The sequence below is a fragment of the Mytilus galloprovincialis genome, chromosome 2 (assembly GCF_965363235.1).
Source record: "Mytilus galloprovincialis chromosome 2, xbMytGall1.hap1.1, whole genome shotgun sequence".
Lineage (NCBI taxonomy): Eukaryota > Metazoa > Mollusca > Bivalvia > Mytilida > Mytilidae > Mytilus > Mytilus galloprovincialis.
The window spans coordinates 65651396-65723484 of record NC_134839.1 but is presented as its reverse complement, the minus strand read 5'-3'; the positions used below and the strand labels follow the sequence as shown (position 1 = coordinate 65723484).

The window sequence follows — 72089 nt, the reverse complement described above, 5'->3', positions numbered from 1 at the left end:
GCTGCGTGGAAGGTTGACCAGGAGGAAAGCAAGTACATTCGAACAGTCAATGAAAATTGAAGGTATTGTACAGGGTCAGAAATGTTGTATTGCAAAAATGATCGACAGAACTCTTGGATAGTTGCAAGGATTCCAAAACGAACAGAGATTTTAGCTCTCGATCTACACGAAGCATTGGCGAGTAAAGTCGATAGATATAAACATTCCTTGTAACTTCATAAAACTCAATACATACTTTGACGGTAGAACTTGGGGTCGATCAACTAATGCTGACATATCATCAATTTAGTTATTTCCTTTCTTTTATGAATTTGTCATTGAATTACAAGAAGTATATTCAAACACGAAAATAAACTGACAACGTCATTGCTGAAATACGTAAAAAAAACCACAAAAAAACCCTAATAGACAAACAGTAGCACCCAAAACACAACATTAAAAATACTAAAGACTGAGCAACACATACCCCACCCAAAACCTGGAGGGTTAATATATCTACATACCATGCCCTTATGAGCCGTTTAGACATGTAAAGATGATTTGTTTAACACAGTTGATTACAGGGATGATCCCTTGTTGATCACCACGTAAATATCATTGCAAGTACTTCAATTTGTGAATATATAGAAAAAATGTGAAAATTCGTATGAGCATTCTTTCAATTGAATATAAACTCATCCTTCACCGGTTCAGAAAATTAAATTTGGATTGCATATTGTCGGAAATGCATTGAGTAAATAAATTAAGATACGCATTTGGAAACAGATTGTCCTTTTTATCCACAAATATATATATATATATATATATATATATATATATATTTTTATATATGACTCATGAAACTTTCTCTTTATGTCAATATGAATTCTTGACGTATAAAGTGTTATATCACAATATATCTACATAATTTTAAAAGTACAATTTGACAATATCCAGTCATTTCATGATGAGCGGTGCAATTTTTATTATGCAGAATGCAAATAGATCGGTATATATAAATGAAATTATAAAAATTAATGCATATCATACTTTTTTTACCTCGATTTATTTGGGTATCTCTTTATAAATTGGAATATATAGTTTATATTGTTCATTTGGTTTGATTAAAATACCGGATAAGAACAAAAACTAATAAATTAATGTAAAATAAGAGAGGGACGAAATATACCAGAGGGACAGTCAAACTCATAGATTGAAAATAAACTGACATCGCAATTGCTAAAAATACTGAGGTTTACTTGCTAGAGGGTGTTTTTACGAGGCAAAACCGTGCTAAAGTAAATCTGAATGTTGATCCATTAACGATGATTGGTTCTCCAAAATTTGCTTAGAAAGTTAAAAGATGTACAGGAAAAAAGTGCATAAAACAATAAGAGGAGCCGGTTGGGATAAACTCAAATGCTAAAAAGGATGAGGAATATTCAGTGGGATATTATAAGCTGATAAGGTGAAAGAAACCGACCATGCCATGAAAAAAAAGAAAAGATAAAATTCGAAAACACGAAACGACTAGCAAGTTTACAAAACATTACATTAAAAGTAAAAGACTGAGCAACCAAAAACTGTGGTAATCACATTTGTCCTGATGAATAATCATCTTCAGCTCCACGCGTACACCGTTCTTTTTACTCGTGGTCATAACACATTCGATGTTTAGATGTCACTAAAATAGAAATAGATCTCAACACATATTTAAAGTTTGGTGTTCATGACATCTAAAGCAATGCTCAATCCATAGAAGCATATACAATCATAGGAATTACAATTACAATTTAAAAGAAAAAATGCTATTAAATGCCTACATAAACAAGCTGTCGTTTTCAAGAATCAATGAAGTTTTACACTGTAAAATTCTTGATCAACAACGTGTATTTTTAAAATTGAAAACATTTTAATACGTATTCAATTTTACAAAATCCAAAAGAAATAATTAACATGACATGTATCAGCATTTTGTCCATGATTTAGACTAGATGCTATTTAATCAACCATCGACACGACCCACGCAAAACGCCGATGATCTTGAATCTAAACAACATTTGTATGTAGCTTGTTCCATTTCATAGGGTTTGTTGGTCACAGGGACTTGCATTCTTGTAATGACGATTCGTGTAATTCAGTTTAATCTAAAAAAATAAAATCACAAAAATACTGAACTCCGATGAAAGTTCAAAACAGAAAGTCCCTTATCAAATGGCAAAATCAAAGGATAAAACACTTCAAACGAATGGACAACAACGGTCATATTCCTGACTTGGTACAGGCATTTTCAAATGTGGAAATTGGTGGATTGAACCTGACAAAGGCGGAATGAACCTGAATTGAATTAAATTTGACAAACTTATACCAAGCTGCTTATAGCTAAAAGTTATTTCAATATTCTTATTTTATACATGTTGTAAACAAAAGTTTATAAGTTATTGTTTTTCGTAGGTAATGCCATTTAGTGAATGTTTAACTTAATCAAAATCTGTATTATTTAGTAGGGTACTTGTAATTGTATGTTTAAATGGGTTCATAATACAGTCTTTAGAAGCTGCCAAATGCACCACACGGAAAACATCAAATCATAATTCGACAGGGAAAAAACACCATTCTACAAAGCACCACTTACATTAGCTCGCCAAATGAGGGTTATCATAGTATTAGGTACTCCGGATTAGTAGGTAGATCCTGCTCACCATGATCAACCCGTTCTTTCGCTAATGCCAAGTGCTCACTTTGTGATGTAACAACCAAGAAAAACATATCATCATTATTTGTTATACTGAGTACAGTTGATTCATGTTGACCTTGTCCAAAATGATAATGAATTTTGTGTCCAGTCCCTCTAAATTGTCACGGAGAATCTTCGATATTTTTAAGGTTTAACTGAGACTAGATAAACTGAAGTCAACATCTCATTCATTTACGATTATTTATTTGTCTGTGCATTACATGTCTGTAATTACTTGTGTCTACTAATCCGATTCAGTACCAAATTAAATCAATACTTTTATTCAATTTTGATAGTTAAAGGTAAAATAATAAAAAATACCGACCTCGAATGAAAATTCAAAAACGAAAAGTCCATATTTAAATGGCAAAATTAAAAACTCGTATTAGAGATGGCGAGATTATACATGTAACCGATTAAAAGGCCAAAAGTGTTCAACTTCCTGACAAAAAGTCCCAATAAGCACTTTGCCAAACATAAAGCAAAGAAATAACGAGTTATACAAAGGTTCATTATTAAATGTAAAAAAGTTTACAATACTAATTATAATTCACACAATAAATCCCTTTAGCATTTCATCTAAAATAGCTGCATTTCTCTCTTTTTTTTAAGTTCATAATTAAACTCAACTGACCTTATCAATATTTTTAATTATGTAACAGGGCATTTGGCGTAGATTCATTTAAGGAATGACTGTAATATTGTTTTCTGTCTATTCGAAATTACATAAAAAATACACGCTGAATAACCCACATGGCGGGTTATTTTATAGTGTGTACCACATTTGTTATGTTATTTCGAATAGACAGAAACAAATATTACAGTCATTTCTTTTAATTTTATTTTTGTCAGCTAATGTTCCTAGACACAGATAACAACGAGAAAACTTTGTATAAATGACCTAGATCAAAGAATAAAAGACAAGTTGAGTGAAATGTCATTTATTCAGAAATTAATTTAAAATGCAACTTACATCTTGACAATAATAATAGTACTGCATAAATGACAATGACTTTAATAAGCAAAGGTTGGGTTGAAAAAATGCCACACCGTAACAAAATAAACATCATAAAAATGACAAAAATAAAAGTGAGTTGAAAAATTAACTCACCAACATATGTATATACAAATTATATAAACACTACATGGATATTGTCATTAATTCATGTTTAAAGAAAAATAAATGTCATATATGATAACACTTAAAAGGGAGGGAAATCGGAGGGTTTTCAGATAAAATTCAAAAACGATCTTTTCTCTCTCTCAAAACAAAGGCGAATGACGGGATGTCCAAGCACATGTAGAAATTTGATATTAATTACCGATCTCAAGAACTGACCAATCAGATAATGTAATTAGATGATCATGCATTAAACATGATGCAGTCCTTGACCTCATATTGATATACTTAAACAAAGAAATGCCTTCTTGCACACATGGCATTAACAAAAACAAATATTATCGGAAATTCCAACCAAAAAGTATTTTAATTACAATAAATGTTATTTTGTCAGCTAATGTTCCTAGACACAGATAACAACGAGAAAACTGTATAAATGACCTAGATCAAAGAGTCTGAACTATGTTTGCTGTTAATAAAACACAAGTTGAGTAAAATGTCATTTATTCGGAAATTAATTTAAAATGCAACTTACATCTAAACAGTTATACATGTTATAATAGTACTGCATAAATGACAATGACTTTAATAAGCAAGTGTTGGGTTGAAAAAGTGCCACAAATCCCAAGAGGGATCCCCAATTGAGGACTCTGTATTCAATTAAAGGAACTCCAGAATTAGAAAAATTGAGCAAGTCATGTTGACCTCAACAAAAAACATTCAAAATTGAATGAAATATACACCTTTTAACTTTTGCATTTCAAGTAAAAGTGTAGAGCAAACCATGTTGATCTCTAAAAAATAATAACACAGATTATATAAACAAAACACAAAATGATATATACAAATATAATCATTGATAATGAAACTTGTAAAGGAAAGATCAAGCAAGCCATTTTGACCTCTACCAACGAAATAAATACCGTTACATATAGTAATGATTTAAATAAAAAAACTTAAATTTGCAGATCAAACCATGTTGACCTCTACAATAGTAATAATTCTAACATGTATAAAAAAAGTCTTGTTAATCCGTACAAAAAATGAATCACAATTAGGTAAAGCAAGCCATGTTGACCTCTATCAAGCACTTAGTAAGCGACTGTGATTATATCAAATCTAAGTGTGAAAATTATCAAGTCGAATATAAAGTTGAAAAGCGTTCGACTCCCATCTACCCATGCTTTGCATCAAGGCTAAAGGCAAACCTCTGGCAGCTGCAGATGTTGCAGCTCCAATTCTGAAACTGTGACCTTTATAAAAATTTGTGTCTAATCCTACGAAATTAAGCAAACTTTTTAATGAAGAAATGAAATAAAAACCTGAAACAGGTTTTCCACATTTAAATCGACATAAAGGACCATGTGGACAATTATGTAACCTAAGATATTCTTCAATGGCTTTAACAGGACATAGATAATTTTCAGGACGTCTAACTATTGATAATGTCTTACTTTGTAGTTTACTATGTTTGTAGAACTTCATAGTAATTGTCATATTGCTCAAATGACCATTTACTCTTTCAAACTTTATATCTTCCCTTTGAATTACTCTATAGATTTCAGACTCAGTTTTAACTGCAATTTCTCCAATCCGTAAGAAACAAAAATTAAGCTGTAGACATCATAGCCTTTAACAAAACTTGATTATAAATGCCTACTATTACTTTTGGTAAAGCCTTAACTAATTTTACAAGAATATCATAGGTTATTGGCAACCGGAATCAACAGAATGTCTCAACTGTTGTACATTTTAACATTTTTTTAATAGATATTGTACTTTAATGCAGCTAACACTAATCTTTGAATCAATTTCATAATAATTATTCTTTTTCAAGAGATGATGTCTTATTTATAATTTCAGCAACAGCTGAATTATCTGTTAAAAACAATATTTTATGATTTGCCAATAGAGGGCCCCATATATATCAATAGCTAACACAATCGGGAAAAGTTCTTTCACTGTAATGTGTAAATCAACTAACTCCGGTGGCCATTCACTTGAAAACCATTTGCTGCCAAAAACTGCAGCAAAACCACCATATGTACCTGCAGCATCAGGAAAAAGTTTTAAAATATCTGATGAAACCCATTCTTTGAATAAAAAACAAGATTTGCCATTGTAATTTTCAATAAGAGTGTACCATAACTTAAGATCTAATCTTGCATCAGAATTAGATTAATTCTATAATGAGGAGATGTATGGCCTATCAGGTCAAAAAGCCTACGCCAAAGGCTCTTCCAGGTATGATAACTCCGCATGCAAAATTTAAAAGAACCAATAAGGATTGCAATTCTCTGAGTGAGATACTGCGTTTACATTTGTATTTACTCAATAATTTTTTTTCTATTTTTTTCCATAGGTAATCGAGCTACCATCTGAGTAGAATCAATTTCAATACCGTAGATAATAATGCAAGTTGAAGGGAGTTGTGATTTGTCTGATTTGATGGGTACCCCCAATTTATCGGCAAGAAAAGTGTGTAATGCACTATAACATTCATTTGAGCCAGCTTTTCCGACAAAGAAAAAATCAACTAGCAGGTGTGATACCCCATATATTTGAAATTTAGCATTTATAATCCAGTGGAGGGCTGTAGAAAAACACTCAAACAGCTGACACGAGGACGAATCCCCCATGCGGAGGGAGACATCATAATAAAATTGTTTGTCCAAATGAAAACCTAATAGATGATGATCTTTTTTAGCTATTGGAATTAAGCGAAATGCATGCTCAATATCGGTTTTGGACATTAGACAATTTGATCCATAAGATTGGATTGAATCAATAACTATTTCAATGTTTTGGTATTGTACAGCCGAAAATTCTGGAGAAAAACCAGAGTTTACAGAGTCACCCTTAGGATACGACTAATCATGTATTAATCGATAAGAATTTGATTCCTTTTTTGGAACTAAACCTAAAGGGGAGCATACAAAGAGAGGGAAAGGGGGCTTTGTAAATGGACCCTTAACTCTGCCTGCTTCAATCTCTTTATTCAGTTTTGATTGCACAACATGATAATTTTCCCTTGCACTTTTATGATTTGGAGGGAAAATCTTTTTATTTAGGGATGTAGAAAAACAAGAATTAATTGACAATCCAAAAGAAAAACCATGCATCAAATTATCTTTCAACTGGGTTTCATAACCTGCTAAAAAGTTCTAAATTTTCAACCTTTATTGGTGTTAGAAGTTTTGACAAAGTTTGCTTGTTTTCCTTTTTGCTCTGGACATGTAAGAGTACAGTGTTTCTTGCTGCAGTGTACACATTGGTGTTTGAGTTTACAAAACTTTGCTGTGCATTCCCCTGATTTACAGAAGGCCCAGCAATAGCCATTTGGGAATTGATACTGATGATGGGCTCTCCTGTGAAAATAATTTGAGCCTGAGTTTGAGGTTTTAGCATATGACTTCTTATTTTGACCTGAAAATTCAGATTGTCTGACATATAAAGTTGCAGATCGCCAAAGTTCATCATTGATTTGATCCCATCGTTACCCTAAAATTTTCATTGTCTTTCTAAATTTCTCGTCATATAATTTACCGGCTTGGAAACCCAAGGACTTGCATAATGACCGTACATTAAAACCATATTTTATAAATGCTTAAGCAGACCTCAAACTCTTTTCAACACATATAAACATAAATATATCAAAAGCATTTGTCCATTGGTGAATGGACAAAAGCTCTTTGTTAGGCTTCCTATTTGAAATCGTAATATTTAAATTCTCAAATAATTTTGAGTCATTACATGTATCATCAATGTAAGAAGGTAACAATAGAGCAAAATTTACATAATTATCACACCAAACATTAGCTTTAACCTTACTTCTGACATGATAAGCTAAAGGTATAGTATGTCTCAACATTTCACAAGTATATGGATTCTCTTTATATGAGTTATTTGAGTGTAGCATCTCACCATCAGAAGAAGTGTTGATATTCGGGTCTGAGGACATTGGCGGCTGAAAGACAGCTAGCATTGGTCCCTGAGAGTCGATGACGACGACAACATGCCAGTTAAGTAGACCGTTGGTTTTCCCGTTTGAATGGTTTTACACTAGTAATTTTGGGGCCCTTTATATTTGTTGTTCGGTGTGAGCCAAGGCTCCGTGTTGAAGGCCGTACATTGACCTATAATGATTTACTTTTTTAAAATTGTTATTTGGATGGAGAGTTGTCTCATTGCGACTCACACCACATCTTCCTATATCTATTAATTGGAACTGCTGTATCGTCTTTTACAAATTGAACTCCAGAACTTTGGAACTTTCTGAATAAAGCATCAGCAATGTCATTTGCAGTCGGAACAGACGGCTGTTCAGTATTTGTTTCAGGAACAGTTTTGTTTCAGGAACAGTATTTGTTTCAGGAACTGCTTGTCTGGCCCTGCGTCTTCGCAGGGGTGGCCTGTATATTGGTGGCATTTCCTGACTTTGTTCCTCCAATAACTGAACGTCTTCTACAAGGTTTTGTGGAGCAACCTTTCTTCTTGTTCTGCTTTGGCATTTTGCTATAAATACATAAAATAATAAAAAAAAAAAAAAAAAAAAAAATAGAAATCCTGTATTATCACAGAAGAAAAAGAATGTAACTGTATAAGTATACTTTATAAACCAAAATGCTTGTCCAGAAAATTAAACATAGTTGATATGATGATATATCTAGCAAAATGTACTCATGTTTAACATTAAGTTTGACTATGATATGCTAATTAATACTCCAAATCCAATTTTAAAAACCATCCAATATGTATAAAGTTCTACAATAGTACCAAAATCGATGCCTATTGTGACACAACCATTATAGGTAAAGACATGATTTATTCTCTGATTAAATAACCTAATAATATACTAATATAAAAGTATATAAACCACGATTATGAATAAATAATCAAGAATCAAATATAAACAGAGACATATTATATTATATAACTCTGATATAAATGATGTAACCTACCATAATTAATTACAAATAAGATATTTTTCATGTCACCAGTGTCACAACCATGTGCATATAAGCACAACCACTCAGAGATAATTTAGATTATGAAATCGTTAAGGTGGTGGAGTAATAATATGCAAATCATTCATAGATAACTAAATAATTGTATTGTATGCTTCTTTTTCTTCATATGTCCGATTAGGAACAAAGTAAATTAATAACAATCATACACGGTAGTTTGTACGTGAAAGACTACCAACAGCAGCACGAACACTTCTAGCGTATATTTCCATACCTTCATCATTAAGATGAACTTGATCTTTTAATAATAAATCTGGGGTGTTCTTCCACAACCCCTATGCATTGTCTCTTTGTTTTACTAAATGACTAAGTTCTTTGTTTACAATGTAAACCTTGTTGTAATAATATGCTTCCGGTCTTTCGGAATACCTTGGGAGAAGTTGACCAATAACCACGTGGTTAACATGATAGCAATTTATTATGTAATCGGCAAAAACGCTGATATCTCTTTCTAATTTCACAGGCTCTTTTTCAGACGATAAATCGTTGCCTCCAACCTGAAGAAAAATCGAATGTGGCATATATTCTTCAATTATATGCACATATTGTTGCTTTTGAACACGTTTATTGTCAAGAATCACACTGAATCTTCAAGAAAATATACTGAAGATGATATTATCAAAATGCTGGACTTTTTTAATCGACAATATATTTGTTGAGTTTGGAGGATTTATATTTCAACATACAGTTGGTATTCCAATGGGTACTAATTGTGCATCCCTACTGGCCGATTTGATTTTGTACTCGTATGAAGCAGAATTCATTCAGAACCTTCTAAAAGACAAAAAGAAAAAAACACCTTGCGAAATTCTTTAATTTTACTTTCCGATATATTGATGATGTTCTATCATTGAATAACTCATATTTCAGCCAATACTTACATCTCATATATCCCAGCGAACTTGAAATTAAGGATACTACTGATACTAGAAGGACTGCTTCATACCTTGATCTTTTCCTCAATATTGACGCAGATGGACGACTCCACACGAAAATCTATGATAAACGGGACGATTTCAACTTCCCAATTATCAATTTCCCATTTCTCAGCAGTAACATACCCTCTGCCCCTTCGTATGGTGTTTACATATCACAATTGATACGTTATTCTCGTGCATGTTCACACTATACGGACTTCATATACAGAAGTGTGCTCCTTACACAGAAACTGCTTCAACAAAGTTATGAGGAGGACAGATTAAAATTGACACTCCGTAAATTTTATGGACACCATCACGAATTAGTTGATACATATGATGTGTCTTTGACAAAACTAGCTAAGGACATTTTTACCACATGGTAGATTGTGGTTTGTCATTACGTCGTCTAATCTTTTAATTACCGAACGTGATTTATTCTCGATTGTGAGTGTGAATTCGCATCACTATAAGACGTGTTACGGTACTTGTTTATCCCAAATTTTCATCGGATTTTGTCAAATTGGTTGACGTCTTTTCTATTAAATGCATGTGTTATGGTTAAGAAAATTAATCACCGCCTTCATTTATTAGTTTTGATTTTGTTCAACGTAATCTGTACGATTTTTATGTTTGAAGTTAGATTCAAAACGAACCGGACATATATATATAACATAGTTAATTGCTATTGATTAGTATTGCAATGTGCATTGTGTTTAAATGTAATATCAGTATTTAGTTCTATTATAATCTTAATTCAATCCTATTTCTATCTTATTTTTTAGAAATAATTTTTCAAATATGACGTCATATTTGTGCTGTTTCAGAAATTCAAATGTCTGCATGACGTAATATTGTACCTTTTCAACACTTCGTATGTGACGTCATGGTTATGACTTTTTGCGTTCAGGCCTGGTTTGTCACTGAGTCGGGTGTGTCTATTTTCTGTGTTGGTCTTCAATGCATTATGTATTATGGTTTTGTTTTCTGTAATTAGTTAACGTCAGTTTGATCATGTAAATCTTTTATATTCATTTGATAAAATTTACTGTTTGCAATAGCATAAATTGTTCTATATAATAAGAGTTGTTCTTATCACAAGCAAAAAACCCTAGCCGTATTTGACACAACCTTTTTCAACTTTTGATCCTCAGAGCTGTGCAACTTTGTCCCCCCCTTTTTTTTGACTTTCGAACTTTTATATCTGGGCGTCACTGGTAAGTCTTGTTTGGACGAGGCGCGTTTTTGACGTAATGAATTTTAAACCTGATGCCTTTTGTTATCTATTATTCATGTGTTTCTATGCCTAATACGTTCTACTATTTATTTGTATTGTAGTCCTGTATTATTATGTTGTCATTTTAATGTTATATTTAACAATGCCATCAAAGTGCGAGGTTTGGCATGCCACAAAACCAGGTTCAACCCACCATTTTTTTCTTTAAAAATGTCCTGTACCAAGTCAGGAAAATGGCCATTGTTATATCATAGTTCGTGTCTGTGTGTGTAACATTTTTACGTTGTGTTTCCGTTGTGTCATTTGTTTTCTCCTATTTTTGAGTGTGAATTCACTATACTATAAGACGTGTCACGGTACTTTTCTATCCCAAATTTATGTATTTGGTTTTGATGTTATATTGGTTATTCTCATCGGATGTTGTCTAATGCTTAGTCCGTGTGTGTTACATTTTAATGTTGTGTCGTTGTTCTCCTCTTATATTTAATACGTTTCCCTCAGTTTTAGTTTGTTACCCCGATTTTGTTTTTTGTCCATAGATTTATGAGTTTTGAACAGCGGTATACTTCTGTTGCCTTTATTTATTGCCGGGGCGAAGAGTCCCTCCCCCAAACAAAAAAAATCCACTTGGATATCGGTTCCGTCTAAACCTAAATTTAACCAACCTCGATCACAGTTTTTATGAGTGAAAGTGTCTAAACGACGAATAAAAGAATTACCAAAAATTAAGGCACGCCGGACCATGGTTCAAAAGCAACAAAAAAAAAAAATTAAAAAAAATAATAGATTGACAGTTAAGCTATCAAAAATATAACAAATAATAGTTAAGGTTCGCTTTTACTTTATAATCTGTGAATTCTTCAATGACTGCCTTTCTACAGTACTTCAAAAACGATATTTTCTCTATCCCAAAACAAAGGCGAATGACCGCATGTCCAAGCACATATAGAAATTTGATATTAATTACCGATCTCAAGAACTAAACATCCATGTGGTCACTGCTATAAAGCAGTTGCGAAAAACCACCGTGCAGTATTATGTGAGGCTTGCAACTACTGGTGGCACATTAAATGTGCCAATATTTCACCTACCAGTTACAACGATCTATGTAATTCTGAGGATCCGTGGTTATGCAATGACTGCAATTCATTTAAGTTTATCAACTCATTTTTTTATATTTCCTTACAAAACTCTACATGTATGAACACTAGCAACTCATCGTCATCTACAGAAGGTTCAGGGTCTGACATCTTCACTGAACTTAGAGAAGCTAGGAGAAAGCATATAAACAACTTTCATATATGCCATTTAAACATTAACAGTATGCGGTACAAATTTGATGAACTCAAACCACTTCTACTTGATAAAATTGTTGACTGTCTAATTATTTCTGAGACCAAATTAGACTCTTCTTTTAAAGACTCCTTATTTGAAGTTGATGGGTATAAACTACAGCGAAGAGACCGTACTGACCATGGAGGAGGTATAGCTACTTTCATGCGAGCTGACATACCAGCCAGAAGAAGACTTGACATTGAATGTAAGACTCTTGAAAACATTGTATATGAGATTACTCTTGATAAAACTAAATGGTTAATTTATGCTATTTATCGTCCACCATCAATGGCGAATAATATTTTTTATGACTCCATAAATATCCTATTAGATAAAGGTTCCAAATTTATAGAAAATTATATGGTTATTGGTGATCTTAACTATGATTTTATGGTTAAAAGCAAATCTCAAATGGTGGAGGATATATGTGACATTTTTGATCTATCAAATATAGTGAAAAAACCTACATGCTATATGAAAGGGTATGAACCATCACTTGTAGATGTTATTCTTACAAATAGAACAAATCTTTGTTTCAAAACACTGAATTTTAACACTGGTGTTAGTGATTGTCATCATATGATATCTACTCTTATTAAAGGTCATACACCTAATTGTGTAAACAGTAAGACACAATATAGAAGTTTTAAATCTTTTAATGTTGAAAATTATATCAATGATCTTGATAATATAATTTTTTTACATGATTCAGATGAATGTATAGATGATATAAATTTGGTATATAATGATTTTGAAATTAAAGTCTCTGATGTGATAAATTGTCATGCACCAATGAAATACAGATACCCTCGAAAAAACTCAGTACCATATATGAACAGAGAACTAAGAAAAGCTATTTTCCACAAAATAATGCTGAGAACAAAATTTGAAAAATACAAAACAAGCAAAACTTGGGAAGCATATAGAAAACAAAGAAATATGGTCACAAAATTAAAAAGAAAATCAGTGAACATTTATTTTCAAGAAAGATGTGCTGGAGGACAAAAATCAAAACACTTTTATAGCACAGTCAAACCATTTTTATCTAAAAAGACTACTTGCAGCCAACAAAAAATTGTACTTGTGGATGGTAATAAAATTTTAAACGACACTAAAGATGTTTGTGACAACTTTAATACTTTTTTTGTTAATGTTGCCAATGACATAGGCAAAGGTACTATTTTTGAAGAAAAAACACACCCCAGTATTTTAAAAATTAAATCTCACATACAACATGATAAACCTTTTGCCTTTAAACCTATACATGTTGACACAGTAAACAAACTTGTGAAAAAGATCAATATAAAAAAAGCTACTGGCGTAGATCAGATATCATCTAAACTACTACGAGCTGGTGCACCAGTACTCAACAAACACATAACACCATAGAATCCAGTGACTTTCCAAACAGACTCAAAGAAGCTCAGGTGGTACCATTACACAAAAAGAATGACACACTGGATAAAAAGAACTATAGACCTGTGAGCATTTTACCAACAATTTCAAAAGTATATGAAATGGTTATGTCTGACCAGTTGACTGAATTTTTTGAGAATATATTTCATGCTTTTTTATGTGCATTCAGAAAAGGTCATGGATGTCAGACAACTTTGCTGAGACTCCTTGAAGATTGGAAAACAGCTTTGGATAATAATATGTATGTGGCAGCTATTCTTATGGATCTTTCGAAAGCTTTTGACTGTTTACCACATGGTATTCTTTTAAGTAAATTATCTGCCTACGGTCTTTCTTCTAAATCAGTGAAATTACTTCAAAATTATCTAACAGATCGTAGGCAAAACATCAAACTTCAGGGAGTACTCAGCAGTTGGGCTGACATCCAGAAAGGGGTACCCCAAGGCTCAATCCTGGGGCCCCTATTATTTAATATTTTTATAAATGACATATTCTATTTTATTGAACATGGTACCCTATATAATTATGCCGATGATAACACTCTATCATATGCAGACAACAATTTTGAAAATTTACTTTGCACACTTGAAAGAGAAAGTGCTGTTTTAATTGACTGGTTTAATTTTAATTGTATGCAGGCAAATCCTGACAAATTCCAAGCCATTGCAGTTGGAAATAAAACATTTGCAAAAAAGCCTGTTTTAATATACAGTCAACAAAAATATCCTGTGATGAGATTGTCAAACTTTTAGGTATTGATATTGACTATCAACTTAATTTTAATCACCACATTAAAAATATTTGTCGTAAAGCATCCCAACAACTGAATGTTTTAAAGCGCATTGGCTGCTACCTTACTAAATTGAATAAATTGACCATTTTCCATACATTTATTTTATCTTATTTTAATTTTTGTCCTTTGGCATGGCATTTTTGCAACAAAAATAACACCACCAAATTGGAAAAAATTCAGGAAAGGGCTTTACGATTTATATATGAAGACTATGTTAGTTCATATGATGAACTACTTTTACGAGCAAAGGTTCCATCACTGAAAATAAGACGTATGCGTAACATGGCTATTGAGTGTTTTAAAATTTTATATAAATTGTCACGAAACGCGCGTCTGGCGTACTAAATTATAATCCTGGTACCTTTGATAACTATCACCACCATGCTTACATGATTTAGTTGTATTGAAAGATTGTAAATATAATTTTAGATATTCTAATATTGTAGATATACCTAGGGTCCGAACATCAACCTTTGGTAAGAACTCTTTTAAATACACAGCTGCTGTTTTATGGAATGATCTACCTGATGATTTTAGAAAAATTGCTAATTTTAGTCAGTTCAAAAATATTTTAAAGTCATGGAATGGAAATGACTGTAAGTGCACAGTTTGTGCAGACTTTTAGTTTATATATTATGCAAATTTATTTACCATCTAGATCATACTCCATTTTTCAAATTTTTATGCTATGAATTTTGCCAGCTTTTTATGCCTAGTTTACACTTATATGCTTTTAGCTTTAATACCTAGCTTATGCTTATATCCTGCTTTTAGTGCTTCATTTTTGTGCTGTGAAATTTATTGCTTGTGTATTATATTATGTGTTGTATTGTTATAAATGTTGTATTGTTAAAAATGTCTCATATGTCGGTTAAAAGCTCATTAGAGCTTATGTTTGTCTATGTTTGTATACCTTGCCGACTCTAAATAAAGCTTATTTATTATTATTATTATTTAACTGACCAATCAGATAATGTAATTAGATGATCATGCATTGAACATGATGCAGTTCTTGACCTCATGTTGATATACTTAAACAAAGAAATGCCTTCTTACACACATGACATTAGGGGTCATCCATAATTGTCAACCATTTTCCAAAGTGTACAAAACGTACACTTGAGGGGAGGGGGTTAAAAATCATGGCATTAGGGGTCATCCATAATTGTCAACCATTTTCCAAAGTGTACAAAACGTACACTTGGGGGAGGGGGTTGAAAGTCAACATTGTTACCGTACGCTTTTTTATTTTATTTCCGAAATTTTTATTTCGTTTCCGTAGGGAAGGTCGATGTATAATATCGAGAATTGGCTTGGGTGTGTTTCTCTTCTTATTTCTTTTTTATTATTTTCACTTGATGATATTTGTTTCGATATCATAGCTCCTCAATCCGGATTGAACGATTAAAAGATCAAATGATATGAAAACTAAATCTTTCAAAAATGTGAACTAGTAAAATTATTTATACAAAAAGTTTGCAAGCATTTCTCAGTACCCCCGATTGTCAATTTCACCTGCTTTATTATAGATCGTTATCGTTTCACTCTGTTTAATAACAAAATCGATGGAAACACTAAATTCTTTGAATGTTTTGATTTTGACAAGACGCCATTTTGTGAAAAATTTTTAACTGGTCCTTCGATTAATTTCCTAAGGCTTGTAATGCATTCCAAAATAGTAAACCAGTAAACTGGAAGTAAACTTATTTTTTTTAGCCTCCATATGAAGTTTAACCTTAACTTAAAAATATCCAATATATGTACACGTTACAGTATATATACATAAACGATAATAGTGCCATGAATGGCAAATCGACAGGGACCTTTTAAATAGAAAAACAGGCGGGAAATTTAAAAACTTAAAATGTTTTAAAACATTACACTTTTATTGATTGATGTTTTGAGCTCAGATTCTATCAACAACTGTCAATCCATACTTTACCAATGCAATATAACCATGCATTTCCTTCCCTTTCTTTGATTCTTCGTATAATTTATGTGCCCTTTTGTTAATCTTTTGCATGCTCTAGGTGCCCTTTTTCAGTGGAGTTACCATTCCCACTGTGTGAAAGGGCAAACACTAATCTTTGTACTCTTTATTCCTACAAAACACAAGCATCGCAGATAGATGTCATCAAATAAAACAGTCAGATATGTTTAAGTTATTTTTAATGTAAATTTCTATATTAAACTAAAATATAATAAAAAGGATCTTCTTTTAGAATGATTGATTCCTCTCTTGAAATCTGAAAATGGTTGATGTACACTTTTTGAGGGAGGGTGGGGGTCTTGGAAAATGGTTGACAATTATGGAAGACCCCTAAAATTAAAATAAATAGTATCGGAAATGCCAGAAATTCCAGCCAAAAAGTCTTTTATTTACAATAAATGTTATCTAAAATCCATTTTAAACCGGAGTAAAACATTAAAAATACGTTGAAAACGTCACAGTCACATGACAAAATTATGTCTATGAGCTGATAAATATAACAACGTCATTCAATCAGAAGACGCGTTACATCCAAAATTAAATTATTTATGTATATCGCATACATTTAGACGAGAAGACATATTCGAAATTGCTGCTTGTTCCTAAATACCAGATTTGACTTTGAATCTATATTGTAATTTGTATAACTCATGATCAAAATATGGTCTTAATTAATGGACGGTTGTTTCATGTAATTTAGCTCAGAGACACATCAGTATTAAAGTATTATTAATGTACCTGTCAGTTGAAACGATATTATTATTATAGCGTTCCAAACCATGGTTTCCATCATAAAGAATAAGCAATGTTATTTGCATGGTAGCATTTGAAGCAGTATCTCGCAATTTTAATTTTAATCCTTCGTTTCGAGAGTTGCCATCATCACATGGTTTACCGTCATAAAGTATCTTTTTCACAATACACGAGACTTTTTGGACGAAAAGTAGCCACAATAACTTTTTCTTTTCCGCGGTTGTGACATAACCGAATACGAATAAAAATGGGGTTTGTTTCTATCCCTGAGCAACATAACGGGTGTCCTTTTAGGAGCAGGACTGCTTAACCTTTTGAAGCACATGATTACACGGCCAAAATTTGGATGGGTTCGTGATGCTAAATCTATAGATTAACACTCTTTATAGTTTTACCATGGTGTTATCAGTTTAATTCAGACTTGTGCTTTTAAGTACACGTTCGCATTCTTTCTTACGAACTGTTTGTGTATTAATTAATACAATAAGATTAAGTACAACTTTATGTCCAAGTACATCATCATCATCATAATTAAAGTCATATGAAACTTCAAATTAATAAAAAATAATGCATATATTTGTATAACAAAATGGCTAGTATTAAAACTTATGTACATATACTTTTTTCTGAAGAAATTTCTTTATTTTGTCCAAATTTAAAAGACATTAACTTTTTTGTCAATTCTGGGCTTCCATACAACAATTCGCGGACATGCTTTTCGTATAAAGTTACCTCAGCGTGACCTTTCTCGTAAATATTCGGGGATCGCAGGGGGAAAACCAAATTGGCAGATTGAGCCAACCAACGTAAACATCGCTCCGTCTACATCTTAGCGTACATGTTTTACACGTGCTTACCTGAATATCCATGCCCCTTTGTTGATTGTTTACAAAGGTGACAATCGGTAAACTTCGGTTTCAAAAGACGACCATAAATTAGCTGCCATGGTTTCACAACAACACTGATCGATTGAAATATTTTTGACGACTACAAGAATAAAATGTGTAAAAGATGATAAAATCGTGTAAGAAGACTAAGATTATGAAAATTGCATTCATTGGTAAAATACTTGGATTAATATTATTTTCACCAGTCACTCGTTTCATATGATTTTAGACTGACCATACATTCACTCAAGGTACAGTGTACAATGTACAATCACACCTGTATTAGACCTTTTCAACAACTCTCGACACCGACTAATTACACAGTTTACAGGTAAAATGGAGAGGTCGTTTCAAAGACAAACGTCTGATTAGCATTACCTTTATAAATTCGATTTGACGGTTGTATATAGCTAAAGAAGATATATATATAAAAAAAAATGTAAATAAATACATTTCTCTATCATATAATATTTTTAAAACAGTCATGTATTTACACGACATTTCACGTTGAATTGATTAAAATATTACTACAATTATTCTGCATTCTGATCAGCTTTCTCTTCATCTTTATGATTATGCCGCATGCCCATAACGATAAATGTGTGTCTGTGAAAAAGTCTAGTAAGAGAACACTTAATGAAGAAGATATATGTGGTTTTTACACATGCATTTTATATTATTTATGTGTGATAAATAAGAAAATCCTTTCTTTGAAAATTAATGCGAATTTATGAATCATAATTATTGTACTGGTTGTCCGTCTGTTACCCACTTGTTAACACGGTCGACTTTGTGTTTTTCAAACGATCTAAACCTTACCCGATTTACATATTCAATTTCGGAAGGGGTAAAAATATATTGTATTCAAAATTCGAAGAAAAATATCACATCTTCATTTTTATCAACGAGGGACTATGCCGCTTCAAGATACCTTGTTAAAGTTGACGCATTTACTACATGAATTAGGTGGGTGTAATTGACCTGTTCCAATATATCAACATTTAAGCAGTACATATATCTACGTATTGAATTTATAATTCAACACGCCAGTTACTGTAGAGCTTTGGCATTTCAGATTCTTATCGAACATTTCTTAGCTCATAATCTTAGGTTATCTTCCATTTAATTATATGGTTGTCCTCACGAACTGATTAACCGATATATTTGTCCGTTGTCCCTTTATCGTAGAGACATTCCCCAGTTCTTGAAAATTACCTCTGGGTTTCTTACAAGAAGTTGGAATTGCTTAGCAATGAAGTTTAATCATTGAGATCCGTGGTGGTCAAGTATCGTTGGTTTTCATTGGCAGATCCGGTGGGGGGGGGTGGGGGGGTTTCCGGCGGTTGGACCCCCCTTTTTATGGCCGATCGATGCATTGAATGGGAGCATATAGCTGGAACCCCTCCTTTACTCTGGGTTGGGAACCCCCTTTTTAAAATGGCTGGATCCACCCCTGGTTGTATATGTTACACTGTCATTGCTATATTTTATTTTGTTGCCAATGGGTCTGAAATTGTTTCTATTTTCCTTGATAAAAGCTATGCCGGTTTTATAATCTTTTCTATTGTTCGTAAACTTATGATTTTTTATCAAATTTCGTCTATGAATAAACATAAGGAAGGTTTTTGAGATGTCCCCTCACATCTTACCTGTCGTAGTCGTGCACAACTGTAGGTGTAGACAATTGTTGAAAAGGTTTACATGTTCTTCCATTTTGAAAAAAAAAACAACATTTTCATGAATGGCCCAACTATATATCATTCTGTCGACAATTGTGTTTCTTTTACGAAAGCACTGTAACCATCAACTTGATACTATAATAAAATGAATATGACTGCATAATTCATCGTTCAGGCTTTTAAGGTTACATAATGACATTAGATGTATGTTCCATTTTGATACGTTAATATGGTTGGCTAACAGCAATTTTTCGGCATTCTGAAAATAGCATTCATTTCAAAATGAATTATAACATTCGTAATGACACACGTTTCCACAAAAAATATGCTCAGGTAAATAAAAGAAAAAAATAATAGTAATTTGATTTTCATGATCACAGCAAAATTTTTTAATTATAAGTATTGTATGCTTTTTTTAGTATTTCCATAAGGTTGTAAAAGCGCTGACCGTGCGCACATTTTAAGAATGAAGCGTTTCCGCGCTTGATACAAAATGTACTTCGGTCAACCCTTTTACAACCCTCTGAATTTACAAAAAGGATCATTGAGTTCTTACGTGTGTTTTTTTTTTATTACATATGCATTTTGACTTTTAGATGTGTGATGAAAAAGACAAATCCTTTTTGTATTATTTCTTTTTTTTTTATTAAATATCATCTTTATCTTTTTTTATATTGAATTGTACACTACTATAAAAGTTTCTTATATTTAAAAGTAAAAATATCAAAATAATAAATACCGATGATTTAAGCATTACACTGTGGTTCTTTTCCCAAACATGTCTTTGTTTAAACACTAGCAACCCTCTGTAGCCCTTTTAACAAAAAAAAAATCTAAGTCTAAAATGTTCTTTAACAATTCAACTAAATATTTTTATCGTATGGATTCACAGGTTTCCTGACTGGATTCCCATCAGAGTTGGACATTAACATGAATATGATCTAATACTGGTCTAGGTTCCCGGGAAGGAAATAGATTGGACTGTTTCAAAGTGATGTGGATAAATTTTATGTTAGTTTTATTAACAAGAAAAACTGATTATTAATACACAGCACGTTGATATGTATCATCGCAAATGCATTACATTGTATCAACAGCTTACTTATAATAGTCTGTCTTTAATTGTTGCCTTGGAAAGGAAATGGGGAATGTGTCAAAGCGACAACAACCCGACCATAGAGCAGACAACAGCCGAAGTCAACCAATGAGTCTTCAATATAGCGAGAATCTCCCGCACCTGGAGGCGTCCTTCAGCTGGCCCCTTCAAAAATATGTATACTAGTTCAGTGATAATGGACGTCATACTAAACTCCGTATTATACACAAGAATAACAACAACCAATGATATCAGGAGTTCCACACTGTCGACTTTTGACATCTCGTTCTCCAATTGCTTTATGAGATATGGGAAGCGAATCAATCAGAACAAGGTCCTTATTTAAAGTATCCAACCGGCAAGGTTAATTCATTAACTGTCATCCTTTTGTTTTCATTACTGTGCGCCTCATTTTTTGCATTCTATAGAATACACTTGCAGACGCATGCAATTTGGCATTAGCAAATTCAAAATCCCATACTCACCCTCCCTATTTTATTTTTTTATTTCTATTGAGATAGTATGGTTTGATTCATTAACTTACTACTGATGATAAAAATATATTTGGTTTAATTTCGCAGTATATTTTATGTGTCAATTAGATTATTATACAACATCAAACAGTTTTGTTTACTTATTATGAATGTATGTTCCCTTGAGTGGAATACCACAGATTATTAATAAATATGTGTAATGTTTTCAAACTGTACCTGTTGTTTGTGTTTTATTTATATGCAATTTAAGCATTAAGTTATCATGGTTCTTTCCCCCTACCGTACACATGTTCTTCCAATTTTCAACATTTTTAGGAATGGCCCAATTATATATCATTCGTCGACAATTGTGTTTCTTTTGAAAAAGGACTGCAACCATCAACTTGATACAATGACAAAACAGGAGTATGACAGAATTTTAAGATCATGTGTCTTTTTTTTTTATACATGTACATTTTTACTATTGTATGTATGATAAATAAGACGAATCATTTGTGTAATTAAATATTTTTTCTTTATTTTAATTTATATCATTTTTATCTTTTTTTTCATTGAATTGTACACCACTGTAAAAGTTTCTGGTTATATTAAATGTAAAAATATTCAGAGTTGTTAATGCCGTTCACATATTCTTCTAGTTTTCAACATCATTTTTATGAAAGGCCAATTATATATCATTCTGTCGACAATTGTTTTCTTTTTAGAATGGACTGCAACCATCAATTTGATACTTTAAAAAACCTGAACATGACTTTATAATTTATTGTTCAGACTTTTTAGATAATGTTATGATGATGACCAAAAATGCTGTTTCAGGATAAAATTCATTTAATGCGAGATTTAGACATACGGTATTTCGATCCTTTGGCTTACACGTTAATGATATATCCTGAAACAGGTTCTATAGTATATGTCATTAACTGTTTCATTGACAACCATAACACATTTACTTTAAATCGACATATTAAATAATAATCGTTCCAGGATGAGCACTTTTCGTTCGTTTTTATTCTATTGGAATTGGTTTTCAACCGGTTTGTTGATCTGCTTTTATGAAAAGGTTGTTCGACTTTTATTAAAATACAAAACTTCCACAAGGGCTGAAACTCGATATCATCACCATGGTATACTAAATTATGTGACCTGTAACAGGTAAATTTTGTCACACTTGTTTGGTCATTTTCATTTTAAGATACAAATGCAATGTGAAGGTAAATATTTAAAGGTTCAAAATTAATCTAATTCCTGATACTCATATTGACTTTCAAAAACAATCGGAAAAGAAGACAAGGTATTTTTGTAATAATCATGGTCACATTGTACGTTGGACATTGTCAAATAGTTCTTTAAATTGACGTGGTTTGTACTTTATTGGATAGTGTATGGATATGTAAAGGCAGTATAGCATTTAGAGTGAGGTTGTTTTTGATTGTTTCGGTTTGTAAAAGAAAAGTATGCGTCAATTGATATTTAATACATTTTATGCTGAAATAAAGCCTGCTGGGAAAAGAGAGATAACTCTAATTCAAAATAAATTATTTTGTTTTTAATAGTAAAGAAGTATTTGCGTCATATTTTCTGTAACGTTATTTTACTCTACTGATGATGTCCGTAGCTTATTCTTTACAAATTATACATACTTTAAGTTGGTCACGCAAATGGTGAATACCGTGGAACACACTCTTTGGAAATGGGTTTAACATTTAATTGAAACTAGTAGGGATACAAAAAAGCAAATACCAAAAAAAAAAAAAACGAACTCCGAGGAAATTCTAAACCGAAATTTACTAAGCAAATGGCAAAATCAAAGGCGCCAACACATCAGACAAACAGATTACAACTGTCATATTCCTGGCTTGATACAGACATTTTCGTTTGTAGAAAATAGAGGATTAAACTTTGTTTCATAGCTAGCTAAATCTTTCACTTGTTTGACAGTCGCATACAATTTCATTATATATCAAAAATAGGGGCACAGCAGTCAACAATGTGTTATAATCTTAATCACTATAAAACAAGCAAATATGTCAAGAAGACAATCATGACAAACAAGTAGTCATACAGGCAAAGCACACTTGCAAAAAAAGTAGGACAAAAATACAAATATTTCCATAATTTTTATTAGCACAATAGCTCAATGATGGGATGTATATGTACCGAGCCACGACAAATGAATATCACAAAAATTAGACTATACATTATTTTCAATTGATATTCGAAAAGACTGAAACAAATATACTTAATAGCTCAACGTCAGTACCCAGAATCTTTATTTCAATTAAGACCATCGTGTATTTTTTGCGAAGTTATACGGAATTTATATCAACAAGGTTTTGTTACTTTCCGTAGAACTTTTTCTTAGAAGAAGTACGAGACGTTCTTTGGCATACTGCTGGTTCAACAACTTTCTGCTCAGACACTGGTGACGTTTTACTAAGTCTGAGTAGCAGCTGCAAGCTTTTGAATACCAAATAAGTAAGGAAATGTTTATCCCATATGTTGGTGAAGTTGGTATGTTGCTACTAAGGTTGGGGAAAGTGATAATTTTAAAATTAAAATCGTCTTGTTTATCATAGATTTTTATACTGAGATACCCATGTATGTCAAATTCGAGGTCTAAAAATGAGGCGGAGGAAGCCGTGCCTGTTAATGGAAAGCGCATCGTCAATATATCTGAATGTGATATTAAAGACCCGGCTTCTATGATCTTTTTGGTGTTGACGAGTGTCTGAAGCAGAAAATAAAAGGAGGTCAGCAAGGAGAGGCAAACAGTTCGATCCCATAGATTTTTTTGTTCACTATTAATAAATATGACATATGGTATCTAGAAGGTATTTTTATAGTGTATATATTGAAAAGCATTGTGGATTATTTCTTTTTGACGATTTTTCAATTTCACCCGGGGAATAGTGGTATACAGGGTTGAAGAATCAAATTTTTTTATAGAACTAATTTCAGAAAAAGATCGAGATTAAAAATCATTAAGAAGTTCTTTTGATTTTTTTTAAAAATCCACATGTGGCTAATACGTCTACGCGAAAACAGTTTCATAATTTCTGAAGATTCTCGTTCAATTTGGACAGAATTTTTGTAAATCTAATGGACAATTCTTTAGTCGAATATTCAGATGAGCTGGCAATGTATACGTGTTTGTACGGAATTTAGTGAGGCTTATGTATCCAATACAAACCTGGTATGTTCTCAGAATTGCTGTTCAATGTATTGTTCATTCAAACCATGAAAGACTAATGATTCGCAAAATCGAATCCTTGTAAAATGATATGTGCTTGTATTTGACATTACCTGGTTGTTCATTATTTCTTATTCTTTTACACCATTCGTAGTAGTACAACAGCAGAGTATTTTATTACTTCATGAATTTCTTGTTACGGCAAGAATGTTCAGTTTTAATAGGACATTTTAATATGGACTAGCTACCTCTCCTCAAATTACACTGTACTGGTTTCTAATATGAACAGCTCTTATGGAGTTAGTTGCAGAATTTGCGATATGTCGCTAGCATTGCCTTCAGTAAAAAGGAAAATAACAAAAATACTGAACTCCGAGGAAAATTCAAATCGGAAAGTCCCTACTCAAATGGCAAGATCAAAAGCTCAAACACTTCAATAGAATGGATATCAACTGTCATAATCCTGACTTGGTACAGGTATTTTCGTCTGTAGAAAATGGTGAAATAAACCAGGTTTTATGACTAGCTAAAACCTTTCACTTGTATGACAGTCGCATCAAATTATGTGTGAACAAAACAAACAGACATAATAGGTAAAACGTCAAAAATAAGGGTACATGAGTCAACAGTGTGTCGTAATCTCAATCACCTTAAAAAAACCAAATAAATACCAGAGAAGTACAAAAAGGTATACAGACAAAGCGCATTAGCAAACATAAGATCTGAATTCAAAAATTTACATTAGTACAATTACATAATGACGGGACGTATAATAAGAATAATATAACACGTTATTAAGAAGATAAACAACGTTTGTACCCAGCATCTATACTACAAGACAATCGTTTTTTTTTTGTTGTTGTGGTGAAGTTGATACGGTATATTTACCAACGATGTCTTGGTACCTTCCGAAGAGTTTTTTTTTTTTTTTAAAAGGACGAGTATTCTTTGTCATTTGGTTCATAAAATTTCTACTCCGACACTGGTAACGTTTTACAGAGTCTGAATAGGAGCTGTAAGCTTTTGAATACCGAATAAGTTTGGAAATGTTTATCCCATGTGCAGGTAAAGTTGGTAAATTGCTACTAAGGTTGGGGTAACGGATATATCACTCGTTTATCTACTGAAGTTGTCCAGGTTGTCGTCTGTTCAATAACAAAAACGACCCAGTAGAAGAGGGGAGTGTGGTTCCCAAATTCGGTCTTATAGACTCATTTGACGCATCTGTGACATTAAGATCTCTAGCATTTTCGAAAACATTAACTGATCATGAGGGAGGGTTGCTCAAAGAACAGTGGCAATAGGCTACTCATGTACTGCTGTGTTTGTTTCTTTACTATTATGAGATTTAATATCTTTGTGATCAAATGATCTAATTTCACCTTGTGTTCCTGAAAAAACGAATTACTGATGTTCTTCCTATTGTAATCTCTTATACTGTAAATAAAAAAAAATCAAACGTTGTTTTTATAGGTTTGTTGGTTAAAAAATTGTCTAGTATTGATATTATGTCAGTTGTCAGTTTGAAATTGGAGAAGCCAACATGAGAATTTTCTTTAAAAAAAAATGAGACCGTTTTTGCAAACGTTACCACTGTGTCTTGAACATAGGGGGAAAAGACCGCTTAAGGAAGCGATGTCAAATTTAATAAGAAATGTTTTGAACTGAACTGTAACCAAAAATACTATGATCAATTTTCAATGATTTAAATAAAATTATGACAGCTCCACAATGGGTCTTACAAAATTTTTTCTCAAAATTACAGAGCTCCAAGGTAAATAAAACGAAAAAAAAAGGGAAAGTTCACAAAAACTTACAAAATCAAACGTTATCAACCAACGTTCACTGCCAAGAATTTACCCACGTTTTTTGGTCCATTTCCACCCTCGTACACATCAGTACTGTTAGGAAAGATTACTTAACTTATAATGTTAAAACAAAATGTTACATTCCTGACTTAGTACAGGGATTTTCTGAAGTTAATGTTATGTTTAACTTGTTTTTTTTTATAAATTATTGGCATCACATACACAAGATAATCTTGATGAGACATAAAAACATGAAATTTCCAAACGAGAGCTATTATAATATGAAGTACATGTTTTGTAACAGCTGGCAGTCCAATTTTCCTTCGCTCTATCCTGGTCGAACTACTTGGCAGAGCCTACTATGTACCTATAAATGGTTTTTCTAATATGTTTTTCATCTGAGGCATTATTTGTCGGACTCCGGATATGGTGTACAAATATTTCCACTTCATGTTTGCGGTATACCATCTTCTCCGCAAGTCTATTGTTTTCTGTTTGGTATTAAATTAATAATTAAGATCCATGTAACATCGCGTGATCAATTTATTTGGCAATCGTAAATGCCGGTCATCAGGGTTTAACAACATCAGTTGTTCGACCTGTTGGTAAAATGCGTTAAATGTACTATTTTGGTCTTTGGAAAATGTTGTTTGTGCTGTATTTAGACTCCTCCACCAATTAAATTGTATAACATGCACACGTATAAAAATGTGCGGTTTTTATCCAACGAAATCATAGGTTTGAACGTTGTTTCAATTTAGATTTGTTTATTAATATAAATTTATATAAGTACAAACGAATTGATAATAATAGACTAAAACTTTGGTTAAATAATTAATTCCAAGGAAGCTATCTATGGGATTTTTGACGTTTTACTCTATAAACATCGTGACCGACTGATAATAAGCATCGCGTAATTGTTGGATTAATATCACTTTTTTTTCATTGAATGAAAATCGATTAAAGTGTTTTACGTGCGAATGTTTGATCCTATACATTAAGTCATGCACAAGTATTTAAACAAGTTCCATATTATGTTTAAAAAGACTGGATTATTATGTCGTTAATAGTTTTAATAAATACAAGTACAATTTGAAAGTACAGGTATAATACAAGTCTTGTACAATGTATTAAGTCGTGCCTTCTCCCCAAAGACTCCCATGTACAGGGAAAAAGTAAATATTTGAAAACCATTTTTCATTACTCAAATTTATCAAATAATAAATATTTAATTGAGAAGTTAAATATTGGAGGTAAATATTAAAGAATCGAATGTTAAGTTGTTCCTGTTGAATTTAATTTAGAAAGAGGGTGAGAACAACTTTACGCGAACAACAGGTTGAGAAATATATTGAAATGAACATGCATATCCTTTGTTTTAGTTTATGTAGTTATAATTTGACAATATGACAGTTGTTGTCCATTCGTTTGATGTGTTTTGTCATTAATTTTGATTTTGGTATGTGATTAGGGACTTTCCGATTGAATTTTCCTCGGAGTTCAGTATTTTTGTGATTTTACTTTTTATAATCCGACCGCTACATATACGTACCTGCATACAATCTTCTACAATGCACGTTTAGTTGCTTTTACGCTGGGTATATAGAATACAATTATCGTAAATGGTGAATATTGACAGGTTTTAAAAAAATCATTTCACGAAATTGCGTTTACAAGTTATATTTTAACGAGGGATACTATTCATCAATACTCATGCAATATCCCTTTTGTGTTATGATAGCAAAGTTTCATAACTGAGTCTATTTTAAATATATTTTTGTCACTGGTGACTTAAATAGAGGTCTTTATGGACCGCTTTTATTGATGACCGTCTATTTTAAGTTTATCTCGCACAATTTAAACCAATTTCCCTTCACCTTTTGTCGTTTTTATGATGGGGTACAACAATTTTCTTTCCTTTTCAATCTCAACGGAAAATTCGTCGATGGTTTCCCTTCAAACGTAAAACATTCTTTAATGTGGACCCCTATAGTTAAAGCAATGTTGCCCCGATTGAATTTTTCTTAAAATTTGCATATACTTTGCAATGGCCTCTATAAAAAATTGATTTGAAATATCATGTCACCAGATTCGTTTTCATGGTAACGGTCACCTAAGGTTGGTATATTACATGTATTTATAAACAACTCTAAATTGAAAACAACGTTCAAAAGTATGATTGCGTTGGATAAAAACCGCAATTTTTATTCGTAGGCATGTTGAACCAACTTCTAGGTAGAAGGGTCTATATAGAGCACAAGCAACATTTTCCAAAAGACCAAAAAAGTGAAAAAAAGATATATTTTAGTAAAACGTATTTGACTAACAGGTCGAACAACTGTTACAGATGTTCTTAAACCCAGCTGACTGCCATTTGCGATTGTTAAATAAATTGATCACTAGATATAAGAAATTTGATCTTAATATCATCTAATACCAAACAGTAAACAATAAACTTGCGGTAAAGATGGCATACCACAAACATGAGGTGCAAACATTTGTACACCATATCCGAATTTTGACAATTAATGACTCTTTCTTCAAAATGATGTTATGGATCGAAACGGCATTTGGAAGGCCATATAATTTACTTCAACTGAGTATAGACCCTTGAATTTTAAAAAGTCGAAATTGGATGAACGGATCATATAAACCCGAAGGAAATTGTAATACAAGCCCAAACGAAATAATATAAATAATATAATAATATAAATAATATAATAATATAAAAGTCTAAATTGACAACAACGTTCAAACCTATGATTGTTTTCAAGCCTTTAAAAGCATTTTGAAAGGTTTGGTCTTCATATATACATATTTAGTAATTCCGGCTCAAATTTCGTCAACACTGCTGCACACAGATTTTGTTAAAATTTTCTATTTTTCTTAAATTCGCCCAAACTTGGTCCATTTTTTTTTTCATTTGATATAAGATGGTAAAGACAATAAGCTTTAAATAATAAAAATATAGGTCACCAGACTATTATTTTAACTAAAAAAATTGTTACCCCTGCCCACACAATTAACAACAGCAACTGTTGTATATCGTTCAAAATTTGTGAGTACAAAACGGTAGTGAATGTACATCATCTGAAAACCTTTTCAGTTTAAGGTTGATGAATTGGTAATGTCGCAGGCCGTACAAAATAGTTCACGAAGGATTTTTTTTTTATCACACAACTTTTGATTACATTAAAAAAAAACCATTACGTGTATATCGAAATGTGTTCATTTCATGTTTTCAGAAATAGATATTGCAAATTGTTTCAATTGAAATACTGGATATTTGAGGATCATGGCCGAGTGAACGGGAATAGACATGAGAACATGTGGTATGAGTGCCAATGAGATACATTTTTGTAACTCTCCATCCATGTCACAATTTGTAAAAGTAAACCATTACAGGTCAAAGTACGGTCTTCATGATCACGGGGCCTTGGCTCACACCGAACAACTGAAGATCGGGTTGCTGACTATTGGGAAAGCATGTATGTGATTTGTCTCGCTTACATTTATTCAGTTCTCGGAAATAAATATACAACACGATTTCTCACAATTTACTCATATCCAATATAAACAATGATAGTTGTATTTCTTTTTTATTTTATTTTCCGACATTGTTTCAGTATCTCCCAATCATGAGGAATCAGAAAACGAAAAAAAGAACGGAAAAAAACCGATTTTGAATTGTTCATTTTTTTATCAAACACACAATGTCCTCATAAATATTAGTGGCTGCTAGTATTATGTCATATACAACAGATTTTCATCTTTTGAGAATCATGACAAGCCGTGAAAATGTAGACGTCTGCTGTCAAAGGATGTGCTTTTATTATTTATTATATTTGACTAAGATTTTGAGACTTTTGGAACTTTTGTGTCATATACAGTGTTTTGGGGTTTTAGACATATTTTTTATCATTGAAATTGACTGCTCGAAAAAATTGGCTGCCATCTTGATCGACAGCTAAAAGTGGCAGCCACCTTGGGTATGTCACAAAATTATGATAAGGAGTTAGGGAAAAGCTAGTATCTTGACAAAAATACATGATATTGGATGTGCATTTTAATTGACAGATCATCTAGACGAAAAAAAAATAAATTGTTAGTTTTCTTCTCTCGATTGAATGGAGTTATGATCAGTTATGTCATTAATTCTGTAATATAATATCTGAAACTATTTAGATTGCATGGAATCACACAAGAGCACTTATAATTAAAGTGTACAAAAGTTAAATAATTAGCTATATTTTTTTATGCACCATAGATCACAATAAAATTAGATTAAAATGGAAATGTTGTTATAAGTTAGTAATGAATATTTGAATTGTTGGGACGTGAAAAAAAGGATAAATTCCTCTGGGTAGAATTTTATTAATATGATCTATATTATATATCTGTCTTATTATTCTATCTATTATGTTGTGTTTGGATTATTTATTGGAATATACAAATGTAGCATGAAACAAAGACAGCATACAGAATAGACCATGACCTGATATAATACATTAATAAAATATAAGAATGATGTTTTTAATCAAATAATTGTGTTCTTTTCTAAAATCAAATATGTACTTTTAAATAAAACTGAGGAGTTTATCCATTTCTTTGTATATTTTCAACTATATCACATACGTAACAAACTTATGTATTCTAGCTTGTTAAATATAAATATTTATTTTCTTCTAACCTGTGAGCATATACTAGTATTAACAATGCCAATAATACTAAGGAATATATTGGAATCGGGATTGTGTCTTTTAGATTGACAGTAAACATGGACATATAGGAACTAACTTTTATAGTATCAAATAAATGCGATAAATAAACGTTTATGTGTTATATAGTCTTGTGTTGCAGTCAAACCAGATACATGTAGATATATAGATAATGTTTGATATTGATAATCGATGGTCGACTTTTTGCTAAAATATCATCAGAAACAATTGTGCAAGTGTTGAAACAAAGAGTGTGGACATAGTAATAAGGTGGGGAAAAAGTAGATGGGCCCGGACGTCGGGTGTCTGTATTTACACTTAAAAAGCGGTATGATCACTGGCTTTGACATGTTCAACCTCTTTCATTTTTAGACAGTTCTGCGCCTGAGTGAAACTGGTGAATATCGTTTGATTTAGAAAAATGATGCCATGAAAATACTAAACAGAATCCTTACAGGCCTAACTGTCTCTACTTCCTATCCTTCCTTCTTACTTCCACATTGATGTAGGAACTACAAAACACTACATTTATACGCCAGATATCACACATGTTTCCGACTTTGTATGGTTTCAGATGAGTTGCGGCGCAATACAATCGGTCTCGTTCTTTAGTAATAGACAAATGTACTTTTTCTAATTACTTCAGTTATTACAGTGTTCAACGACCTATGTTGACTTTTGCTTTTGCCACCTACATGACGATATTGCCAATCACACAACAAAAATGTCCACTACATAACAAAATTAGGTCAGATTTTATCAAGTTGACCATTAATAGTGGACATGTACCTATACCTTATTTTCCTTCTGCAAATAGCAGAACTTGCGTTGTGCTATGTAGGACACCAATTCAAATAATGATAAGCTGTGTATTTTCCTCACAAGTCATCCGTACAATATTATTGACGAAGTTTAAAAAGACCAATAAAACATGACACAAATGCAACAATCTTACAATAGCAGACATTTTATAAACATACTAAAATCTTAAAATCTTAAAAACAAGACTTTTTTTAGTGTTGACGCTTAATAATGATTGCCTTCAAACTTGTTACGGCTTATTCGTAATGGGCCTCAAGTTCGTTTGTAACTATCAGTGGCGGATCCGGGGGGGGGGGGGGGGGGGGTCCGGGGGTTGGAACCCCCATTTTTTGGCCGATCAATGCATTTGAATGGGAGCATATAGTTGGAACCACCCCCCCCCCCTTTACTCTGTGTTAGGAACCCCCCTTTTTAAAATGGCTAGATCCGCCACTGACTATCATAAAATAAATAACTCAAATTAATATAGTTGTTGTGAGAAATGCTTGTAAACAGTTTTTGAATTTGTTCAAAATTCTGTTTATATAGCAAACGGTGTGATCTCCCTTACAGCTTTTTTTCGTTCCTAACGCTTTGCAGATCCGAAACTAAATAACATCGAATAAGGATTATCGCTTTAATAGCAGAAGTGTTTTAAACAACCTTAACTCCACTGCTCGCTGCTTTGTTTCTTTTTCATTCTGTACCTCTTATATAATTATAGCCTTTCATCACTGTTTCATTACCCACTGTCTATACAAATCCAATAGTTTTGTTGAATGTGGTTAGTTTTATGTAAATGTCTAAGTTCCTTTATAAACAATAAACGGCTAAAGCTTACATGGTTGTCGCAAAGGTAGCAGGTAAAAACCGATAACTGATAAATTCTATATAAATGCAGTTGATCGATCTTACTTTGTAATTACTGTAAAGGATCGAAGTGAAGTTCTATCGCATTTAGCTGTAAAGGCGTCAATGTCCGAAGTCATTGTTTCTATTTTCACCAAACTTTGCAAGGAAAGACGGATTTTAGAGATTAACCATATTTGATAAGAATTCGCACTTCTATTTATATTGGACATAATTGATAAGAATTTCACCTACTATTTATATCGACAAGTCTTTTACGAGTCTACCCGGAACCCGGAATTTATTCGGAATTGTTGGAGAAAATAAATCGTTTGGTGAACTCGAGGTTTTTAAAATACTTTATTGGTACAATTTTTATCGTGTGTGATTATCTATTCACTGTCTAAATTACTACACAAAACAAACTCGTGTTAAATGTTTGTATTTATTGTCCAAATAAATGGCGTAGCAACGAAGGTTGACGATAAATGTTGTTCTAATATTTTCACTGATAATACCTTTAAGTTTAATCCGTAAACAAACGGGTGAAAATTTAATAAGACGGTGGTGTACCTAGCAGGTCAAATATCGCGTGTAATATTTTATCCAAAAGTGATTGAGTGAAGCGATGTAAAACGAATAAATTCAACTAAGAAATCAGTGATCCAGTGACACTTTTCAACATGTTTAGTGGTAATGATATTACATAACTTTTGTGACAACTAACTTGCATTTATTATGGATGTAAATACGAATCAAGATGGACATGTACCTGAAGCTGGACAGGAAAATGGTGATTTTTCATCTGAAGACCAGGAAAGGTTAAAGCATGTTTTGTCTGGATCGTTGGAAAAGTTACCGGCTCAAAGTTCAAAAATTGTTCGTATTTTTACAAGTTCAACTTTTACAGGTAAGGATTAAACATCACTTGACATTTAAAAAAAATCCATTGTGTCTTTATAGAGATAACATCCTCTTGAATTTGACCAAATTATTGTAACAATATTCCGATACTAAGATTAGTGCAAACAACTTCTAAAATTTTTATCTTTTGGTTGTCAAAACTTTATTTTCTTAACTTATTTTAGAACTAATAAAGAAATGTATTATACGAATAGAAAGACACATAACTGAATAATTCCGAAAAGCTATTTTATTAGTTAGCACTTCGTGTGACAGTTCGGCACACATGATATATATGTATACTTGTATATGTATCCATCCTATTTATATACATAAACTAAGTGAATGAGTACAATACATTTAATCAGTTTATTTTACTTTCAGCAGATTAAAAACGCATAATATGAAACAACCATACATAATCTAACTTACAATTCAGTCACACTTCCAGGTTTTATTTGTCAAAGGTATTCGAATAGCGATTTTTTTTAAAAGAGGGTTCAATCTATGACAGCGTCTTGTAGTTACTCTATAAAAATTAAGGTTTATAAATCACTCTTTTCGAATATATATCGTAAGCAAAACCTGATGTGGTCTGTGTTTTCAATTCTCACACGTCTGTGCGAAATACTGAGCAATCATTATGTTCCTCTTGTGAGCTCGCAATTTTTGTTGCTACATTAAACAATTTAAATTATAGTCTAGAAGTATATAATCAAAGATTAAGCAATGAAAATAGAAAGTAATAAAGAAAAACCTGAGCACACATATCATTTTCAAAACTTAAGATCAAGAACCCAGATTCCATATTTCTTCGGTGGATATAAAAGTTAATTTCCTCTATGTGCTGACCATAGCATTGTACTGTATATGTGTTCATCACATAGTCCAAATATGTATACGTCAAAAAGCAAAAAACAAAAAGGGGGGGAAAAACCGTTTATATTGCTGTTCTTTACAAATACCTCTATGAAACTATTTATTTCATTTTTAATTGGGCTATAACAGAACCTTTTATTTAGTTGCATGTATTACTCACAAACATTTAAAAATGACTATGATAGTGCAAGTGTATTTTACAACTTATGTAGAATAACGATTGCAATTTTAATTTCAAATTCTAATGAATAGAGGAAACGAGTCGTGAAAATATATATTATATACCGGATTCAATATTTATAAGCGCCCCTGATAAATATTTAAATACGTTGGGAATTGAAATACTATATTAATGGAAGTTCGAATTAAATTAAATTTAATAAAAAAAAACTAATAAGATGACTTTAATTGTTTGAATTTGAAATATGTTTTCATTTTGTATTTTTATTATGTGAAAGTGAGAAATAAACTCGCATATATTGATAGAAGTAATAAAGATTAAACAGTACCAGGTATTAAAGACAGTCTTACCGAGAGTTACAAGTGGGTATGAAAGGGATGATCACATAGGAAAATTTTATATACGTTTATATCAAAATTGGATAACCTGACCCTGAAACCGATATATCATTATGCATCAAACTCGTCTTTCTATTACAATCCCTACCGTAAGACAATTCACCAATATGTTCAATAAAAAAATTTTGGCGAACTCGTGCAAACTTCACTAGTGCTGAAATAATAATTTGTCCAGATGACACATAGGCACACAGTCAAAATTTAAGACACCAACTACACTACAAATACAAAACAGATGCTTACTGAACGCAAGCCATTTAACATACCTTAAGCTATACGTAAATTAAAAAAAAAGTAGGTTTTTGGTAGGATTCGACTCTCTCCGCACGTTTTCGAGCCATGATATAATTTAAACAACGACTCTATTGGTGAATTGCATCCTCATGGTAAAAACATATCATTAAATACCAGGCCTCCGCTCATATTCACAAAACATTCGTAGCGCTACGATAAAGCTGATATTGCGTATACGTCAAACGCCCTTTTACATGCATTTCGTCTTCAAAAGAATAATTTGTGATACAGATATTGTTTTACAAAGTCGTTTAAAAATAATCGCGCTGCTGCCAATTGGTGCGAATATAAACTTGTCTGATTTATTGAAGAGCATACAAATATTTGCCGCTGGACATTTCGTAAATCACAGTTATTCTAGTACAATAATTTAGTACCAGCATATGATACTTAGTATTTACAAATATTTTAATTTTGACACTAAGGATTATCGTATAAGGCTTGATTGAGTTCGTGTTACTCTCTTTTTAGTTTTAAGGACTTAATTATTTCTCTTTTCGTTGTTTCCTGTTTTTTTATTTGCTGTATATGGCGTTGTCAGTTTTTTCTCCAACGTATGATGTTTGAATTTCCCCTTAGTATCTTTTTTAATCAATTGAAATCGTATTTGATTCTGATTTTATACTTATTTTTTTCTATAACCCTTTCACTTGGTATAATAAAGCAAATAGACCTAAGCGCCTGCTATACGGCTACATAATCGTGATTTTTAATTAAGCGTGAAATATTTAATATTCCTTTGTTAAGCTATCTATACAAGAAATGTTTCCATTAACAACTTTCATCCGACAGCGATGTTACCTAATATTCTCGTATTATTTTCATCTGCAGTTAATGTTTAGTATTATTGGTAACACAATAACCAGACAAAATCAATTCCATTTATAATGGTAACAAATAGAATAGTTCGATGCTTAGGGATAAATCATAAACAGAGAGTGAAATGCTACTCCTTGCGCTTCTGTAGGTCGTAATTTCGATTGTATTTTCATAGTTTATCTCGTTTTGTCTTTTGACATATAGGAACATTTTCGAATTTCAATTGGTCATTGTGATGGGTGTCCGAATTTACTGGAAACACATGTTTAAGTTTCTTTCAACGAATTGCGTCTTTCTACCAGATCTATAAAATGATTTGCCCTGTAGTTTTTCATTTCTTTCATTTGGTATCGTGTGGAGAGTTGTCTCATTGGTAAACATAACACATCATCTTAGTTTTATATCGGTTGACCGCATCAATATATTAAGGAGTTTAGATGTTTGGTTGTTATTTTCAGTCAGTATAAAGGAGTATATTAGATTTTTTTCATTCTTTACGTACATGTATGCATAAGTTCTGAACAATTTTGTGCCTGTATCAAGTCAATGTAATATGATCATGTGTTGTGCGTTGTTGTCTATTATTCTGGAGTATCGGGAGTTTTTGGTTGTGTATATAAAGAAGAAGATATGGTATGGTTGTCAATGAGACAACTCTCCACAAGAGACCAAAATGACACAGAAATTAACAACTATAGATCACCGTACGGCCTTCAACAATGAGCAAAGCCCATACCGCATAGTCAGCTATAAAAGGCCCCGAAATGACAATGTAAAAGAATTAAAAAAAAACCAAACTAACGGCCTAATAGGTACTATTTCTCCTGTAGGAGTCGGAGTATTGGGGGCTGGTGGATTTATAATTGATTGGTAGCCAAGCAATACGTATTCACAAAACAATGTCACAGTTAACAAGAAAATATTCTTTGTATTTCGAAATAAAGGACAAGGAAATACTTAATAAAATGTTGTCAATTGTATGCGGAAAATACAAAATGCAAGATATAAATTCATTTGAAGAATGTGGCTTAAACTTCTTCGTTTTTTCTAAAAGTTGAGAATTCGTTTCATAAAGATCTATGAGAGTGTAAAATCTGAGTTTCAAGATGGATTCGCTATTGTAATAACGCAATTCAACAGTTATTTCCAACTATTCGCTTTTTTTTACTGAGAAAACAAATGCTGTTGATACCTTCTTTCATATTAAACGTTGACTTTTCTATGTTTCAATTAAAAAATGTTTATTGCATTGCAAGTTCGATACTATCTAAATCAGAACATCAATTATTGATAGACACAAATAAATATTTTTAAAATAGAAATCAAAGAATGCAGAAGCTAATGTAGTTTAAAAGCTATTTTTCAAATACAACTATTCGTCATTATATAGTAACTGTTCTAAATATTGAAAGAAAAACAATGATTTTTTAACTTCTTTTTCCAGCTATGTTTATTTAAATTTATTTCAAAAGAAACATATTTGTCACCGGTATTTTTTAGAACAAAGACATGATTCAATCAATTCTATGAAATTGCTTTTTGGTAAAAAAAATAATTAGAAAGATTTTAACTTATTGTTATTGAAATTTAACGAAATTATTTAAAGCGATAATGTGTATCGACTTTTCAATCGTGTAACAATGCAGTCAATAAATATAGTGCTGCAGATGCTTGCAGTAAAAAAAAACTCTCAAACATATATAATTGATTGATTTTTTGTATTTTAATGTCACGTTGAAGCACAACATTTAGGCTATTTCGTGGCGGCCAGTTTTTACTTGTGGAGAAAACCGGAGTGACCAGAGAAAACCACCGACCTTCGATAGGAAAACCGACAATCCTAGTCAGTTAAGATTGGAGTCGAGTGCACCCGTACGAGCGGGGTTCGGACTCACAACCTCAGTGTTGACTGGCTATATACATATATATGGTGACCACAAAAACAAAAAAATCCAATTCAATGTGACCTGCAATTTATGTTTAATAGCAGCGTGTCAGAATCATAAAAAATTGCATAACATGATACATTCATTATGATCTGGAAAAAAAATGAAGTTTTTATTTTATTAAAGGGAATAAATTAACCCTTGAATAGTAATAATCTCAAAATGATAAAATAGACTTTGACCTGTATTTTACGGACTATGACAATCTATGGTCAAACCTATTGACCTGTAAATGTCCAAAGCATCAAAATCGAACTTGACATGTATTTACAAATGTAGTGGTCTATGACATTGTGTTTAATTTCAAAAGTTTTAATAGAATGAAATTCAAAACAGTGTGGCTGTGGCCATTGATTGACACATTAAATTCATCCATTGACTGGGACAATTTAGGTGAACGTTTGTATGTAACGACCATTGCTCACTGTGTACTTTTTAAAGACACTTAAACTATGGGGTCACCAAAGGTTCTCAACACCTTAATAAAGTAATTCGAAAAAAATAATCAGAAATAACACGATGTTTGATTTATATCAATTATATAAATCAAAAGTAAAAGGTTATTCCTGATTAATTTTTCGATTTTTTTTATAATTAAAGGCGTTAAGAAACCTTGGTGACACCACAGTTTAAATGTCTATCGTAGGTACGCCGTGAACAGTGGTCGTTACAGACAAACGTTCACGTAAATTGTCCCAGTCAATGGGTGAATTTAATGTGTCAATCAATGGCCACAGCCACACTGTTTTGACTTTCATTCTATCATCATGATTGTCCGTTAATCGAAGAAATCACAATTTTTTAGGTAAAAAAAGGGCATAGCATATCAGAACCATCAAAATTAAACTTTACATATATTTAAATGTCAGTTTTCACATTCAAAAAGATTTAGTCGAGCGGTAAATTGAAAATCACCCAGAAACTAAAGTTGTGACGGACGAAAGGGTTGACACGTGTATTGATACCCATCCCCTCTCTTCAATATGGGGTGTTAAAGTTACACAATATATTTATTCAAACTTTATTGTATCAAAATGCATTTTTACATGATGCGTTTTTGATAAAATTATGGCTAAAAAGCAGCATTTAAGGTCGGTTTGAAATGGGGGTGTCTTTTTGTCTGTCTTTGTTTTGTCTGAATGTAATTATGTGCCTTAAAAGTAACAGTTTTATTGTAATAAACGTGATTTGAATCAATGTATAATATCGTGATTTGACAATGATACACATACATGTATAAAATGCTAATCGTCTTTTTTTTAGACACTACACTAGAAAGAAATGCATTGATGGAAAATGTGTATCCGAAGTTAAAAGAATACCTTCGTGAAAACTATGGGCTGGAATTTCAGGTAGGGATTTATTAAAATTCACTTAAATGTTTAAATTTAAATTTTGTATTCTTCCTTGTGTGATGCAGATGTCTAGATTTACCTTATCAATCGACCAAACAGACACACATATTACAAAGGTCTGTCAACAGACATATGTATTTATGATTATACTGTTCAACCCTATACCCACGGCCGACACTCGGCTAACCGAGAGATTGGTCGGTTAATCTATATTGAGTATGCGGCTATATCGGCGGTTGGTCTGTTAATCGGGTTGACTAAAGTCTGTTAATTAGGTGTTATCGAGAAAATCATTGAAAGTTCAGCATGTTTCATTGTATAACTTTCTAAATATATTTTCATCATAAAAAGTATTCATGTCTAACAAAACAATTCAAGGTACTGAATTCAGTGGTGTAATTATTATTTTTCTAGCTTCGATTTACGATCTATAAAATGAAAAGGCGGGTTACTCATCATTAAATTTGTACACATTTTACACACATAAAATGTACACAAAATGTCACATTGGTTAAATTTACTTGCATTCAATATTTTGAACATCGAAAAAAGAAAGGCATTATGTTTGTTAACCATATTGATATCATTGTATGAAAAATCTACACGAAAATCTGTATTTTGGTGACATAAATCAATCTTTATTTAAAACCTGGTCTGTTAATGGGTCGGATGTATAAAACCCGGTCTGTTAATTGTTCTGTTAAGAGTTATAAAGGGCAATAAAAGTATAATTTTATTGCTATATGTGGTGTTATCGGATCAAATGAGTAGGCTCAAGACGAGCGGCTAAAATATACGAAAACAACACATGAGCAATGAAACATAACATATACGGAAATAACACATGAAATTGAAAATTGATAAAAATGGTTTCAAAAAGTGTAATATTAAAGTAATATTTATTTCATCCAAGAATGATCGCATATATCATGTTGATTCTGTTTAATTGTCATGAATGACACAAATTTGTCATCTACATTGGTAACCAGTATATAAATCAGAGATAAACGTCGTAATGTAACTAAACATCAGTAAGTAAAATATATTGGGATGACAAAATATGAAAAATAAAGAAAAAATAATGAGTAAGATAAATAAAATGTAGAAAAGATGACAATTTAAAGAATACAGAAATAAACAATACCCCCAATCCGGACCCTCATGGTATACACGATAATCTAGATGGAAACGCAAAATATAGAATAATATATAAGGACAGTAGAGAGTGATACATTGCGAAAAAAGGAGAGAAAAATAATACTTGTTAAAGAATACACACATGAAACACAAATGGCTGTTGAAACAGTAACGGATTGCGATGTACTTATATTGATGACAAATTCTAGAAGTTTACTTGCGGACAACTATGGTGGCAGGTTAATGCCATTTTGCGTTTTAGCGCTTTAGCGTGTTCGCCTTACATATTCTATATGGCGAAAACGCGAAATTGCGAAGTCGAAAACGCGAAAACGCGAAACCGATTTCTCGTTTTCGACTTTGCGTTTTCGACTTCGCGATTTCGCCTTTTCGCGATTTCGCGTTTTCGCCCTATAGAATATGAAAAGGCGAAATCGCGGAAACGCGAAATGGACTTCACCGGCCACTATAGACAACTGTAGTTCTCCTCTGCATTTATGTAGAAAGTAACTAAACGGAATAAAATGAATTGAAACTTATAATAACCAAATGTAGCTGCATTCGCTCTTTTCCGTTTACTTCTTTAGAGTGATTTGTAAACAACATATGATTAAGTAATAGAAAAAAAGAACCAATTGGATGATGCTCACGAATTGGGGTTTAACGTCCAGTGACAAATATTATGTTCATATGTGAACGAGAACACGTTTTATGTACCCTGTGTTGTATTAGAAAGACAATTTCAGTCGGAATTGAGAACATGCTACTTCGAACAGACACAAAATATTAAGGCTGATTGAAAACGTCAATAAAAAATCATGCATATTCCAGAGGCCAATCCATATCACGCTATATTGAAGTGACACACCCTTCAATAAAATGCAGAGAAAGTCAAAATAAAAATGCTCTTTCTAGGATACTGTGGCACCGTACTGTCATTTTTGTTTACTCAGGAATATCTCATTCTTAAATTTTTCAAGGGGAAAATATAAAGCTAGCAAAATTATTGTCGTGGCTAAATAACTCTTAACTGACACAATTTCAATTGTCCAACCCATTAACAGACTTTATTCCCATAATTTTTACTAAAACGTGGTATTATTCACGTTATTTTACAATTATTAAATATTTACTTATGTCAAAACCAAACTACTATTTTGTGTCCTTTAAATGATATCTAAATTTGTTTGTTTCGCCTTTTATTAAAAAATTTGCTATGCGTATAAGCATAAATACTACATACTTGCGCGACGTCTTTTAGTTTTACTGAAAACTGCGCAGACCAAGAAATGTATTTTCAAGTGCAAAATGTTCTATGATAGATATCATTTTGTCAGACACTTTTCTTTTTTTGATTTGGATCTTATAACATGCCAAAAATCTGTATATTTAATAGAGTTTAACATTAAATTAAGCGTTTTACTCTTAACAGACGTATAACCAACCCGATTAACAGACCAATCGCCCATATAGCCACATACTCAATATAGATTAACCGACCAATCTCTCGGTTAGCCGAGTGTCGGCCGTGATACCAACCTAATATGTATAGAGTAAATGATGTTTGATATATATACATGAACATAAAGTATGGAGGATATTCAACTTTCTTTATGATGAAAAGAAGATGTGAAAAATTTCATAAATCATGATTTATTCAAGCAAGAATTTGAAAAAAATAAGCTTAGAATATGTGAACAAAATCATCCGAATATCAATACGACTGTAATAAGAACAAGATGAGCAAACAATTATGCACGATGAATATGTATTGATAATGAGCGGTTTTAGGGGTTAAAGGGTGTGCAAAACCCTTATTTTTGCTACAAAAAAATCAACTTACTCAGCGATGTATTTTACGACTTAAGTTTTATTGTTTAGTACATTTTTGCAGTTCTTCAATCCCAACCCAAAATGAAACTCATCCAAAGTATTAATACTATCATCCATACTAGGTACATCTACGTTTTTTTTAAAATTTATTGTAATATGATTTAAATAAAGTTTTGTAAAAAGACGGAATTCATAATGGCATAGACATACAAACATATGATTCCAAAGAGTACCCATTGTTGTTAACCTCTTCATCATGTGGTCTCTGGCAATTCATACCACATCTCCTTATTTTTACATTTTTTGGCAATCATACCTTCATATTTTGATAATAACGAGTTCAAAACATGTTTAATTGATCAAATATACGGACTTTGAAACTTTAAAATTCTAAACCGCTGTGTGATGACTTTTATCAATTCTTCATACCGTTGTTACTAACTATATGTTTCTTTTATTAAATGTGTCAACATAGTAGTTCATAAACTACTTGACACTATTCAGGCAATAATCACAAAACAGTAAATTTATTAATGTAATGCAAAGAAGGTTACGGTGAATTCATTCACGACACCAACTCTACTTGGTCAATTTATTTATTGATATTTAATGCATGAAATATTAAGTAGGGGATGAAATTATATGTTAAAAAGATTTGGGTGTTGAATCTTTATGTTAACTTAGTACGTCTGAAGCTGTCAAACTGAATTTTAGACCCCCTTAACACAGAATTGTCAATACTTTGAGTTAGAGCTGGTAAAAGTTTCTATAATTTTGATATTATATGTCCCAATAGTAGTACACTACACACTGTAAAAATCTTTTTCAAATAGAGCAGGTGCAATTTTTTTTTAAATTGAATTTTATTTTCTAAAGGCAATGCACTACGAAATAACTGTGTTCTCGAGCCACTTATCAAACTAAAACCAAAGAACATGGGCTTTGCTACCTTCAAACCTGGTACAAAACAATGTAACTCTGTTCATCAAAAGATATTTCAAACCTCAATTATACTTTTTTGCAGACTATTTGTTTAACAAACGTATCTTGTAAATGAATGTTTTTTTTCAGAAATAGCATGCTTCTCACTCTAGCATCCCACATTTTGTAGTGGTTTTGTCAACGTTAGATACAATGGAATTCGTAAATTATATAGACATTACATGATATATGACCAAGCTTTAAACACTAAAAAAATGTATAAACATATATTAAACCTTTATCGTATTTTATAAATTGGGATTTGATTATGCCAACATCTATAAAATTCGTCATCTTTTTATCTGCTATACCCCATACTGACATTATTGACAGTAACACCATTTTATTGATCAATAATCCGAAACTAAATTCTGAGGATTAAAATTCACCCGGTCCACTTCCAGTATTGTTCATGCTAGATATACGCAACTTTCAAAATCAATTAACGCCTTTCTATGTCTTTCAGAAATGATGAAGTATTATCATCTGTGTGATTTAAATTGAAATCCAATAACTTCACTTTTTATCTAGGATTAGCCGTCAATTTCACAATTATGGTCCAGTAATTTTGCATTTGTACAGGAATGAATTAAAAACAACGACTTTAGTTCATCAAAATCGATTGTAGCAAAGGAGTATTTATAGCTTTCTATTATTTAATGATGCAGGTGCAAGAACGGAATGTTTCATGTTAATCACTTATATTTCCATAGTTCAATGTCCGCCGGTCGGGTACAAATTATATGTTTTTGTCACTACTGTTCATGTGCTTGAAAATGATTATCCTGATTGATTTATATAAATGTTTGGCAAAGTTGCCTGAATGTAAATGGCTTCGCGAAATTAAGTGAACAAGTGGTATATTGCAGCAAAATTAACCCTTATAATGATCTCCAAGACTGTTCATCATTATGCATTAAATACTGATGAAATAATATTTGTATCCACACTCTTCCATAAAAGATAAATGGACACGTGATACTTTCATATGTATATGATTGTAAGGTGTACATTGCATGATTTTCTTGATGGAGGGTTGCTGCTCACAAGGAAGCTATTAAACCAAGAGTTCCAAATGATGAAGTTGAAATCATCACTTCATAAATTTTACGGACGCCATCACGGGTTGGTTGACCGTTATGAAATTACCGTTTCACAAATGATATCGGATATGTTCCTTACGTCGTAACTACAATCCCATTCCCATTCATGAATGTGACCTACCGAATTAGACTATTTACCGGATTTTTTATCACATAAGCAACACGACGGGTGCCACATGTGGAACAGGATCTGCTTACCCTTCCGGAGCACACCCCTAGTTTTTGGTGGGGTTCGTGTTGCTTATTCTTTAGTTTTCTATGTTGTGTCATGTGTACTATTGTTTGTCTGTTTGTCTTTTTCAATTTTAGCCATGGCGTTGTCAGTTTATTTTAGATTTAGGAGTTTGACTGTCCCTCTGGTATCTTTCGTCCCTCTTTTGTCATTTTTATTTGACCTTTTTTCATCAGTCATTGGATAATGTTATTTTTTTTGCGATTTGTGCCATTTCTCAATAGGACAATTTAGTGTATAGAATAATTGCAAGCTACATTGTACATGTGTCTGTCTTGAAGGTTCATATGACATTGACCTAATTTTCATGGTGTATTGATCAATGTTCATTTTATTAGTTTAGGATTGATTGATTGATTGTTTGGTTGGTTTAAAAATGCCACTTACAGTACAACTGATCTTTTTCGTGGCGGTCAGTTTTTATTAGCGGAGAAAGCCGGAGTGTCAGGAGAACCACCAACCTTTGGTAGGGAAATTGACAATCTTATTTATTTAAGAATGGAGTCGAACGCACCTGTCACGTGCAGGATTCAATTCACAACCTCGGTGTTGACAGGCTAGTGATACATTGTCGGACTACTACTACTACTCGGCCCTGGCTTATGTCTGTGTCTAGATATCATATCAAAGCAAAAGGGAAAAAAAGAGAGAGAGAGGCGAAAGATACCAAAGGGACATTCAAACTCAGAAGTTAAAAATGAACTGAGATCAAAAACCACAAAACCTACAGACAACATAGAAAACTAAAGACTGAGCAACACAAATAGGCAATACGCCATATAATATTTATATTTGGTGTATTGTATTAATTGTAAGGTGTAAATGTCTGTATGGTATAGGGTTAATCTCAACTTGACCGCATTTACATTGATTATAATTGTTTATGTTTAATTTGTGGTACTTGTATTCAAGTATAGATATTGCACACTTCAATAGAAGTTAAATCATGAAAAATAATATATAATGTCGGCGAGACATTTCAGCGTGTGCACTCTGGTTATAATAGATAGTATTGATGTTGAAAAGCAATAATGATGTTATAAATTGATCATGACTTACTTCAAACTCTACCACCCCAACCTTACCTATCAATCTATGACTTATACTATATCATTGAATTTTAGACATATTTATATTCATTAATAACCTAGTGTTTCGATAAACATGTCGACCAGTGTTTACACATTGTCATAGGATTTAAATCCTTTGATCTTTCTCTTAATCTTGGGTTCACAGATATTGGATGAAAGACAAACCAATCTTTATTAAATTTTATCTAATGGAAAATGGTTTAATTCGTGATGGTATTTCATATGATGCATCAACCCGTTATGATAGAAGAATTTATAGTCACACTTTTAGTCTTTTGCACTCGATATATCTCCGTCGTTTTCAATGTAGAGGTATGGTCGTGTTTTGTCTAGTCGATTATTTTTTTATGTGACCTGCTCTTTTTGATCACTGCTTGGGCCATTAACGTAGACATTTTAGTTTCTTTAATAGATACTTATACCTGTTTACATTTCATAGTCCACATCAGCACGCTTTCTCGGAGTCGTGAAATGAACTGACAATATGCTGGCCTGTAGGGTTTGTTGAAATGAATATCTTTCGGTCCTCCTCACGATTTTGTTTGTATTTTATCCTTGTTTCTACAGTGACTGGTTCAAGTCCTTTTTTATTTATGCCTTGTGGCAATGATTGTATATTTACTACTACATATTTCTTGCTTAAACATTGATATTTAATAAATAAAAAGGGAATCTTTCCCCTCTTGTTGAAATGAATATGGTTTTAACTGTGTCGTTTCGAATGAATTGTGGTCCTGCAAAAGAAATTCAATGATAAACCAAGGACATACATTTGTCAATATTATAACTTACAACTATCTACCATCTACTGTAGTTCAATAAACAGTTTTATACGTTAACATATTTGTGACAATTTCATTTGAAAATCTACCGTGTTCTTTAAGTACATATTTTGAATTGATCTATAATTGGTAACTTAACGTCCAGTGGCTAATATTTCACTGTACATGGTGTTCCGATATTGTGAGAATGTTTTGATTTTTTACTTCAGCACAGAAAGTCGTTCTATTTAAGCCCTATATTTTTTAGAAGATATATTAGCCAGGACAATAGAATATCTTTCGACGTAATTATTTTAATCTCACTCGACACGATCAAAACTTTACAGTATTATCTTTAACATATTACTTTTTGTGATAATCTTGTAATTATATATAGAATACTAATTAAAGTATTTACCTTTCTCCTCTGGTTTATGATTTTGTTTCTTATTACATTGTCCGTTTATTTGATTTGTGTGCATTATATAGCAAATGAAATATTTGTATAGGGTTTGTAACAAATTAAAGTTAACAAATAACACTCACTATTCACTCAAGGTGTTCATTGGTGATTATCTTTAAAATCAACGATCAAATACCAAAAACGCTTTTATTAAGGAAATAATCTTTCCTTGTTTCGATCATTTACTACAAATTAAAGATTGCCAGATACCATGTCATTTAAAAAGCTATGATAGTAGAATATTTTTAGAACATGTAGGCGAAACAATGAGGAACACTTTTAAGAAATTATATGCATGTTTCGATTCTCATAGGATGATTATTCCTGCATTTGACATATTTTTAGTATCTTGATATCCATAATTTTCAAATGTGATTTGTCTGATCACTAGCTACCATTTGCCACTTTTTATAAAAAAAATATTGAAGTTATTGTTTAAGATAGCTAAAGTAGAGTGATTTAAAGCAAAGACAATATGCAAAGATAAATACTAATTGTTTAAATGTGTCTTAGAAATTATTAGAATGATGTTTTTTTTTTTAAAGATTTGTAAATAATAAGATATGTAACGGTTCTGTTGTTCTGGGAATCGACGTTTTCCCTGTTGTTGTGGAATTAACTTCATAGACACCGTATCATGATGATTGTAAAGAGCAAATAAAATGGTGTAAGGTTTTACTGAACCCAAGTCTGCTATTTATGAGTAGTCTGTGACTAATGTAAAGTATGCCTACCCCTTTGTAAACCTGGAAAAGTTCACGCGTTTTATATCTCAACTAGATGTGTCAAAGCGACACGATTGGCCCGTCTCAAAAAGTTGAAAAATCTGCAATTTCAATATCACATATGGACACAAACATGATGGACAAAAAATCTGGAGGCGTATAGAAAAAAAGGTCAGTATAACTGTGATTTTTAACAATTTTCATAGTTGTAAACCCTTAATTTTAGCAAAAATTAGCGTCCTCGGTCCTAAAAATAAAAGCGAATCGAAATTTCAACTTGATCTGTAACTCATCATGGTTAGCTCACATACTAAAAATCAGTCCAATATCTGAAAGCATTTAGAAAAAAAGGTCCGCATAACTGTGATTTTCAATAATTTATCAAATTTCAAAGCCCGAAATTACAGCTAAAATTAGCCGAGTGGAAAGAAACTCGATCTGTATCTCATCTTGGTTAACTCGCATGCTAAAAGTCATCCCAATATCTGAAAGCGTTTAGAAAAAAAAATCCTTATAACTGTGATTTTTAACAATTTATCAGAGTCCAAAGCCCGTAATTTCGGCAAAAATTAGCGGAGCGGAACGAAACTTGGACTTGATCTGTAACTCATCATGGTTAACTCAAATACCAAAAATTGGCCCAATATCTGAAGGCGTTTTGAAAAAAAGTCCGTATAATGGTTTGTTGCGGAATGACAGAATTACGGAAAGGGTAAAACTATTATATATGGCACCGATAACTACGTTGCGGGGCCATAAAAATCATTTGAAAACAAGCTCCACAGTGCCTTCAAATACTAAAGATTTTCTGAAAATTTCGTTGCAACCACGATATAAGCCTTCAATAATAATCGGCGATAAAATTAGATTAAGTACAATTTCTATCAGTTACAGAACTAGTAAAAATCAGTCAGTGAAGACGAAACCAGTGCGAAATCAGTCAGAGACGAACCCAGTGCGAAATCAGTCAGAGACGGAACTATTGCAAAATCAGTAACTCACAGACCTAGTAACAAAAACATGACAATAAATGGGAAAATACAAATTAATCTTTTAGTCACGTAAATCGAAATTAAATAAGAAAAAAATGCAACATATCAATATAAAACAGTGCATTATAATATGAACGCTTAGTGGTAACATTCCTCCGGTGACTATAAAATTATGCTTTTACTTTCAGACATCAATATTGGATGAATAACCGTTATACAGCATTTCTTAAAAAAAACCCTGATTATTTTGATAAACCAACGTGTTAATTAGATTGAAGATTTTTCTAAGCATCAGTAAATAGTCTTAAGATTATGACTGAAAGGAAAGTGTGAAGTTTATTGTAACTATTTTGACATAAATTTAGAAAGTTTACATTAACTTTCAATGATCCAAATAAATATTCAACTTTAAAAGATTAACAACTCTAAAATATGCTCCATGTAATAAATATAGAATAGGATTATATATATTTAGTCCTTCAGTTAAGTGTATTAATAAAACATTTAACCTTAAGACGTATTAAAATGATTGAAGTGTGTTAAGGTTTTGAAATCTTTACCCTATGGTATAATTTACGACTAGTCGACAAGTTTGCCATTTGTATTGCACAAGATTTATTAAAGGATTTTTATGTTTGGTTTACTTTAGGTGTGCCGACTATTGTAAGCTTATGGATGTATAGAAGAATGATTTATTATGAACGATTTTAGATCTTTAGTGAAGATTTTTTCTGAAGAATTATACAGTGGAGGGACAGAAAGGATAGAAATATGAATGTTTTTTTAATGTAAAAAGTTATATCTACAGAAAACCACATCTTATAAAAAATGTTGAATGTCATGATTGGCCACTCACAATTTAAAAAAAAAAAGATTATGAAAAAAATCATAAAAGCATAAATAACTATAGTTACGATACAAACAAAAATACGACTCACCTCTCAAACTTTTATTGTAATGGTTTGTACATTGATTTGAATTTGAATTGCACTTTTCACAATAGCATACATTTTATGTAAACATTAAAATGCAAATAGACGGTACTTTTTTGTCAATTAATCATTCCCTTTCCACTTCTCAAATTGAGAAGAATAGACTAAATACTGGATAAAGTTTCATTTCAATAAAAGTTCGGAAAAGGATCAGTTTTGTTATAATATGGTTTTAAAAATCATTTAAAACATACTTTTAATAGTTGAAATAGATAATTTAAGGAAGTACGTCAATTTTCGTATCATTAAAATTGAGAATGGAAATGGGGAATGTGCCAAAGAGACAACAACCCGACCATAGAAAAAAACAACAGCAGAAGGTCACCAACAGGTCTTCAATGTAGCGAGAAATTCCCGCACCCGGAGGCGTCCTTTAACTAGCCCCTTAACAAATATATACTAGTTCAGTGATAATGAACGCCATACTAATTTCCAAATTGTACACAAGAAACTAAAATTAAAATAATACAAGACTAACAAAGGCCAGAGGCTCCTGACTTGGGACAGGCGCAAAAATGCGGCGGGGTTAAACATGTTTATGAGATCTCAACCCTCCCCTATACCTCTAGCCAATGTAGAAAAGTAAACGCATAACAATACGCACATTAAAATTCAGTTTAAGAGAAGTCCGAGTCTGATGTCAGAAGATGTAACCAAAAAAAATAAACAAAATGACAATAATACATAAATAACAACAGACTACTAGTGCTCAGTTAACTGACATGCCAGCTCCAGACTTCAATTAAACTGACTGAAATATTATGATTTCATCATATGAACATCAGGCACAATCCTTCCCGTTAGGGGTTTAGTATCATACCATCATAACATATATGAGAAGAACATAACCCGTGTCATTGTACGCATATCTCGGATACCTCGTATACCTCGCATCATTGACGTATATATCTCGTATATCTCGTACCATTGTACGTATATCTTTTGTCATTGAAATTATATCTCGTATCAGTGTACATATATCTCGAATCATTGAACGTATATCTCATATCATTGTACGTATATCTCGTATCATTGTACGTATACCTCGTATCATTGTACGTATATCTCGTATCATTGCACGTATACCTCGTATCAATACCAGGACTGGAGAACCAATTGTAATGGCTGATATCTTCTTATTTGAACTTTTGTGGTAAGTCGTCTCATTGGAAATCGTACCACATCTCCTTACTAGTATTTGTTTTGAGAATCAAATCATAATGACATTTTACAGTACAATATCTTAAAAAGCTTTTCTATGAATTCAAAAGATATGTCAGCTTATAACATTTTCTTTAGATATTGAGCTATTGGGACTCACTGAATATTGTAGACAAAGCATGTATAAGATATTAATATCTCTTATCAGAGTACGTATATCTCGTATCAATGTACGTATATCTTGTATCACTATACGTATATCTCTTATCAGCGTATGTATACCTCATATCAGTGTACGTATATCTCGCCGGTATCATTGTACGTATATCTCTTATCAGCGTACGTATACCTCATATCAGTACGTATATCTCGTATCAAAATACGTATATCTCGTACCAGTGTACGTATACCTCGTAGCATTGTACGTATTTCTCGTAGCAGTGTACGATATCTCGTAGCAGTGTACGTATATCTCGTATCAATGTACGTTTATGTTGTATCAGTGTACGTATATCTCGTAGCATTATACGTATATATTGTAAACTCCATACCGTACAATCCATAATTAAATGTACCATTGTGTCGTAAGTGTCAAACTCTCCATCAAGTCTCATCCGGCATTTTTCTTTATAAAAGCTTAAGTTAATTGTGAATACAACTGCACATGATCTGTCCTTATCTTCGGTATGCATTTTAAATAAAATTACTGACAGGGGGATTGCAATGATTGTGGGCATATGAATTGAAACTATCATTGATCGAATAAATAAGTGCTAATAGAATATCTAAACTTGTTGCTGAAAAATAGGACAATTTTATAGGACAAAATATCATAGAATCAATTTTTACAAATTGAAATTGTATGCGATTTTTAGAATGAAAAACAAGAAAAGCATTCCACAATAGTCAACGATTACAACGGTGCGCATTTATATCCGTTGTGTCTCGAACAAATGAGCAGGGTCTGTTGTACGGTTTGAACTCGTTGACTGAAGTTAATCATTAATTAAAACTGTTGAGTCTATATATTTCCACATAATTACATTAGATGTATGTTTCATTATAATACGTTAATCTGATTGGCTAACTGCACATCGCGTGTAATTCCTTAAGCAATTGCATCACTCAATAAAACTTATCATTCATGATAACACGAGGTCCCATAATAAAGTGCACAGGTGAATTAAATAAAAAAATAAAAAAAATCGTGTTTTCATGATCCTAGCTAAAAAAATGTAATTATAGGTATTGAATGCTTCTTTTTATAACTTCATAGGGTTGTAAAAGCGTTGACCGTGCGCACATTTTTCGAATGATGCGCACGGTCAACGCTTTTACACCCCAATGAAGTTACAAAAAGAAGCATTAAAATCTTAATTAAAACAACATATTTGATTTTCATTGGCATCAGAAAATTATCGACAGACTCCGTCAAGATTTATTTTTAGTCTGAAGGAAAACTTGATCCTATTTATTGTACGACTGCAGAGAAGTTCGAAAAAGGTCAAGTAAAAGTATGTGCTTAAAAATACAAGCTAGAAAACTGAGCTGAATTCACACTGTGTCGAAATTACTTTGTGAATATGCCAATTCACTTAGATCACAGAGAAAGGAAATGTTAGTTAACAAATGCATTGTTTAGAAAAGTGTCTGTAAATGTTTCATTGAGTCAATTTGTTAATAGAAGTTGCTATTATGAAATGCTTAGTCTGGTTATAGATATTTTCTCCAGGATACTTACAGAAAAATTTTGATTGCAAAAAGAAGAATTAAAGAAAAAGTGATTTTATGATTTTAATATTGAAGTTTACATTTAGATAATGTGAAACAGTAGTGTTACTTTTAGTCATTGTAAATTTGGTTAAACTTTCATTAAATGTTTTAAAACTTAGAAATGCGCTTCTTCTCGAAACTTAAAAGTAAAATCACAAAAATAACTAACGCCGAGGAAAATTTAAAACGGAAAGCCCCTTTTCAAATGGCAAAATCAAAACTTCAAACACATCATATGAATGGATAACAATTGTCATATTCCTGACTTGGTACAACATGGTAGATTAAACCTGGTTCTATAGCTAGCTAAACCTCTCAATTGTTCGACAGTCGCATAAAATTCCATTACATTGATAACGATGTGTGAACAAAATAAACAGACATGATATGTAAAAATGTCAAAAATTTGGGTACAGCGGTCAACATTTAAGTTTATGTTGTAATCTTAATCACTATAAAAAAAAACCAAATGAATGTGTAACAAAGAAACAGAAAACGACATGTATACAACGCAATATTAGTAAAAACGAAAATCGGGAATACAAGGAATTACCATATTACATCAAATTATTGAACAAGGCCTTGGTCAAGTAATATATTGAATGAGGTATCTGTTTGTAAATGGACCTTATTTCATATTATTGAATTATTTGCACATTGTATTGGCGAGCTGAACCTTATACAGGAAACTCGAGTATCGCATTAGTAACAACCTGTACTTGAGAACTGATAAAGCTATTGATTAACTATAAATTACTGTCTTCTGTCAATAATTAACTTTTTAATGACCACAATTGATAATGAAAATATAATTGTCATCAGAAATATAAATAAAACATAATTGATACAAACTTTATTTGACATATCTTCATTTTTCTGTTTGATAGATTGTCCACGCATTTATTGAACAACATACCTAACAATATTTCGATCAACACGAACATTTTCTCCATGTTTTTATCAAATATAGGACTAAATATCGATGTTTTAGTTTGGCTGTCGTGTTGTTCAACATTGATACTATTACTTAATTCCCAAATAGTCATACCTTTAAAGGTGAACTGCGAGTGTATGTGGTGAATAAAAAGTAATGAACAAATGAGAGATAATGAAAGTGTACATTTTATGAAATTATAGAATCTAATTAAAACATCGTCAATATCCGATGCTTTATTTTGTCATGGATATAATCAAATATCCTTCAAAATTTAATCGTTAATCATCATCACTGCGAGTAACACGGGTGCTGAGCGCATCCTAATGATTGTCATCATATCCGATGCAAGGTAATTCTGTAGGTCAACTAATTGTCAACTTCAAAACTATTGAAACGTTTGTGTTACATAATTCAATGTATCGATCAAGGTCGCTCTTGGAAGTCTATTTCCGAAGCATCATAGCTAAATTGCTGATTTAAGTTCGCAATATAGAAATTTTTAAATGAAGCTTTCAATGAATTACAAGTCGATTTTCAATTATGTTCATGTCTTACCATTATTCTCTTATAACGTAAAATAAAAATGTTTTAAAGCACCTTGTGTTTCAGTTGTTTTCGCGTGGCAGGTATTTCCGGTTAACATTTATTGCTCATGATAAAGCACTCAAATGACGCTGCTTTATAGCTAAAACTTTTCAGTCAAAGACCCAATAATGTCGATTACAGCTTCCGGTACTTAAATAATTCAGTCATTGCAAATGATTGCTATTTTGTTATTTTTGGACATGTATTATTTTCAACTGCGGTAAAGCATGCATTTGGATTTGTAAGTCATTTGTTTCCGGTTAGTAGCCTGAAAGTAGAAATTTCCCCCCTTTTTAACATACAATATAATTATATCCAGTGGCAGTCGTATTTTTTTACCATTCATCTTGTGCGTCCCACTATGCAGCAACTTCTATTGAATTGAATTTAATTTGTTTTTTACTGAATATGCATGAAGCTGTTTCAACTGGTAATTAAAAACAATAAAGCACTTATAGACATGCATACATACATTGTGGTATCTGTCTGAGTCCAAATGTTGTGGTGGATGTAAGCAACTATTAGCCACAGTACGACCTTCAACATAGAGCAAAAAACTTAGGTAAAGTAAGTCAGGAATATGAAATTTGTGTTCATTCGTTTGATGTGTTTTATCATTTGATTTTACCATTTTATTAGGGACTTTCCGTTTTGAATTTTCCTCGGAATTCAGTATTTTTGTTATTTTACTTTTTTCTATTAAAGGCACCAGCATGACAAATCTACATCAATTTTAACGAGTTTAGAAATTAAGGGAAAACAGTTATGATAGACAGCAACTAACTACAGCTGCTGAATGACAAACTCTTGACTTGGGAAGGTGTTTACAGAAAATGACAGGGTTTTTCCCGTTTGTCATAGAAAGCAAAATGAAGTTTTCATTTCTAATACAATAATCATCTTAATATGTTTTAGTTACAGTCAACATGTTTTACTATTTGAAATCAATAATGTTAGAAAACTGCTATAAAGTTTACTAGACATTTGAACATGATATAAATGTATATAAATGTATCTTTTATCTTAATATGTAGGATTGTTACTTTCTAGACATGTTTTTAATTTCTTATTTTTGATACTTAATCAGGCCTTAATTATGCTTCAGTGAAATCTCAATTTCTCCTCACAAATAGCAATAACTCATACTTTGAAACTATTTTAAGATATTTGTTTGAACTTCATTTCTGCAAATTCACCAAACCATTTGTTACCAAATTAACTCCACTTTAAGCTCTAATGTTGTCATTGAAAATAATCTAGAAATAAGATGGAATTGATAATTGTTCGACAATGTTAGACCGGAAGTTGTGTTTTCATTTACGGCAACAAATAAAACAACGTATCTTATCAAATGACAGATAATTGAAGGCGATGATGATAAAATAATGAAAGAAAAGTGGTCGTTTATGACAATTAATCATTTATGGCTTTTCATAATTGCATTTGAAATGGACATAAATATTGCCAATCGATTTCTTCCAAATTTTATAGAGAGTTGATGAATTATATTTTCCGGTTATTTGAAAAGTCATGTGTCTTAGATTTTTAATTTTAAACACTGACAACATAAAGAACGCACCCAGAAATTATCTAGACTTTTACTGTTAGATGAGAACAGTGATTGTTTATATCCTTTAATACAGATGGGTGCGGTTAGTTAGTTTGATGACCAGACAGCATGTCTGATCAAAGTGAATTTGATGATGGTCTACTCTTTGCAAAAGTCAAAATCATATGACTCTTTCTTTTTATATGAAATCATTTATGTTTAAGTCTTCAAATTTGAGAAAATAGTCTTAATTATTTTTATACTGGAATGACTATTTTTTACTATAAAACAGGTGTTCATAAACGTTTACTTGAAAGAAATACTTTATTTTATCCCAATCTTCAGAAATTTTCTTTGAATCATTGTCCTCAATCACTCTTTAACTCGCTGACAGCTTTTCAGTATGCAGCAACGTTAACCATGAACCCTCTCGTTAGAATTTCAATACTTGCAGAGCGAAATTGCGATGTAAAACCTGTGATGAAGTCTTTTAATTAAGCGTTGGCATTGATAAAGTGTGGTATACTATTCGTGGTTTGTTTAAATCTTTGGGGTTTCAAGCAGCTAGAAATTTAAAACATATGATGAGAAATATAAAAGGGTTGGACATTACAGTTATGGGGGTTTATATCTCTGACTGAACTGTCAAACAGTGCCATGTCTCAGGATAGGAGCGCATGTATGAAAACCTCTAAAAATACGTTTCCAAGAAGGGTCCAACAACAATTTCAGTTCCCCATCGGCAATTGCTTGGCCTTCTGTTAGTCAGAGGAATTTAATTATATTAAAAAACTCAACCACCAGTGTGTCCATTGCTGCGAGAAAGATTGTACCATCATTTCGTCCCCGAGGGTATCACCAGCCAAGTAGTCAGCACTTCGGTGTTGACATGAATATCAATTATATGGTCATTTTTATAAATTTTCTGTTTACAAAACTTTGAATTTTTCGAAAAACTAAGGATTTTCTTACCCCAGGAGTAGATTACCTTAGCCGTATTTGGCACAACTTTTTGGAATTTTGGGTCCTCAATGCTCTTCAACTTTGTATTTGTTTGGCTTTTTAACTATTTTGATCTGAGCGTCACTGATGAGTCTTATGTAGACGAAACGCGCGTCTGGCGTATAAAATTATAATCCTGGTACTTTTGATAACTATTGAACAGAGGGTCAAATTAAACGAGCAACCTCTGTCAAATCTTCTTTCTCTGGTAAAAGTGTATGAATTGAATAAATATTTATCGGGTTACAATCAAGAAAGGGAAATAGATACATGGTTTTTCACATAGGTTTTTCAATGAATTCTTCTTTTTCAAGATCGGATTTATATTTTCCTCGAATTCATCATAACGCTAGAGAAAATCCAGTTGGAGTACAATCAAGAATTGAAAGAGAATTAATGATGGGGTGTTTTAAAGGTCCTTTCTAAAAATGCACCTTTCCCTATTATTTTTCCAAAGAATGAGCCGTGTTAATTAAGATTAATTAATGATTTGTCATACCCTAAAGGAAATTTAGTTAATAATGGTACTCTAGAATTTTCAGCAGTGTAATACCAAAATATGAGACAGTTAAAGAATTAGTCCAATCTTATGGCTCACGGCTAAAAGTGACATTAAAGACGCATTTCGTTTAATTCTGATTTCAGAAAAAAAAATCATCATTTATTAGAATTTCTGTGGGATAATAAATATTATCTTGATGCATCTCTACCAATGGGGGCATCCTCGTCCTGTCTGTTATTTGAAACTTTTTCAACGGCACTTCAATGGATTTTAAATGAGAAATTTCACGTTCATGAGGTATCTCACTTGCTTGATGATGATGTCCTTGAAGGAAAATCTGGTCCTTGTAATTGTTTGTGAGAATTGCTGAGAAAGTGGGGGTTCCATAAAAATGAAGAAAAAAACCCTTCTTCATCTTCATTTGAAAACTGGTAGATGCGTGTCTAGTTGGCAATTATACCACATCTGATTATATTATGCTATCCCCATGTTTGTTCTAGAGTAGACATTTAAACACGACTGGAGAAGTCCTAAAAAGCAGACATAGGTCAAGTTGGTCTTCCATAAAATTAACTTGCTTATCTGCTGGAAATTATTTTATTTTCATTTTGAAGCATTTCAAACGTCTACATAAAGATTTTTGTATAGGTGTAAACAAAAAGTAAATAGGGACAAAAATGAAGTTGAAAGGGACGAGAGAGGGAGGAAAGGGGGATATGCTACATAGAACTGGTGGAATTTGTTCGGTATCCGCACCAACACGAGCTTGCAAGTCCACATAGAGTAATTAAATACTAATTGACATACAAACGGATGATTTTCTGCGGTTTACTTCAAGCTTTCAAGAAATTGTCATTGATATTTTTTGTGGTTACATGCCCCTAAATGTCTAATTGAGTTTTCAATTTTTATATTTCAGGTTGTTGACATGAGATGGGGTGTAAGAGATGAGGCGACAGATGATCACATGACAACATCACTTTGTATGCAGGAGATCCACAACTGCCAGCGGCTTTCTATAGGACCTAATTTTGTGGTAAGAAGCATAAACAAATAACATTATTACAAGCAAAATAAAATCTGAAATATCGTTCTTTAATCAATTTTTGAAAACATGTTTTTCTTTTTTATATATATATATACCTCTAGCCAGTGTAGAAAAAAACAAACAAAGAGCAATACGCACAATAAAACTCAGTTTAAAAGAAGTCCGAGTCCGATGTCAGAATAGGTAAAAAAAATTAAAAATAAACAAAATGACAATAATGCATAAAGATTGAAAATCAAAATGGCAGTGCATCAGATTGTACCTTAATAATTTATTCATTTGACATTCAACCAAACATATCTAACAACTAAATGACATTTGAGATATAACCAAACACAATCTTTTTAGTCCACGTTTATTTCACAAGTAGTGTTGTAATTTGCGATGTTTTTTATAACTTGTTTGTTATTAATAGTAGCATCCTTATAAATTTCGGAGCTACATTTATACATAAATTCGCGGAGAGTATACACAGACATATCTATCAATTCCGAGCTACCTAATAGTGTAACGACTATCAAAAGGACAGTGAACCAAATTGATTTTTAAATATGTATATGTCGGACTAGAGAGGCGACATCAAACAGGTCTCAACGCTTTCCCATATAAAAAATACGCATAAAGAGATCTAGAAAAAAAAATTCATAGTTCTTTTCAATGATGTGATTTTTCTAGAGTTGAATTGGATGTTATCGACAATTAGAATGAGTTGAAAGCTAAGTATTGATCATAAATTATCAAAAATCATCAAGAATCATTAGACATAACAAGCCAATTTACCTTTTATTTATTTTATTGTCTCTCTTAATCATAAAATATTCACAAGAAAATCGAATATAAATGACGATAAAATGTAAATTGTAACAACATCAGTGTTCAGTGTTGAAATTTCCATAATTTAATTATAAACTTTATTTGATCGGAAAGTAGAGCTTGTAGCTTTCAATTGAAATTCAATAGGTGCTGTTTGAAGATGATAAAAATTTTATGTAATAATTGAAACGAGACGTAATTAAATTATTCCTTCGCGTGCGTGAAACAAGAGAATGGGCTGAAACGGTCTCACATTTAAGTAAATGTCATCTTCATTTTTCTTGAATACTACGAGGCATACATGCGAATTATTTCCGTTTGCTTCAGAAATATACACAAGTTATTCGTTCGAACACTTTCCGCGTATTCATAGATTCCCATTATCCGATTAAACCTTAAGAAAGGTTATTCACATGAAATCAGTATTTTATTCGAAGGAGGGGTGAGTAACTCATGGCTTAGAAAAGGATTTCTATTTGATACTGTAGAACAAATTGATAGAAATTTGAAGACTTTTTTTATCAGTACAAGGTTGATTTTGTGATTTTGTTTTGATATATGAAGACATAACTAAATATATAGAAATACAATGTGCGGTACATGTATGAATGCCAATGAGACCAATCTCCATCCACGTCACATTGTGTAAAAATTAAATATTTCGAAGCACGGCCCCGTACGAAGCCTTGGCTCACACCAAACAACAAGCTTTAATAGAAACCCCAAAATGACTAGTATTAAACAATTCAAACAAGAAAACCAGCGGTCTAATCTATACAAAAAAAAACAACAAGAAACTAGAAACACTTTTGAATCACAACAACAAACGACAACTGCTGAAACAACAGGCTCCTGACCTAAGGAATGCATTGCTTTATAGTTATAAACCTGTTGGTCTTTCACCATTTTAACACTATGTACCTTCATCTTAGCATTTCACAAGGCCATGCTATTCTTTTGAAAATGGTGTCAACAAAGTCAGAGTAAATCTCATTCTATTTTTTTTAGGCAGTTTCTACGAAGGCTTTTAATTTTCTCAAAGTTTGTAGATAAAAACAAAACTGAAGTTACAAATGTTCTTTCTTTTATATAAAAACGGTTGTACTAGGATTAAGGTAGCGAAAAACGGAATTCTTTTGAAACCCAGCATACTAAATGGCGAGAATAAAACACTATTTGAATTGAAAATACATGTTCGAACCGAATATTTATATTATAATTATTTTTAATTTTTTTTTCTACAATGAATTTTGTATGGCATTAGGTGACAAATCATTTTCTCTCATATCGATGTTGAAACATTTTAGGTTTGGTTAATTGCATTTTTTTGGAACTTTCATGTCTGATTGTAGTAAATTAACTTTTAGTTTTTTATTTACAGGTATTTCTAGGTCAAAAATATGGATACCGTCCTATACCAACGCATATTGATGCTAAAGAATTCGAAATGATGAGGGATTGTATCAAGGGAGAACCTGAAGAACTTGAACTGATGGACAAGTGGTATATTCAAGATGAAAACACGGTCCCTCCTGTTTATATCCTACAACCAATCAGTTCAATTCTTACTAATTTTAACAACAAAGTAAGTTTAATCCCAACAGGCACTAGTGATTAATTTATTATGTGCATTTATAACGTTGCACAGTTTTAAATGCAACTTAATGCATTGTACTTAATTTTTAACTAGGCTGAATATATAAAAAGGAAGATGTGGTATGATTGCCAATGAGACAACTGTCATCAAGAGACCAAAATGACACATACATTAACAGCTATAGGTCACCGTACGGTCTTCAACAATGAGCAAAACCCATACCGCATAGTCAGCTATAAAAGGCCCCGATATGACAATGTAAAACAATTCAAACGAGAAAACTAACTGCCTTATTTATATTAAAAAAATGAACGAACAACAAATATGTTACCCATAAACAAACGACAACCACTGAATTACAGGCTCCTGACTTGGGACAGGCACATACATAAATAATGTGGCGGGGTTAAACATGTTACCAGGATCCCAACCCTCCCCCTAACCTGGGACAGTGGTATAACAGTACAACATAAGATCGAACTATAAAAATCAATTGAAAAAGGCTTAACTCATCAGATGGACAAAGATAAAAGTAGAAGTTCTCTTTTGAAACTTATAATTGCCTTAATATAATGAGTGCATTTGGCATCTTTCTAATAATATCTTAAAGAACACTTACGTATGACATTGTTTTTATTCAAATAACGGTGCAAAACTATTAGTTCTGATTGGTTGTCATTATAAGGTGGCTATGATTCAATTGGATAAAATGATATATAAATTTGAGAACATATTCTGGAAGTGATAATTTATTTGATACGGATAATAAGGGAATTAATAAGTATGGCACAGACATACACATACGTGTGTCTATGTCTCTGAGTATGGGTATTCCAATCCGATATAAAAAAAATATTGTTGACATAGTCTTTGATATTCCGAAGCGCTCCATATCTTTGCATACAAGTTAAACTTGTAACAAAAGCCAGCTTCCCTCTGTTTGTGTTTGTCGGTCATTGATAGGTAGCAGTATTATGCTTTTATTAATAACAAATCAAACAAACTATAAGATGCATGATGATATTGTTCCTTTGCTAATGGTTCAAACACAAAATAATTAATTTGAACTTTTAAGTATAACACTTTGTGTTTTATCTTTTTGTATAGAGACACAAAGGTCTACAAGATGCTGATCAAGCAACATGGTGGGACACGTTTACGAAGCTTCAACGAATTTGCAGAAAAGCTGCGCAAGTTTTATTCATTGCCAAAAGGATAGACAGAGAACAAATGCACAACTTTTTCATGTCTGGTAAGTTTTTAAATAGTTCCATTTGAAAACATAATTAAATAAAAGGAGAATTTGGTAAACATTAAAGATACAACAAAACAATGGCAACAACAGTATACAAGTATTTATACAGAATGTAAAGCTCTAAGCCGCCCAAAATATAAGTTAAAAATCAAATTATCAAATAAATATGTAACCATTGATTAGTAGACGAAGGGGTAAATCATCGCTATAACACTATATATTTTATATGGAAGATGACCTGAATACTTCATCTTTTATGCAAATTCATTTTGGTCTTTTAAAGTTTCCGTTTGTGATTTTTTCGTTGCCCTTTATATCATGTTAATGATTCAACGAATGAGGAAAACAAAATGTATAGTTTTTTTCAATGCGATATTGTACAGTGTTCTACTGGCCACCCCCCTTTTTTAATAGAAAAAAATGCATACCACTTGTAAGACTTGATATTTGACAATCAACATAAAATTTAGTCATGATCAATGAAGCAGGCAAGACGTTTCCACATGCGTCTCTTGTCTAACAAACCTAATTTAAAATCTATTTTGCATTGTAAAAAAACAGTTAAAGCGTTGATGTGACAAAAAAATGTATTTGCAACTAACACATTATTAAATGCCAATGTTTTTGTTTTACAGTTACAGAAAGAGAAGTAGAGCATGGTATATTGAAGGCTCCAAATGTAACAGACCACACTCTAGCTTACATCCGGGAAATTAGCAATATCAATGTCGGACTTCTCAGGTTTGCTGCCAAATTTATTGACTTTGCAGCTCGAAATGTTGATGGCGAAGCGCAAAAGTTACTCAAAACATTACGTGATGAAAAACTGGCAAAGAAAATGCCTGAATCAAATGTCGCTCGTTTCACTGTGGATTGGTCCGGAAAGGAAGGAATCGATATGGAATCCCATTCAGATTATATCAAGGAATTCACAACACATTTTCATACATCAATTCTAAGTTTAGTAGAGAGAGCCATGATGCAACACGAGAAATTATCCCAGGATCCAGTATACACGGAAGTCTTACAACATTCACACGCATGTGTCAACTTTTGTAAAGTGTTTCAAGGAAGACAGGATATCATTGACCAAATCAAAGCTTACGTTACCGGAGGTTCTAATTTCCCATTTGTTCTGCATGGTGAAAGTGGTTGTGGTAAAACATCTTTAACAGCCAAAGGAGCAAGTCAAGTAAGTACAAACACGGTTTATTTTTTTTTTATTTTTCGTATTTTCTCGCCTTGAAGAATTCAAAACAGGAGACTTAAGCGGTGTCCAAAATTTCTTAAATTTTGTGTTTGGTCAGTTTAACAGAAACTACTTATATTATGAATGCAGAGCATTTGCACATCTAATTTCCATGTAGATTATTCAGACAAGGTCTTTTGATTTTGAAACTTTTGCTCAGTTTCAATGGATGTGTATCAGATTAGAGATGAAATTTGGTTTGTGATTGTATCAGCATTGATTTTATCTAAGAATCTAAAACTCAAATGGCATACTAAAATAACACAGTTAGCTGTAATTATATCATAAACTTGTTTGTTTGTGCATAAATTAGGCCGTTAGATTTCTCGTTTTTTTTGTTTTACATTTGTCATTTCGGGGTCTTTTATAGCTGACTATATGGTATGTGCTTTTCTCATTGTTAAAGGCCGTAAGGTGACCTACAGTTGTTAATTTCTGAGTCATTTGGTCCCTTTTGTAAAGTTGTCTCATTGACAATCATACCACATCTTCTTCTTTTTATATTTAACTGATTTTTTATGATTCAAATGTGTCCATTTTAGATATGCACTCAGTTTAAAACCCTGAATAAATTTTATGTGTCAGCCCAAAGTCAGGTGGTTTTCGTTGGTTCATGTATGTTATATTTGTTTTTCGTGAATTGTTATGATTCTTTTTTGAGTTGTTTCACGTAATAATTGCTCACATCCACTTAATTTGGATCTCTGAAGGATAGTTGGCAGAGTGGCTGTCAAACCACATCTCCTTATTTTTATAACGATTGAAATTATGAATGCATTTCAGCTCGAGAGGTCTACGTAGTTCAATAGCCTTTCAACAATGAGGTTGTGAGTTGTTGCTGAATAATATTTACATTGATAATTTGCTCTTCGTTTTAGTTTTTTATTAAGATTTGTTTGAGTAGCAGTTCTTGTGGACACTTAACTTCGTTAATTACTAACACTGTGTGTACAACCTGCTTGTTTTGTGTCACTTTAATTGTTGTTTTATATATCGCGCCATTGAAATAGTGCGTTTGACTGCCATCTTATTGCCAGTTTTACTGCAGAAGATCAATGGTTCTCTCTGGGTACTATATATTCTTCCACTGATAAACGCTTGTCGCCGTGAAGTATTGTAGAGTGGTGAAAGTGACATTGCACTATAACAATCAAAATTAAAGCATTAAATAACATGAAAACAGATGTGAAAGGGGTATTATAATTCACTAAAGATCGATACAGCAAAGTTTCGTTATAAAACGGATATACTTTATCATAATACAAACAGAATTATGTATAACTGCAGTGTTTAAACACATAATCTTCAATAAATTGTGCAATCTTTTATCCCTACCATTCACAATATGCAATAGACTTTTGTATCAGATGTCGCTTCAATTAAACACCTAGATAACTAGTTATTTAATTATAATTTCAGTCACGATCATGGTTACAGAAAAAGGATAACGAGCCAACTCTTGTTCTACGATTTCTAGGAACAACACCAAACAGTTCGACTATCATCCCATTGTTAACGAGTGTCATACAACAGATATCTCTCCTGTACGACCAGCCGGTTGACAATATACCTGATGAATTATCTCCTTTAGTAGGCCATTTCAAAAATTTATTAACACTTGCATCTGAGGAAAAGCCTATCGTGCTGATATTCGATTCACTAGATCAGCTATCGGGATCAGATGGTGCTCATCAGTTAGCATGGTTACCAGCGGTTTTGCCTTCTCACGTCAAACTTATTGTTTCAACCCTCCCAAACATGTACAATATATTAGATAATTTGAAAATCATGATTGAACCAAAAGAAAATTATGTTCAAGTATTGCCACTTGGCGAAGGTTTGAGTACAACGATTTTAACGTTTTGGCTAAAAAATGCAAATAGGACAATATCAGAGGAGCAGTGGAAAATTGTAAATGAAGCCTTTACTAAATGCAATCTGCCACTTTTTGTAAAACTTGTTTTCGATCAAGTTTGTCGTTGGAAGTCATATACAAAACCACAACAAACTGTTTTAGACTTCACAATCCATGATAGCATTATGAAGCTTTTTGAACGTATTGAAAATCAACACGGCAAAACATTAGTGGCACATGCATTAGGATACATCACTGCAGCAAAAAGTGGAGTTTCAGAGAGCGAGTTGGAAGACTTATTATCTTTAGATGAAAAGGTTTTGAATGACGTTTATCAGTATCACTTGCCTCCAGTTCGGAGGATCCCACCTCTACTGTGGACACGAATCCGTAGTGATCTGCCAGGATACTTATCTGAACGAGAGGCTGACGGAGTAAGTGTCATTAATTGGTACCATCGACAATTTATTGAAGCTGCCCGAGAGAGGTATTTCAGAAATTTGAACTTTGTTGCACAAATGCATGCATCAAATGCTGAATATTTCATGGGAACATGGGGTGGAGGAATTCCAAAACCATTTGAATATTCAGAACACCAACGGCGGATGTTTCAACTGAACGAAATGAAAGGCGAAAGTGATCGTAAAGTTCCTCTACAGCCACTTGCATTTCATGACCAGGATGGCAAACTTACTCGTTACAACCTCCGGAAGTTAAATGAACTTCCCTTCCATCTTGTGCGTTCTCACCAGTACGAAGACTTGTATAACACATGTCTATTTAATTACAACTGGCTGCATGCTAAGCTATGTTCAAATCCACTGCAAGCGGTAGTGGCGGATTTTGAAGATTTGTTAGAACATGTATATCAGAAAGATGTTAAGTTAATTGCTGATGCAATTCGCTTATCCAGCTCCATATTGAATCATTATCCAAGTATGCTTGGCCCTCAGATTACTGGTAGATTATTGCCATACTTCCAGTCTAATTTAAATATTCGAAGTCTGATTCAGCAGTGTGATTCCGATGGTCTAGTCAATTGTTCGTTAGTCCCTGCTCATCATCATCTTCATACTCCTGGTGGTCCTTTACAGTTTTCACTGGAAGGTCACCCGTTTGCACCATTTGGAATATGCTGCACATCTACAGGAAGGTATCTAGTCTCAGTATCAAATAAGTTTATTATATGGGATTTACATAGTGGAGATGTTTTCCGACAAATCATTCCAGGAATAGAAGGCATAATGCAAAATCTTGCAATATCACCAAATGATATCTTTGCCGTCAGTTACACAAACAATAACCAAATAATCGTTGCTTGTATCATGACTGGTGATTTTATATCAATAACCCCAACAACCAAAGGTAATACAGAATCTGTCATTGGTACCCAGGTTTCAAATACACATGTTGCTGCTTGGACCTCCAAAGAATGGTATTTATACACAATCAACGGTGTTTATATTTCGTCACATACAATTCAACTCAAAATGCCACTCATGTCAGTCGACTTTGGTGTTGACGAAAAAACTTATCTTATTGTTAAAAGTGGCACCGATCGTGACAATGACATGGCTATAGAGGTTCAAGACCAATCTATAGAACCATTTGAATTTCATAGTGCAATAGCTGTATCCAAAGATAAGATGATTCTATATACATGTATCGAAATAAGCGATAATAATATTGCTGTTTACAAGAAATCAGATGATGCCTGGCATTACGACAGAACTTTAGGAGATAATAAAGATATGGTGTTCAGCTTAACTCTATCTGAAGATGAGAACTATCTTGTTGCGACAATAGCTTTAGGTTTCAAATTGTGGAATTTGAAAAATGATTCATTGGTGGAACTTAAACTTCCTCCTGCTACCAGAAACATTCCTAATAGAAATCCACTCCTGAGTTCAGTGGTGTTTACGAGAAGCAACCATTTTGTCGTGGCGGCTGTGAGGAAGAATTTGTATGTATGGGATACAAAGCAAGGGAATATGGTTAAGGTTCTAGATGCTCACTTTGGAAGAATTATAGCCCTGACATCAGTAACAGCAGGAACAAACAAACTCATATCATCCTCTATCGACAAGACAATCAAGGTCTGGAATTTCGATAACATTTTAGAAGAAGTGTTCTCCATTGACAGGCTTGAAAAACCTATTGAGCACATACATCTTGCACGCGAAACTCATTTTGGCGTTACTACAAGTCGTAACTGTGTAGGTGTATGGAATTTAGCGACAGGAAAATTAGAACATTCACTGGAAACCAAATCTGTTGTCTTACTTGCCGTTATCAACAAGGACGCAAAGTTTGTCGCTGCTGCAGAAACTGGCAAATTGGTGATTTGGGAAATAAGTCAGGAAACCGTAGGAAAATCAATTCAGCAAAAAGATATTCAGCAACTGTTATTGAATGAGGATGATACTCGTGTAATAGCAATAGGTACATTGGGTTTTAACAAAGGTCATTGTGTTGCATACACTTTTCCCGAAGGCGAATCAGTGTTCACATTTGAATACAACATTAAAAAGTTCAAAAAGGGAGTTCTTACTATGGATGGGTCATTTCTTGCTGTTCCAGCAAGCGATAAAAGTGGAGATATACTCGGTGTATATCATGCTAAAACTGGAACACACTTGTACAACTTGCAATTGAAGTATAATGATTACAAAGAACTGACATGTTTAAAGCCGATGCCACATGATCCGAACCAAATTGTTGTAGTTGATGAATTCAAAGGTAACATACTTGATTTAAAGAAAAAAACTTTAGTACGATCTACTACTAGATGGAACGGCATGGCGATGAAAACCGGAAAACAGGGACTTTTTGCACCAAATCGAGGAGGTCTAGAACTTTTAGACTTAAAATCTGGCAAAACATTACGAACATATATTCCTCGAATTGCAGAAGGTGTATTCAGTATTGACGTTATGTTTACAGAAAACGACCGCCATGTTGTGTATTATCATTCTGGTCATCGCACTATCCGCGTGTTCCGTATATCAGACGGTAAGCGTATCGCAAATTACAAAGCGCACGCAGAAGTAAAAGTTATGTCATGTACGCCGGAAGGTGGTACGCTAGTTATAGGGGCAGTTGACGGAAGTTTTACCGTGTTGACAATCGCCGATCCGGAATACGAAGAAAGTGTCGAACTGTTGCAGTGCTTACCTAGTAGGAATACACAGGGCAATCAGCAGAATGGCTATCGGTCAACAAACGGGGATATTATTCAAGGCAAGAATAGTATGGGAACAGCATTACAAGTGGCTAGATTTGTTGCTAAGGCACGAGCAGCACAGAAGTCAAGAGCATGTTGTATATCTTGACAAATCATGTTGCTAAAGCACGAGAAGTACAGAAGTCAAGGACATTTTGTGTATCTTAACTCTTTGCAAATCAATATTTGTGTAGTTGTTACTAGCAATAACAAAACTGTTTGTAATTTAAAGATGTTTTTTTCTTCATATATTGGATTTAAGTTTTACTAATTGCAAGGTAATAAAAATGATTAATATAATAAATTGAATATACCAAAATCATAATTGATAAAAAAAACTCATTCGAAAACATTAGTTCCAGTTTTATAATTTTAGAATCGACCGTTATAGTTCAGTATTTCAAAATATAGCCATTGTTATACACGAATTAAGCATGGCTCTGATGATAACTTTCAAAGACAATAATATACAGTTTATCCAAAGAAAAAAATATTTGATTGATTTGCATTTTCCCCCTTTTATTTGAATATTTAGTGTCAAAGTTTCTGTTTGGATAACAATGAGCATTTTTTTCAGAATTCTGACCAATAAGACTTTTTTTTTAGGTCGTAGAAACCTAGTGATATTTGCATGACTTCTAGAATTAACAATTACAAAATGTAAGGTTGTGCAATAAAACTATGACTCTTTGAATTTCTTACTAGGTATGAAGTTTTATTTATATGATATCTTAGAATGTTTATACATATCTCATTTTCAATACATGTGCTTTGAAATTTATTGTTGATATGACACAAGTGCCATTTTTATGTTATTACTATAATACATTGTAAATTATTTTTGTTAGTACAATATCAATTAAAAATCATATATATGCTTGGAATATGTCTGTATTTAGCTATAGAAATAGTGCTAATTTACAATTTAACCAAAATTATTGCGTGCTAAATTTTATTGTAAATTTACCTTCGCCATTGTATACTCTGAACCAAAAGTTTGGAAAGGAATACATGGTATATATATATATATATTTATGAAATGGACATTGTGTTTGAAATAGAGATTATTATAGTCAACTGAAATAACGAAAATTGACATTATAAGCGAGGTCGAAATCGTCTGTAGTCAACCTTCATGAAATAGTTCCAACTTAAATTTCTATAAAAAGTAAACAAATTCGATCATCAGCTGGAAAATTACCAGAATGTCTGAAAGAAAACAATATTTAACAGAAAATGAAACTCCTCTAACATGGAAAATCAAGCATATTTTTTATATACTGTTACATTAATTGACTTGAAAGAGTATATAAATTTACAGTATACATCTTTTTGTATTCAAATGATAAGATGTTTCGATTTAAACAAAGGCAGTATGCATAAAAACTTTGTATACAGTAGTTGTTTCTAGTATGCATTAGTGGATATGTTTTACAAACCTGACGATATAACCGTCGGCGAAGAAAAATAGTTATGCAAATGCTAAAATGAATTTTACTTGTATTATTTTTATGTTATTTGCATACATGTGTGAAAAGTTGAAACGAAATATCCTTGAAAAGGAATTAATAATAGAATCGAGATTTCTAGAGGCTTTTATTTTTAGCATATAAATTATATCATTATTTATTGATTCATTTAAAATGAATTTAATTCATAAGACATTATACAGTTGCTAAATGAACAATTTCTGAAGATGTGAAGACAATCGTCTTAAATATATCATTCTTGTTACTATATATTTTAATATTATATTGTTTGCACTAGTTATAGATCACCTTTTAATATTGCTGTCAATATTTTGTGTAGATTGGTCCAGTGGTTCGAATAAAACAAGAAGTATGACGAACAAAAGTAATAGTATGAAAGTATTTATTATAGTTATGTTCTACGTGAACAAATTGTTGCATTTTACGATAGAATTTTTCTTTTTTATTTCAATACTATAATTCATCTTTGCATTCTTTAACACTTGTTACTTATATTATTTGTAATTTTTTTGGTCTATTTGGTTTTAAAGTGAATATCATTACATTTCAAATTATAAAAATAAGTTTTGTTTCAGCTACATCATCCGTCCTTTTCTCATCCAATATTTCACATTAAAACTGTCATCCGTCCTTCTAATGCGTTTTTCTCATTGTTGAAGTTAGAATTGATGTCCGCATGTGACCTTCAATTGATTGGGTAAATACGAAAAGCTAACCAACTCATTGGGACTTGAATAGAGAGTTGCCTTATTGGCACTCATACCACATCTTCTTATTTATTTAGACCGGTGTTAACGGATTGGCAAAACAATTTGGTGCACTACAAAAAGCATACTAAATGTGTAAATGAAAATGACAGTGGTGTACGTTATTGATTTAGATTATATTGGTATATGAGAGCTACAGTAGTCATTTAAATTCAATGAATTTTTATTGCAATATTATATTTGTTCTTTGTTGTTTATGAATAAATATTCATGTTGAACTGTTTTAATTTTGTATTCTCTTTAAACTAATGAAATAGTTTCCTGAAATTACCCACAGGAGGCTCCAATTTTAATAGGTATGTTATAAAAGTATGTTTTGTTTTTGATGATCTCCATGGATACTTGAGATACATGTAGGTCGTTACCTAAAGCGATTGGACTCCCGCTATTGTCATTTAAAAGTTTATTAGAACAAATAAAATTTTGAGTGTCTACATTTCAGAAAAAGATCGAAATGATGACTAAATTCATATTTATTCACGCAATGAAGCAGGAGTGTTTGTAAATTGTTAATGTTTTAAAACTTTGTACCTGTTTATCCGTATTTTACTTATAAATGGACTTAGTTTGTCTTCCAGTTACCCAACATTACATACAGTCTGCAGTTAAATTTTTTAGAACATTAATTAATTCATAAAATATCCTGGATTTTACCAAACTTGGACAGAGGCTTCTTACAATCAAAAGATATTATCGAGAGGAATATTTTTAATATTTTTTCCCTCGTTTTTGTTCAGCCTGCGATTAACAGCAAAAGTAGGCGAGATACTGGGTTCCGCGGAACCCTTACTACTTTTTTATTAGTTGTTACTGTCTTTGGACTACCTTTAAGTAAGACGAGTACTCTCATATCCGTGCTTTGTCATTTGTTTTTTTGTTAGGGTTTTTGTGCTTTGTATCGATCTGATGAGTTTATAAGCATCTTGCAACTTATTTTTTTTTTTAGTTTGGACATGTTTATTCGCGCCACATTCTATATGTTTCTTGTTGGAAGAACGCTCATTTTCAATCCTTTTTTCCGGTTTGTCAGTCTATACAGTCCTGATACGGCTGTGTAGTTGAATATATGTTGGTAAAGGCTTTGATCCCGAAATAAAACCCGAGTTCAGTGATCATAGTACTATAATGGCGCGAGGGACAAGGTGTCTACTATGGACACACGTTCTTGTTTTCTGTAAATTATCAGGTGATGGGATAACATGAGAATAATACATGTAACGCAAATTCAAGAAGCTTTACAAAATCAAGAAGCAATACAAACTCAAGCAACAATACAAACTCAAGCAGCAATAAAAACTCAAGCAGCAACATCAACTCAAGCAGCAACTCAAATTCAAGCAGCTACACAAATTCAAGCAGCAATACAAACTTA

At 32.3% G+C, this 72089-nt stretch overlaps 1 protein-coding gene across 1 annotated transcript; it reads left to right on the top strand.

The window, feature by feature from the left end:
• Window positions 1–32941: 32941 nt before the first annotated feature.
• On the top strand, window positions 32942–68595 carry LOC143064142 (NACHT and WD repeat domain-containing protein 2-like). The gene is made up of 7 exons (XM_076236763.1): window positions 32942–33736; window positions 39510–39598; window positions 58340–58456; window positions 60663–60866; window positions 61986–62130; window positions 62769–63325; window positions 64802–68595. Exons 1-7 carry the CDS (start codon window positions 33565–33567, stop codon window positions 68567–68569), a joined length of 5052 nt encoding a protein of 1683 aa, XP_076092878.1. The 5' UTR covers window positions 32942–33564; the 3' UTR covers window positions 68570–68595.
• Window positions 68596–72089: the final 3494 nt, after the last annotated feature.

Coding starts and splice junctions, on each gene's coding strand:
- LOC143064142 (XM_076236763.1), top strand. CDS start 33,565: ATGGATGTAAATACGAATCAAGATGGACATGTACCTGAAGCTGGACAG. Junction 60,867..61,985: donor TTACTAATTTTAACAACAAA/GTAAGTTTAATC, acceptor CTTTTTGTATAG/AGACACAAAGGTCTACAAGA. Junction 62,131..62,768: donor GCACAACTTTTTCATGTCTG/GTAAGTTTTTAA, acceptor TTTGTTTTACAG/TTACAGAAAGAGAAGTAGAG.